Source organism: Amblyomma mixtum, chromosome 1 (genome assembly GCF_055824585.1).
Source record: "Amblyomma mixtum isolate Tamu chromosome 1, ASM5582458v1, whole genome shotgun sequence".
NCBI lineage: Eukaryota > Metazoa > Arthropoda > Arachnida > Ixodida > Ixodidae > Amblyomma > Amblyomma mixtum.
Genome location: NC_143012.1, coordinates 290769086 through 290840725, shown reverse-complemented (window position 1 = coordinate 290840725; position 71640 = coordinate 290769086). Strand labels below are relative to the sequence as shown.

At 47.3% G+C, this 71640-nt stretch overlaps 2 protein-coding genes across 3 annotated transcripts in view; both read right to left on the bottom strand.

The window, feature by feature from the left end:
• Positions 1-11677: 11677 nt before the first annotated feature.
• On the bottom strand, positions 11678-39692 carry LOC149372020 (cytochrome P450 2A9-like). The gene is made up of 9 exons (XM_089585602.1): positions 39508-39692; positions 27168-27416; positions 26488-26612; positions 25619-25725; positions 22126-22430; positions 17194-17309; positions 15474-15732; positions 14678-14868; positions 11678-12494 (listed from the first exon to the last, which is right to left on the bottom strand). Exons 2-9 carry the CDS (start codon positions 27380-27382, stop codon positions 12319-12321), a joined length of 1494 nt encoding a protein of 497 aa, XP_089441728.1. The 5' UTR covers positions 27383-27416; positions 39508-39692; the 3' UTR covers positions 11678-12318.
• A 15935-nt stretch (positions 39693-55627) lies between these two features.
• LOC149372019 (cytochrome P450 2A7-like) overlaps positions 55628-71640 on the bottom strand; it is a 22347-nt gene continuing 6334 nt past the window's right edge. Inside the window, exons 3-9 of one of the 2 annotated variants that reach the window (XM_089566376.1) lie at positions 71379-71503; positions 68147-68253; positions 66811-67115; positions 66074-66189; positions 59511-59769; positions 58036-58226; positions 55628-56125 (exon numbers count right to left, since the gene is read on the bottom strand). In XM_089566376.1, coding sequence (XP_089422502.1) covers positions 55950-56125; positions 58036-58226; positions 59511-59769; positions 66074-66189; positions 66811-67115; positions 68147-68253; positions 71379-71503 — 1279 coding nt within the window. In that variant the 3' untranslated portion in view covers positions 55628-55949. The remainder of the gene's footprint in view (positions 56126-58035; positions 58227-59510; positions 59770-66073; positions 66190-66810; positions 67116-68146; positions 68254-71378; positions 71504-71640) is intronic. The other variant, XM_089566378.1, reaches the window with a different exon arrangement.

Here is a 71640-nt window from a genome sequence, read left to right as displayed (position 1 = left end):
AGAGAAGGCAGGGATATAAGTATCTGCAGCGACCAGCATTTTACCGAGGCGGAGAGAGGTGTCGCACGGCAGAGTAGCGCAGAGCGGAGACAGTTCAATGCTGGCACGGGCGCAGTCGATGATCGCATGATGAAGGGTTAGAAAGTCGCAGCCCAGAATGACGTCATGAGAACAGGAGGACAGCACGAAAAACTCGGCGATATACACAACATCCCGGATAACAAGGCGAGCTGTACGTAATGCTAGAGGTTGAATGCGGTGCGAGCTTGCAGTGCGGAGGCAAAAGTTCGAAACAGGCGTCGTCACTTTACGGAGTCTACGGCAAAGGGCTGCGCTAATAACGGATACAGCAGCGCCCGTGTCTACAAGGGCGAGAACGGCGACGCCATCAACAAATACTTCTATAACATTCGCAGGTGAAGACGGAGGACTTGGGCAGTTCGATGGAATCGCAGTTCTTGCCTCCGGAACTGCGGCTGTTAGTTTTCCTCCGGACGAGAGGGTGATCGCCGGCGCATGGGAGAGATAGATCGACGACGGGGAGAAGGCGACCGGCGTGAAGAATATGAAGAGCGGTCATGGTGGAAGGAGTCCGCAGTGGTGCTGGAGGGAACTGGTAGCGAAGGAGGCGCAGGGTCGTAGTGGAATGGGCTTGCCTCGTCCCGGAACCTCGGCGTGTGTTGGCGACAAAGCCGGGCGACGTGGCCCGGCAAGCCACAGGCGTAGCATTTGGGGCGGTTGTCGGGGGTACGCCATGGGTTCATGACGGCACGGCGAGGCGGCAGGCGACGACGGATAGGTGCCACGGAGGTGGTAGCGGCGCGACAGATGGTTGGGACACATAGGCGTCGTGGCGCCGGGGTCTGGCGGCAACCTCAGCGTAGGTGAGGGGAGCAGCCACAGGCTGAAGCCGAGAGCTAGAGGGCAAAACGTCGGCGACCTGCTCTTGGATGGTGCGTCGCAGTGCGGGATCGAGGGCTGGCGCATGGTCGCCAGACACAGGCAGTAGGGACAGTTGGCGGGCCACCTCTTCCCGTATGAAGGCCTTGATCTGGGGAAGCAGGGAGGCCGAGTCAGAGACCAGACTGCAGACCGCCGGCGCAGGAAGGGTCTCGTCGAGCACGCCGGGTCGGCGAGTAGAATTCCTCTGCTTCCTGAGGACGTCATAGCTCTGACAAAGCTGAATGACATCCACCACCGTTTGTGGATTCCTGGCGAGCAACATTTGGAACGCGTCGTCTGAGATGCCCTTCAAGATGTTGCTAATTTTCTCGGCCTCCGGCATGGATGGATTGATGCGTTTGCACAGGTCTAGAACATCTTCTATGTAACTGGTGAAAGTTTCAGTGGCGTGCTGAGCGCGAGCGCGGAGGCGTTGTTCGGCGCGCAGTTTGCGCACAGCTGGGCGGCCGAATACCTCCGAGAAGCTGGTCTTAAAGGACGACCAGGTAGGCAAGTCGGCCTCGTGGTTGCGGAACCACAAGTTGGCAACGTCGCTGAGATAGAATAGTACGTTACCAAGCTTGGTGGCATCGTCCCACTTGTGGGCGCTGACGCGCTCGTAAGTCGCCAACCAGTCGTCAACATCGTGGTCGTCGGCACCGCTGAAGACGCTGGGATCTCGCTGCCGGAGCCCGCCAGAACAGAGGATGGTAGGCGACGGGATGGGGGCTGTCTGGCTGGTGACTTCAGGCATAACTGGCGGCGAAGGTAAGGTGCGGCTACGGAGCTCCAGGATGAGGAGGAGAGGAGGATCTTACAGCAGCCTCCACCAAATGTAGGATGGTGGTTGTGACTCAGCGGAACCTAGGTCGCTCTGCAACGTTCAGCAAAGGTTCAGCCAAAAGTTCGGGCTGCGAGCGAGCTTCACACCTAAGGATCGTCGTCGTCTTTCACCACCACCGTTCATCACAGTGAGAGAGCGCGGCTGCTACACTACAGCACAATTTATATCTTGTTCTTGGGAATTAGGGTTCTTACATCCTTTATTAGGCTTTAGAAAATTGCAAAATTTTAAGGGGGAGCCTTTTAGAACACTGGGCAGCGTTCTCGTGCAATAATTGGTTTTTGCTGTCTTGATCTTTGATTTCAAATCACCAATAGCCTTGGCAAGGCGACTGCTGTTTCCAGGTTTGCTTTTTGTCTTCAACGATTTTCTCAGCCGTTTTACTTTGCGTTTGGCATGAATCACATCACTAACAGAGCCGTTAGTTTGATTTTATGCACAACGTGGGGAAAATAAAGTGAAACTACTCCGCTGTCCCGAATTTCCGGCAACGCAGGTGGCCAGGTGCACAGGAAAGGGGGCTCTCTAGCTAATACACCCTCTGTGTTCACGCAGTCCAGGAATGCGCTTCCGTGCGGGGCTTGGAGCGGACGCCCGCGTGTGGTGGCAGCGGAGATATTATTGCTGCCACATCATCGACCCAGAGATAGCTGGAAGGTTTTGAACTTTTGCGCAAAAAGTTGGCAAGCTCTTTGTAGCACGAAGTCCAGCTATATAAACGGACTACATCTGCAAAATATTCAAGCATTGTGCGAGAAAACAAAACAAAACATGCAGGAGATCATATGATATGGCACTACAAATGTGCGTTTGCAATATTGATCGTACATTTTAATCTCTTTTATATTGATCGCCTTCCCATTTCGTCCTTGAATTTAATTTCGCCGTTAGGCTGTTGGCTGGTGGTGGCTTGTGAAAGGTGGAGATGGATGAATAGATGGAGGCCCTCTGGAGGGTGGGATTGGGTGGAGGGAGGAGGCTTTCATAGGCGGGATATGCATTTCTACCGGTGCCCCCCCCCCCCCCCCCCCCACCGAAGGCACCTTCTCTGGGCACTTTCCGGGCTCGAAAGGAGTGGGCAGGTGAGCGGGCGGGCAGGTATGTCTTCCCGGAATGTGGACTATATTGCTGACTCTATAAACTCCATATTAATCTGGAGTAGGCATTTGAAAGTACGTCAGTGAGAGTTGAAGTCCAAGGAAAACGCGTGCTGGTTTACGAACATGACCTTATTCGACTGCGTGCACACTACGCGAGTCACTGAGAAATCCAGTTCAGGATACTACGATGCGTCTCTGCCACATACTGCGTGCTCGGGGTAATATAGAACTATAACAATGTAACTATAATATTTGCGACACTGTAGGGTATGCAAATGAGTTTATTATTCAAATCCATCATGGTGCGTAACGACGCTTTGAACAAAGGGTGTTTGAAATGAATCATTTACAAACGTTGGGAGGCATTCTCGCCCGTCTAGTTCTTCACGAAATGGAAACGACGCTTGCTGTATTCCGCTTCAGTTTGACGCGTTTTTTCTAAGCACTGCATATTTCACAACTTTTCTCCTCTCTTAACGGATAGTGTACTTTGGGCTGCCGTCTAAGGCCCTTCGCGCCCTCCGGTAGCCGGACACTACAACGCTCTTTATCCTTGAGGAGATGAACTCTACCGAGAGCATGCCAGTAGTGACAAGAACGGGGCAACTTGGCGGTAGTATCAAGGGCTTATAAAATCAAAAAGAAAACAGCAGATATATAAACTAAATTATGGCGTGCATGAGGCCATTAGTGGCAGTTTTCGAGACGGCCCGAATGAAGCGACTGATTTTACCTTGCCCTCGCTTTGACAATGAAGGAGTGTCTCTGGAGGCAGAACATTGCGCCCTTTATTGTCACGAGGCCAAGATTACATGACCATGGTCTCCGCTTTCATCAGCACTTGAACGCCCTCAGGGACTTCAGTAAGAGCCATAGAAGAGGACTAGCCACTTACATAGACACTGTCGACGCCCGTTACTGGTGCACAAAAGAGCCACGGTCACAGTCGAAGTTCCACTGCGACGCCCTTCTTAGCTTCCCGTTGCCCCTTTTGTTGCGAAAGCAACACTACGCGAGTCACCGAGCCATCTCACGGAGCTCACGAAAGGATATACTGCGCATGCGCGAGGAGCAGTGACGTCACACGGCACACAGCTGGCGCGTCGCCGCCGTCGCTGCGCGGGTGACTCAGGGGTGCCGCCGCCGCGCTCGCCAGTTGCGCATGCGCAGTAGCGGCGCATAGCTTAGTGTGCCGGGGCCGCCGTCGCGCTGCCGCGAGCTTTTCATCGCCTCTCTCTCTCTCCTCGTTGCTTTCGCAATTCTCCAGGTTTCACGAGAGCTAAACCACTGCCAATTTTTTTCCCCGCTGCTCTCTTTCTCTCCATCATCATGCGCAGGGTAATTAACCGACTGGTTAACATTCCCGCGTTTCTTCGTTCTCTCTCTTTCACTACTAGTAGAGACAGCAGGTGCGAATTTGTATAGACCGGCTCTCGTTGCGCGCAGTGTATACAAGGTAGCGTCGCACAGTACAGTCTCAAGGGCTGGGCAAACAATCGCGCCCCGCTGTTTCGACATCCGCGCTGTCCTCGGCGCCGTCAATTACGGTTCTTTGCAGAAGGCTTTTTCACGTCAGAGCGAGCACAATGCGATGGTACGGAATCCCGCAAATCCGAGTCCTTATCGCGGCCTCTTTGTGTTTTTCGACATCGGTGGGTCCCCGCTTCCCTTTCGCCTCATCTATATCTCACTGGTGTAAGTGCTGGAAACTTTACTCCCCCCCCCCCCCCCCCCCCCCGAGTTAATCTGGTGAAAAAATCGCGCGGACAGTTGCTCATTTCCAGATTTTATTCGGCAGACGCAGAACTTTCGCTTAGTTTTGGTTGTGACGGCTGCGCTCCTTTTCAATGCGAGAGCATTTTTTGGCTCATGAGTGGCGTCCGCAGGATGAGTGCAGACTGCGTGAGCAAAAAGTGTCTACACCATTAACCATCCCTAATTAGACCCTAATGAGTAAATAATTAAAATAAAACTAAAACAGAATTAAAAACAAAATGATAAAAAGCAAAAGTGATAGAACAAATCAATAACAATAATAGTAATAAAATACAAAAGTGATAATAATAAAAACAAACAAAATAATAAAAACTAAACATAAATTTAATGAACGAAAATAAAAAAAAATGGAGGGAGAGAGGACAGGGAAAGGCTTTCGCATTTCCGCTCTCAAGCAGAGAAGTGCAACCCTGCAATATTTAATTCCATATTGGGACAAAAGTGTGAAAGAATCAAAAGCCGAGCCTCGGGAAGTCGGAGCGTGCACATGTCTCGCGTCTTCCGCAGCATCATTTCCTTGTTATTCTAACGGGCTGCTTGAACCATGCTCTGTACAAATCGCGGCGTTCTCTTCCTACACGCTATCCCCATGAAGTAACGCAGACCGTTTAAGAGCGTTTTCAATGAACTCTGCAGTTGATGGCAAATTCTCTTCCCCCCCCCCCCCCCCGCCCTCTTTTCTCGCGCTCCCCCTTCGGAGGTTTTGCGTCACATTCTTTACTGACCAACCCGAAAAGGAAGGAACAAGCCCTCGTCTGAAGCGCAGGAGTGCAAGTGACAGCAACATCTTTGCCACGCCGCTCTCCCCTTCTCTTCCCGCGAGACAGCCCCCCTCACGTGACCACGCAAGCCACTCTTCGACTAATCTTCGACCCTTTCTGAACAGCCTTCTCACTGACAGGCAAGCGTACGCGAGAGATTTTGCTCACGACGTGCTACGCCGACGCCATTCATCCTGCAGAAACTCCCACACACGCTGCCGTTCGTCGTCGTAGAAAGTAAACAATGAATGAAGCAACAAGGCGCATTAGATAAGCCCTTTGTTTGAGACCTCGGGAGAGACTGTATGTATTCCAAAAACAAAAACAAAAAAGCGTATTTGCATCCGAACGACTGCGTCCGCATGGCGGCTCTGCTGCGCCGCCTTTGTGTCTTGCACCGCACGAAACGGCTTCCCCTCTGTCCTTTACTTTTTTTTTCTTTTCTCTGTCACGCATGTGACGCTTGTTTCACTACATTTGTTTCCGGCCGTAGAAAACTTCTTTCAAAGACCGCGCGGTGATCGGCTTGGCCCGTGTTCGCTTGCGGGGCCCCCCGTTCCGAAGGCGTGGCTGGAACATTCTCTGAACACTCGGGGCTGCGGCACAGTCCAGATCGCGCATTTCTCGCCCCTCGCAAGCACACCACGAGACACGCGAGGCGTACTCTGCGGCGGCAGAGAGCAGTACGACAGCAGGAAGTGCGATTACCCGGAATTTGCCCTCGTAAGCTGCATGGACGCCATCTGCAGGCGCCGAGTGCGGTTGCCGCATTGTGAGACTGGAGCATTCGATGCATGCAGCGATCCGAAAAGCACGGCGTCGCTGCAGCTTGGTGAATACTATAGTGAGATGGCGTGTTTCGTTCGCTTCCCAAAAGGGATTTTAGATGTTGATGCTGTAGGATCGCACTATTGCCGCAAGACGCAATATCAAGATTTCGCGTCGTGCCAGGGAACGCGGACATATTGGAAATATGGAGTACTCCAAAAGCGTCTAAATCGTTCCAGCTTTTGCCTTCTCGCTATGACAAAGCAAAGTCCTTGCGACTTCTGTAGTTTTTTAAATATATTTATTAATCATTGTAATGATACTACGTACAGTCGGAACCAAAATTTTACGGGACACGTGTAGTCGGGAACAAAATTTATTCTAATGTTGCCTGGTGACCCGCATTGATATAGTGGAGGGAGCATGTTCATCCCTTCGCATTTGTAGATAGTTATGGCGATTCGTTTGCGTGAGAGTTTAGAATTTTTTTTTTGCGCGCAATTCCATCCCGTAAACTTCTGCTACCATTTCGGTGTGGACGGCAGATCTGAGTATACGTTGTCAGCGGTGAGTGAAGGTACAGCACAAAAGTACTCAAGAAGACTATATATATTTCTAGTTTAATTTTTCCTGAAAAATCTAGCGGAAGTAAATTCGCGCTGTGGTTTCTGTTTTGAGAAGGTTTATAATGCGAGCGGTTAGCAAGTTTACATATAAACGGTTTAATCAGTGCAGTAGAGCAGCTGCGCTCAGTTTCATGCGATGTTTGAGTAGTTTGAAATAAAAATTGGACCAAGAAATTGGTAATGAATGTGATAAAAGACCATAAATTCAGAGCCAGGCTGCCTGTGAGAGGTGTGAGCACATGTCTATATTATCGTATTTTGCTCCTAATGCGAGTTACGTCTACCTAAAGGAACTTTTGTGGATTGACAGTATTGTAAAAAAGAGTTTTACGCGTGTTTCAAAACACCTTGGCCGTGTAAAGATCAAAAAGCGACGCTTCGTTTTAAAAATCTTCTGCGCTAAGAGAGAGCTGCCATTTGAAATTAATTTTAATTTGTATAATGGAAATACAGTAACTGTTCTACTGCCTCTCCATCCCACAAGCTTGCACAATCATGGTCTACGTCAGCTGGCTAGAAGAAAGAACGGAGACCAACTTCCATACTATCAGTAAGTTGCTATACAGTAGAATATTATCAAAACTGTTCGTTCACACTAGCACCATGAGTGCAAATAAGTTTCTAACCCGTATTTAGAGAAAGCAGCACTGAGTTTAGCTAGCCCCATGTGTGTTGTGCGCCGAATTCTCTTATGGCTTCCCTCTCTGCAGGCGTTTTACTGGTCTCTGGTGTGTGATAGGGCTCTGTAGAGGTCGGCGTTTTGTTGCACGTCCTCTGTTTTTTATACTTTTACTTGTTGCAGCGATATTTTATTTGGAGTATAGTGTGCTGTGTTTTTTGACTGCAAACGGCGTTTCGTAGTGCACTTTCTTTTTTTCCTTATGTGCAAGTTTTCTTCCTTTAAGCATGCATATATGTTCATAATTTGTGATCATGGACTTCAGCGAACTTCACTCTTCTTTGTATTCGGTCATGCTGAAAGATTCTTCGACGCGGGCTTCTGTTGGAGTCTTTCTTTTTGGAAACTTATTCTTTAACGACAGGATTTTTGCATCATGATGCCGCATCACACTTCACATGTGCCATCGTCATCTCAGTTTACTAATCTGATGCGAGAAGTTAGTCTAGATCAGACGCGACTGATACTAGAGAAGGAGGAAGAAAATATGAAGGTGCGAAAACTTTCGTCATACATATCGTATTGCACCTTTCCTGTCTCGAACTCGAACTCCATACTGGGACGAAAAAGCTACAGTCGCCTGATCCATCCGATCGACTAACCGCTGTCTCGGTGCGGCCGATCGATTACCGCCCCCCAGGTAGCGAGGAAAACTTGCGAGGTGAAGCGTACTGCCGTTGACAAAAGTTATCGGGATGCCGGTTCACCGAAAAACTTTCGTCGGTGTGCAATCAGGAAAAGAAACACTATGAAATCAAGGAAGTATGACTGAACACATGTGCTTCATCCATGGAAGGAAGGCAGCTGACTCCACCGCGAGGCAAAGCAGCAATAACTTTTTTCCCCCGTGGATTCGCATCCCTCAGGCTTTTGTCCCTGACTGTATACTTCACGAACGGTGCTGTCCCTGCTAGTTTGGTTGGAGAGATAGAGAAAAGAAGAAGCAGAAAAGAAATTCGGCCACATGTCAGCAAACCAGCGAACGGAAAAATGATTGCGTGCTACGGAACAGAGGATATATATATATATATATATATATATATATATATATATATATATATATATATATATATATATATATAAGAATGGAACCCGAGGTTGCACGCTGCGAGTTTTCACAGCGTGTCTGGCTAGCTCAATTATGGTTAGATATCGATTTTGGTCCAAATCGATATTGAACCATAATTGAGCGTGCCCGACTCGATGGCGACCTACAAATGTGGTCCAAACCGGTCAAGGCCAAATTTCGGGAGTGGCCCGGGCTAAACTTTGGAAATGACCCGGGCCAAATCTGGATGTCACCATTGTGTCAGGCACGCTCAATTATGGTTGGACCTCTGACGTTTAAACTAAACCTTTTGCTAAACGGCCTTCGCAAGGCCACGCCAAGGTCGAACTTATGCGCATCCCGGAGATCGACTTTTGCATCTAGTACAGGTATCGCTCTTAAAAAGGCGGCCCCTGCACCCACCCGGGTGACTTCGCATCGCTGGGGATAAGGTGGATAATGTTTGCGACTCAATTATTCATCGGGCAGAAGGAAGTATATTATTTTAAGGGTATGAGTCGCTCATCGCTTAAATAACAAAAAGCCACATTGGAAACAAAACAGTGACACTGCTTAGAAAAGCAAACAAATGAAATGGCATAACAAGACATGAAAAGGGATCGCCCGGAAAACATTTAATTAAATACAGCGTCAACTTTTGTGAACGTAGAGAGTATGCGTGAACTGCTTCGGTGGTTCAGAAGTGTGGTTAAATTAGTTTTACTGGAACGTGGTGGCGACTTAAGAGATCGTTCATCTGGTTCACAAAGGATGCCCCGATCATCATGCCTGCTGACTTAGTCAACAGGGCCGGTTGAATTTAAGTAAATAATCAGTACGGTTAAACAACAAGGCTAGGAACCGATGGAGCCCGGCTGTAAAGGTCGACAGTGTCGAAGCGATCGACTGAATGCATGAAAGAACATTTTCCTTCGCATTTTAAAAAAGTCCCTCGTTTCAAACGCAGATCATGCTATAAGAGAAGTTAGTGCAATGGAGACGTACCACCGCCTACATATACAGTAACAGGAATGCGCCTATCGCGCACGAGCTTTGATCAGGTGAGGACGCACCCTCTGCCATTGCGCATACGCAGCAGGCATCTGGTTAGTCCGGTTTTAGTCTACGCTAGCCCCATCAAAATCATCTATAACTGGGCATCTGTTTAGCGCTTGGCATTTTTTTTTTACAAGCATACAAACAAAACAAAACAAAAGGCTGGAAATGAACAGCCTGCTCGTTTCTTTTATTTTGACAGGGAAGCAAATGCTTATATAAAGGCCGGTACATAATGCAAGACTTTTGTTTCACTACAGCGTGTCAGATTGGCGCCTCGTATTGCATGCGTACTGCATGCGTATTGCATGCGGATTGGATGCGGATGCCTCGTGTTGCATGCGGAACGAAACTTCAAGAGCGCAGTTTTAGTTTCACGTTCAGTCGTGGCGTCGAAGCGCGATCATCCTTAGGCCACCCGCGTGTACAAATAATCTATACGTGGTAAATTTGTCTGCTAATGACCTACTAAGAAAAGAGTATCAAGCACTGCTGCTTGCAATGGAGGAGGGGAAAAGAGGCTGCGCTGCCTACCTTGGGACTGCTTGAACGAATGTAAACAGCTACGCTTTGCATGTAGGTCACAAAAATATGCGCCTGCATCACTAAAGAATTTGTTTCTGGTGCTTTCAAGGAGTGCTGCTTCTCCAGCACACTTGACGGGGCAAAGGGCGATAACTTTGTGAAGGAATGTCAAAAAAAGGTTAATCATCTTCATCGTTCCTCTGATGTGAATGAACACTTTTTTGAACGCTTCTGGAATACGTTTCAGAGAACGGGCTGCATGTCAGCTCCTCAGTGTAGTCCAGGGACTTTTTTTTCGCTGATCTGAACATCTTCCTCGCATTATAAGTGGGCTCGTACCTTATATGAGCTCGTACAATGTTTATATGAAGGAATGAATTTATTCAGAAATGGAGGTACGATGCCGTTGAGTGCGGAGGAGAATGATATTAGGTCTTCACGCTTCATAAAGCAATTTTTGTGTGTGCGCGCGCCCGTGAGCCCTTGTGTGCACTCAGGGCTTGGAGCCTGCCGGCTTACTACCCTCTGTGGTCCTGTAAAATGTCAGGCTTACCTCTCCATTCAGTGCCTTGTTATTCGACCTGTTCGTGTCTACGTTGAAGGCTTTCTGGGCTATTGAACTCAGATTTGCCCTGCGGCAGTCATGCGCTCAGATCTGCGCCTAAGAAATTACAATAAAAAAAAATAAAGCTGGCGAAATAAAACCTTTAACTGAAACGCAGAAGAGATGCGGCCGCTCAAACCACATGCCACTCAACGCCGTTTCCATTCGTCTCTGAGAGCCGGTTCAAATCACTGCCACGTGCGCATACATACCGCATTCAATTTGAAAAGAAGTTTTCTTGGAAATTTCGTACTTTGCTCTATCGATCAGGCACGGCGATCAGGCACGTTCCAATTCCGAGCTAGCGCCAGAGCCGGTAGGAAGCCCATTCCCAGCGCTAAAGAGGAGATGAGAGCTCCGAGCTCTGTGCATGACAGCGCCTCTAAATACACGTGCCCTTTACATACATTTGGGAAAGCACTGAAGCGATAAAAATAAATGGGAACAACACGGCTCCTGGCGCTCCGCTGTTTGCATTTCATTGTATCGCCTCTGTACCGCTTCCATTAAGGCGGACGGGATGAGAAACATTTGAAGAATCGTACTGCGAGATTGGCTGAAGGTGAGTAGCGGAAGGTTTCTTTGCCTGTTTTCCACGTGGACACTCAAGAATAAGAAGACAGAGACAGTTGAGGAGTTTATTATTTTGTCCACCGCTCTACAACAATGATTTACAAGTGCAGAAAAGCAGTATCTTTAAACTGCGATTGCTAATTACATGTCACAAGGAATGAAATGAAATGAATGAGGGAATGACCGAAGGTAAACACCTTGCAATTCGATTTGAAGAATACTATTTAGGAGCACCTTATTGCGGGAGGTTTTTGGGGTGCCCCTTGAGCGATGAAAAATATGCCGCTTTTTAAAACCGTATTTAAGACCGCAGCATGATTGGGAAGAGTGCGCTGTGCGGAAAGATGGTTATGCATGACAACCTCGTCTGGGTTAACTGCGTAGTGTTTCCGCCAGTGGTCTCCTCCGGCGGAGTGGCTCACAAAGAGGGAGAACACCAAAAAGGAGACGTGTCACGCTGCAAGCGCACAGTGCTCGCAAAGTGCAGAATGCATTGGCCCGGTGAGCGCTGGGGGATAACTCCTTCACGGAATTCATTCGTTCAAGAAGACCGCAGCAGAAAAACAACAGGGCCGAATACATTCCCATAGCGCTACCCGTTCTTATATCGCGAATCCATCCCCGATCCAATTAAATCCACTTCTGATCTAATCCAATCTACTTACGAATCCACGAATCCAATCTTTAATGTGATTTAGGTCGTAGTGCACCGAACAAGAGGCGAAAAAGTAGAGAATAGGCGTGCACTATAGTCAATTCATGAGTAACATAATAATGTTTAGGCTAGAATGAGTGAGGAATTTAGCGCGGGTTCAATTAATGACAAGAACAAATGCATGCTGAAACGAATTAGCCGATGATTGAAATAATGAAGCAAGCTTCAACAGCGAGGCGATTATATGCAAAGGACCCTTAGGTTTCTCCTGCACACTTTGAAACAAGGACTGCCTTGAGGCTGAATGGAAGCTGTTCCGCCGTAGCAGCCGCTTCTTCATTGACTAGGAATAAACGTAGGCCTATCGAGACAAGAATCTAACTTTGTAGCGGTTGAGCTCCGCTAAGGGAATGTCGACAGAGTCGAGTCCTTGGATCTTTCCTTCGTCGGGAAGGATGACGTACTTCTGAAGGAGGGAAGTGATGTACAGGAAGATCTCCACGGAAGCCAAGATCTCGCCGGGGCACATGCGTTTTCCTGCGAATGGAAGATTGCCATGAAACTACATTTTTGCTTCAGCCGCAAAAACACCGCGTGGGGTTCTTAGGTGTGGGAGAGAGTTGAATGGACACAGATGAGACTCCAGGAGTCTATGATGGAATGTCTCCCACCAGGTTAGTATCAAGTGACAGACCATTAAACGGGGCTTCTTAGTATAGGGCACTATAAAACGGCACAGAATAGCTGTACATAGTGATAAAATTTAAGTTTTACAGATTTCTTAAAATTAACTAATGAGTGGTACGTGACATCCTCCTCTCCACACAAGTTACGCGGCCAGGGGGACACAAAGTATATAATTGCCGCCGTCACCGGATAACAATAATCACTGCCACCAGTTATTGATTGTCACCATCAGACACATAATTTGCTCACATTTATTAATGAACATTTTAGCCACTGAAGCTAGCGTGAATGTTTATGTTGGAAACAGAGGCTATGGATGGTCGCCCTATGCGGCTGGCAGAAGAAACGCCGCGTCGGGTCGGGAGGAGTTTCGCGGTAATTGTCACCGTCATGCTTGCGCAATCTTGCAGATCGAGCTGAGAATCTGGACGCGAATATCTCCGAACACATGCAGGCTGCGCGAATTGTACCAAATGGAATTGGGTAGGGATACGACTGTTTCTTTGCTTCCATTATAAACACACCCGCTTACTACAGTCCATAAAAAGTTCATGAATAGATTTTAGTTAATTGGTAGCTGCCTGATGATGACAATTATCATACCACTTTGTGGCCCGCTGGCCGCATAACATATGTGCCGAGGTGGATTTCACGTACCTACCAGCAACGTTAATGGAATTCCATTAACGTTGCCTACCAGGGCCCAATTTTAAGAATTCTGTAAAGCTTGATTTTGATCACCCTGTGTGTTGCCGTCTCTCGTGCGTTTCTTTTTTAGTTCCCTTGTTTACTCAAGAAGATTCGATCGGAGCTCCTCAACTGAAAAATTCAGGGGGCACTTTGGCTCTCTAAAGTGCTGCAAGGCGAAAGCGTTTCCTGGCCACTTCGTTTTCATTTTTTATTTTTCATATTTTTTTTATTTTTTTTGCTCCTTTTCTTAATTTTGTTGTTTTTATTTTTATTTTCACATCTCACTTTTATTTTGTTTTTATTTTTGTTTATTTTCTTATTTTCTTATTTTTATTTTCCTTTTCTTGACTTTACTCCTTTTATTTTATTTATGAAGCCCATGCATTCACTAGATGTGCATTTATTCATGCTGGAACTTTGAGCCTTTAAGCAGTGACGCCGAAAGGCGGACGAATCTGCCGACGCGTCTGTCGACACGTCTGTCGACACTCCTGCCGACGCGTCTGTCGACACTCCTGCCGACGGGTCTATCGACACTTCTGCCGACGCGTCTGTCGACACGGCTGCCGACGCGTCTGCTAACGACAGTATGAGGCATTAAAGGATTTCGCCTTAATAAATCCTCGATATTCGACCGCCGCGGCCGGAACTAACCCGAACGATGCGGGCTCGATCCCGGTCGCGGCTGTCGATTTTCGATGGAGGCGAATTTTTAGAGGTCCGTGTACTGTGCGATGTCAGCGCAAGTTAAGGAACCCCAGGTGGTCTAAATTTCCGGAGCCCTTCTCTACGTCGTCCCTCATAGCCTGAGTCGTTTTGGGGCCTTAAACCCTATAAAAACAAACCAAACCAAGCCAAACCAAACCAAACCAAACCAATCATTTCAAGAAACCGAAACTTAGACAAACAGGACTGCTTCATAGACGGTAAGGAAATTTCAACTATCTTGTTATTAAGAATTGTAACGCTTGCATACTGATAAGCTGCCGCTACGGCCTTTGTTTGGCGCACATGGCGTAGGTTCAAATACTGTGCAGCTTCTCCCAGCCTATAATTTGTGGGGTTGGCCTTATCGAGAGTTCTGAACAACCCTTAACGCAATACAAGCGTGTATTAGCTGTCCACTGCGGCACCTCTTTCTCTATTTCTTCTTTCACTCCTACCTTCTCTACATTCCTCCTTTCTTTTGCGGCGCTGTTCGGGTGTCCACCGAGACAAGTACAGCGCCATTTACTTTCCTCAAATACCAATTTTCAATTTATGTGTCTTGCAGTCTAAACGTAGGCTGTTTCAAATAACTTTGGGAGAAAACTGAGTACTTCTTGAATAGGGGCTTCTCTCACCGATGGAGAATGGAATGAGGTACTCAGGCTTCGGCTGTAGCAAGGAGCCATCTTCCCTCAAGAAGCGGCTCGGGTCGAACTTGGATGGCTCCTTCCACAGGGTCGGGTCGTTGTGCACCGCCCAGACATTAGGCGACACTGTGGTGCCCTTTGGAATGAAGTACTCGTCGAAAAACGTGTCCTCGCCAGCGCTGTTATCGGAAAGGGAGGCAGAAAATACGGGGAAAGGATCAAAGTCGTCAAGCTGTTATTAATTAGTCACATTTTAGGGCAAAGTGTGGGGGGATTATGCAGTCGACTCTTGTGGTCAACGCTCGAGAAAAAGTGCAGAACTTGAAATTCCCGCCTGTTTTTAGGGTTTCTAGCTGGTATTTATGTACTGGTACCTGAACACACCTTGAAAAATGAGCCATAGCGAGTCCTGCCATTGTTCTATGTGGATCCTACAGGACGCGTTTTCCTACAGGATGCCTACAGGATCCAACAAGACGCCGCAAGATCTTCCGTGTACTGGCATTTAAACACACTGAGGAGTGAACCATAACGAGACCTGCAATACTCGCAGTGGATCCTAAAGGACGCATTTTCCTCCGTGGAGTCTACAGGATCCTACAGGACGCCGCAAGATCCTCCATGTACTGGTATTTAAACACACTTTGAAGAATGAACCATAACGAGACCTGCAGTTACTCCCAGTAGATCCTACAGGACGCCTTTTACAGACGATAGGAGAGGTACTGTGAAGTTAGGGGTCTCAGACGACCCCCAATTGCGCCGAAAGTATCTCCCAGCCTACCTTCTGGGCACACCGAGCGGCGAGACGGTCTTCCAGCGGTACATCTCCCAGATGCAGGCCATCGTGTAGGGCATCTTGTTCCTGTCCTCCCACGCGGGCTGCCGCTCCCTGCCCACCACTTCATCGATCTCCCGCCGAATCCTCGCCTGCACCGTGTCCGGCTTGTCGGCGAGATTCAGAACGTGCCACTGGAGCGTGACGGCCACGGTGTTGGACCCGGCGATGAAGAAGCTCAGAAGGTTGCCGACAAGGTGCCGGGCTGCGGTGGTAATCAGCCCCGTTACCACGACCACATCGATGCAATGACATCGATTCTCTCAGTTGCGTCTGATTTTTTTTATGAACTACTCAAAGGCAGTCGTTACACCTTTTCTCGTTTAAACTTTCCTTACCAGGGCATTCGTAACTCCGTAGGATTTTCACGACACGACACACGATACAGGCTGTACGAACAACACACACGTTAAAGTCAGTGGGAACGCGGGGTCCGTTTGATTTCATTACAGTAATGAGGAAATTGTAAAGCCACCGGAAAGCAAATAGAAACCATATCGAAATCATAGGTAAGTGTACCGTTTTTCGTACATTCGTATACGGTGCAATCGCAACGATTGCATGGGAGTTACGATTTACTGATGAAGCTATATGGGCGAATATAGCTATATGCCACAGAAAACGATTAAGTATCTGCTCCATTCGGTCAGTTTCTTCATGAATGTTGCGAGTGGATCCCTGTACAGAAAGAGTTTATGGCAAAGAAAGCCGAAACCTAGGCCAGCAACTGTATTCGAGTTGATGTAAACAGGAGAAATTAAGAGCTCATACATCTTACAAGATAATACACTCTCCTCTGGAGATTCAATCCTCATAATATTGTTTCCGTTTTTTTCATAAGCAGCAGCAAACATACAATATATATGAAGGGTAGAAGCCGACAGTTATTGAAAAGCAGGAAAACACAGGGAAATATTTTTATTATTCGCGCTTTCGGGGTGGGCACGTCATCGGGAGCGAGGGCGCTCCATCCGACGACGACAAAAGAAAAACTCGAGGCCCGTGGCAGCAATTGAATATGAACGACAACAGAAAGCTGGGTAACAAGGCTAAGACATCCGGCGCTGTAAACTGTACTGTTTCATGTGCACCGTTTAGAACGGTTACAGCGGGAAAAAACAGCTAGTTTAATCGGTTAAGGGAACATGCAAGTCCACGGAAAGAATTTGGCAGACCACACTCCTGAGTACGAAAAAAAAAAAAAAGAGAGAAGCGCGAGTGCATCGCTGAATTTGATTTTGGTCGAATTTTAAACAAGTATCGGGAACAAAGGACAAGGAAAATTATTGAAACGCTTGTGATCAAAGAGGGACGAAGATTACATCTGTGTTCCGTCAATAGCACGCCAACGAAAGTAGCTGGCGTATCTTGAATATGAGTGGGCGATGGTTTCCCCGATAGTTAATTTCGCCTGTGTTTTGTATTTTCTAGCTCTTTTCCATTGGCCCTGTGTATATATGTGCGCTTTTGACGGTCATTAAACAAGGTCAACCAGCGTTTCGTTTGTGTCTGTACTTATTTCGTCCAGACTCAGCGTTGTTCCGTACGTCCACTTCTTTAAATAGTACGTTTTTGTGCCCTTATAAAGAAAAGCATCCAATTCTCACTGAAAAGGCAGCTTCTTATCTGGGACAGCTACAAGCGATAGGAAGGAACAACAACCTACTTTGAAAATAGGAACCAGGGTCATTCTTGTTCTCTTCGATTGTCCTGAGGTATCCGTCAATGAAGTCTCGGTTAAAATGCTCGTCTAAAGTCGCTTTGTGCTCCTCAATCTGTCGTCTGAAATAAAAAGCAGCAGAAAATACGCATGCCTGCATGAAAACAGCAGGAAGAGGTGCGTGCCGACATTCCCGGTTCGCATTGGAAAGTTTCAAGGAAAGGGATGAACGGAAGCTCTACAGAGCATTACTATTGCGCCAAAGGCGGAACTGGTTTATCCCACTACAAATACCGTCTGCAGGAGAACAATTTTGTCACCGTTCACCATGCCCTCCGTTGCACCTTCTAGTGAGTTAAACGCTAACCAGGAAATCCTCGATATTCTACAGCTACAGCTTCTGTAGAAAAAAATTCACATACGAGCAATGCGATGCATGTGGCAGACTATATGTGTAAGCATTAGTGTTTCACCAGGACAGAGCAGCCGCTAAAGCCGATTCACTCGATGTTCAGTTCGCCCGCGGCCCGCGCATCACGTGTTCATGCGCCACTAAAAACTGGCCTGCGATTTCAAGGCTTCAAGCGGACGCGACGGACCAAAAAAGCAAAAAAGCAGTTGCCAGATTATTTTAAAGTGTTTGGCAAGGCTGGTGGAACAGGTTTTTCCTCCCGACCCATGACTGTGCGACTGAATGAAAGAAAAACTTAATTGAACTGCGGGGGAAGTCCTGCAGAGTGGGTGCTGCCCTTTGTCCAATTCCTCAATAGCCTGGGCCGTCTTGCTAGCCCAGTTGCCAGAGCTAGTGCACGCATATCTTCGCGGGCCGCCGCTAATTCCCGCGAGGGGAGAGGCACCTGTGCTTCCTTGCTTGACCAGCACGCGGGCCGACAGCGCGCCTCTCAATGTGGTGACGCATGAACACGTAATGCGCGGGCCGCGGGCGAATGGACCGTCGTGTGAGTCGGCCTTAAAGGGTTCAGACAGTGCGAGCGGGTGGCGTGATCCAGTCGATAAATTACGTGCTACACACCGTACCATCGGTCCACTCTCCGGATCAAATCCAGCAATCAGCAAGTGCAACACACACCGCACCCCTCTCCACTCTCCTATCTCCTCTACTTCGAGTGGCGACCGCAGTGACCCTCTCGCCACCCGTCGACTCCTACTGCTCTCTCCCACTTTACCTTTCTCTCCTCACCTTAAAGTAGAAAGGCGATTTCCTTCTCTGCCCTTTTCCCCCAACCACTCGAGGCTTCACTGGTCAACGCCGGACACGTTTTTTCCAATATTGGATATTCTAATGCTAACGCATTAAAGGTGCACTGAAGAGGAATCTGAACTCGTCTTTTTGCTGCAGGAACTCGATCTGCACGTTCTGAGCACTCTTAGAAACTTCGACTTATTGCCCTGTGGGGCCGATATCCCTAATTAAATCGAATTAACGTCCGGCTCCCGCCTTTATTTTTTGAATTCTCCCCGTACGGTGGGAGGAGTCGACCAACGCGGGAGTGCCTTTCAGCCAGCTCCGTGGAGGCTTTGCTTTCGCTTTATTTTGTTTTTTAGGTTTCCGTGAATAAATAGTTTCATTCGCAGATAATATAGCCGCAAAATAAGCCAGCAGAAATAAAAATACGCGCGGAATATTTGCTTCTACGGATTACTACGTATTACTCCGCCGATGGCAGAGCGGCAAGCCGCCACGGGACTGGGTGAAAGGCACTCCACGCGTTGGTCGACTCCGCCCACCGTACGGGGAGAATTAAAAAACGGGAGAATTAAAAAAAAAAAGGCGGGAGCCGTACGTTAATTCGATTTAATTAGGGAAATCGGCCACGCAGGGCAATAAATCGAAGTTTCTAAGAATGCTCGGAACGTGTAGATTGAGTTCCCGCGGCAAAAAGACGAGTTCAGATACCTCTTCACTGCTCCTTTAAAACAAATTGCAAATGCGCACAAGAAACGCTAAGATAAGGCATTCCTTTATTTAAAAAGTATTAAAAAATTGACAACATACTTGAACACCTTTAGTTCTCCCTTTCGTGTTAAACTTGCTTTAGGGCGCGGTCAATAAAGGATAAAAATATCTTTATAAGTACGAGGGTTACGCAGGATCCGATGCAGATCCCTTATTTTTGGCGATAAAATTTGTTCTCAAATGAGAAAAAGGACACACTAAGATAAAATTTGAGCATCCTCCCAAAATTACCTACAGACACGCCTGAGGAGTTGACCCCAATGGAACCGCTACTTTCTATAGTCTTTCTTGCAGAAGTAAACAAGATATCATGGGACAGAGAATAAAATAAGTCCAACATATACTGAAAACAGTTGCGTGTTGTGTACATCTTTGTAGGCTTTGTGCGTCGAGATGACAGCCCCGCGACGTAGTTACCGCATCCGATGGAGAATCCACGTTTTCGGCCCAACAAGAGCTAAGCCAGATACAAAATCTCGCCTTCCCGGCATTCCCGCGATGGATGAAGTGCTTTTTATGAAACTGGCAGACGGTGGCGCAAACTTTCACTCTCGGTAATTCTGAGAAACTCTATCCTTCAGCGCATTGCCGCATTCGTCTGCAAACGGAATTATTGCACTTTACGCACAGTGGATAAAAAGGCGAAGCATCTCTTTTTGGTTACGAAACCAGAGGGCCAGCGGTGGTTTAGGGGGAAAGATGCGATCATTCGCGAAAAGGGCATTCGAACGCCAGGTGGTATCCGTGGCGCTGGGACCAAGACTCTTGAAAGCAGGCCGCCGCTACTCGTACCCCTGCGTGGATGTAAAGACGGGCCTGGCATCGCCTCCGCTGTGTTCCACATTTGGGATGTGCGATGATATAAAAACATTACCTTATGTGTATTACAGTGTACAACGCGGAAAGGTGTGTCTTGTTCGCTTCCCTCAAGAATACAGAAGGCCCTCACAGCTCCCTTCTCTTCAGGACAATGTCTACCCGCGCGGAAACCAGTGGTAAAGAAAGGAGACTTCGCGCCTTCTTTTAAAGTTTATCCAGGTCTCGGATTTGGACTCTAGATGGTGACCGCAAGAGTTGATATTGGCTGTTTAGATGATTGTGTTTAGATTCATGTAGATCAGTCGGGTTTCAACTATGTGCTTGAGAGCGGCCTTTATTTAGCATTTAAGTGTCACTACGGTGAAGCTGTTGCCGGCAGAATCCGCAAGGCTAACTCCTCCAGTAGCTTGCAACAACCTCAACTAGCGCCGCCGCTGGGACACACCTGCACTCCCCATTCTAGTTCACTGTAACCGAGTGAGCTCGGGCCAAGAGTATTATCCACATTAATTGTGCGGTGCACACGCAGAAGGGGGGGGGGGGGGGGGGAGCATTCGGTGCGCCTGCATTTATGCATCAAAAGAAATAGAAACCGCTACGCAGTTTTTATGAGGCTCCACTAACGCCACAGTAGACATCCGTCGCTAGGTATCGCAACACGTGGAATGAAACCAATATGAAAGACATGGCGTTGTCAGGTTACTTGGCCTGCTGTTTTTCCGAAGCTATAGGCATGCTTTCGAGTTTAAAACAATAAAAGAGGTTCGGCGTGTACGATCCATTGAATGTTGATAGGTACGGAAGTGCCGATAATGAAACCCACCTGGACAATTTCAACCATCATTTGCTCACCGAAATTGCCCCCTGCGAGCCGTTTCTTTTCCGCAGGGTATACGCACAGGAAGAAGCAAAGAGCCGGAGTTAATTGAATGATCGTCCTGAGAAAAACGGCTCTAGAAAAACACGATACATTTCGCAAAGTTTGAAAAGTGGATTAAACTAACAGAATGCGAAGGTAATCCGGCTATAACCGATGTCTTTGAAGAAATTTCTCGAAGGCGAGTAAACGTTTAAGAAGGGAATTGAAGTTAGAATGGTCTTGGAAAACTTTCTAACGCAGAGCGCATCTAAAATATTAAAATGTTATTCTGTTAGCCCACCAGTTTCAGTTAACGCGAGTAAACATTGACCATAACGTGAAAAAGGAGCCGAGCCGGCTTCGAAACGTTGGGTTTAAAATTAAAAAAAAAGGAGAACATTTTGATTAGGGACCCGTCACAGTTTATTCAAGTTAACCAAACCAGACAGGTAATCCTTTAGTTCTTGGCCATAACCGCGCCCACGTACTTTCATGAGTGTGCTACTTTTTTAAGAAAAAAGGACGTAAGCAGCTGGACTTAGTGGAAAGATCCCGCATATATTACCCCCCAGCGGTTAAGCAACACACAAGTCTCATAAACACGAGCTGGACAACAGGGGTCTGGAATGAAGCCGGCAAGTGACTGCGTAAAGAGAGTTCGCAGCCTTTCTTAGGAAAGGGTCCCAGAAAAATTTTGATCATTGGCTCCGCCTGACAATCGGTGTCGATAACCGAACGAAAAGCCACGCAATAGGCGTTTTATTTTATCGCTGTCGTTCTTGAACGTTCCTTCATCCTCTTTGTTCAATGTTTAGTAAATTGTACTTATGGTCTGTATTCACTCCTACTATAGTCCCGGAGTGCTGCCTACGGCTTGCCTTTAGGCCAAAGTGTTGCATCGGGGGTAAAAGCTCATTAAACACCCATCCGTCGTCATAAATATACGCGCCCACCTTCACTGAAAGGTGTCACGGAAGGAACCGGAAGGGTGCATGCCGCTTTTTCCTTGATGCTCTTAAGCTCTGCCAGGTTTTTTACTTGCCACTGTGAACTGAAGCACACCGTAGTGGAGGGTTGGGAAATAATTAAGGCGTACTAAAGTTTCTAACGTGCCCTGAAGTCGTATATGAACGTTTTTTCACTTCACTTCTATTGAAATACGGCCGCCGTGATCGCAGATCGCACACGCAACCTTGTGCTCAGTAGCAGACCGCTATACCCGGGCACTTACTGCGCTAAGCGCAATCACGCGGGGTTCTCAAACAGCAGCTGAAGTGCTTACTTCGTGTCGTCGATGAACTCCAAGAGCTTGTTGACAATGGCAGTCTGGCGAGTGGAGGGCAGCTTGGAGACAAGTTTTAGCAGAGAGGGAGGCACGAACTCCACCAGGCTGCCGGCGCGGATGGCCGCGAACAGGTCGCTGAGCAGGCTGTCCAGGAAACGGCGGCGCGGGTGCTCGAACGGGTAGCGTTGGCCGTAGACGAGCGCCGATATGTTGTTGGAGGTGCTGGTGAGCAGGTAGTCCTGGAAGGCGACGGGGGCTCCCTTCGCCTCTGCTACCTTCTCCGCTATGCTGCGGCACTCATCCTGAGTCAGGAGAAACGCAGGAATGGTGGGCTCAGTGTAAGTGTGGGCCCAACGCATACGACGTACGTGTGTAAACAAAATCAATCAATCAATCAATCAATCAATCAATCAATCAATCAATCAATCAATCAATCAATCAATCAATCAATCAATCAATCAATCAATCAATCAATCAATCAATCAATCAATCAATCAATCAATCAATCAATCGAGCATTCATTCGTTCATTCTCCATCCACCAATCCGTGCAAAATGTCTGGTGCAATATTGCCTCAATGCTTTGTAACTTTGACTCTGTTATTCTATTTTTATGGATGGCTTCCACTTTCTATTCGTCACGCGAGGGAGCTTATTGGTTGTAAGTTGGGCAGACGCTACCGGGTTATACTGGAAGAACTGCTATCATGTGCGACAGCTTCCATGATAATCGGGATTGCTATGGTGTGGTAGAAAATTTTACAAATGTTCTTAAATTTCCGCCGGGAGGAACGGATGTTTTCATTCCGTCGACCTCCATGATAGGTCGTTGCTGCCGCCGAGCGCAAGGTCTTTTGTTGTGGGCTCCGTTTCGCGAAAAAAAAAGTGCTTTGAGAAACCTCCTCCTGCCTTCCTGTCAGCCTGCCTAATTGTTATCATCAGTCTTTAATACTAACAAGAGTTGCGACACGTGCGTGTGTATCCTTCGTTGTGCCTGCTCCCTAAAGATATTCCTTTGTTTGATCAGTGAGCACATCGCAAGCAAGTCCCACGTTTCTTTCTTGTCTTTGTGTTGCCTGGCATACATAGTCTACTTAGTATACTTCATCCCCCTGCATGGTGTAATAAACATTGTTGTTTGTGCCGTTGTTAGCCGTCTTGGCCGTACGTGCCCCGTGTTTACACGCTGTTCCTTTTTGTTAGGGCTTATTTTCTGCAGGCGTCCGTATTCCTGTTTTAATATAGCACACACGCAGCAAAATCGAAAGCTTCTGCCTCCCCTGCCTGAGTCTGCGCGGGAGCACAAAGAACAACCAGGCCTCTCTCTCTTGCTCACAGCGATGTAGGGGACAACGAAATCTGCCCCGGCGATCCGAAAGATAGCAATTTTTAGAGAGCGCAGCACTGGGTGCGAGCTGCCTCTTGATTTGTGGCGGCTGAGTCAGCACGCTGCATCGCTGCCTCGCAAGAAACAATTTATTTCGCTAATGAAAAAGTTAGCGATTACGCATGAGGTGGGCGGCAAGGGAATGCGGAGGCCAAAACAGCTTAGACCCAAAAGCGCAGCCCGCTGGACAAGGGAACGCCGGTGGTGCCTGGTGTTGGCTGCCATAGTGTGCATTTCAGTTAGCGGCTGCTGCCGTGCTGATCTTCGCGTTTTCTTAGCAGGTAGGTCGACTTTTCTTGATGTAACGTGACTGTTAGATGTTTTTTTCTTGTAATAACAACCAGAGGAAACATCATAAAAAATATTAGTAGCGCGAAGCTACCGGCTTAGCGCATTAACCTGCAAAGGATGATTGGCATTAGCGGCCGAGAGGTCTGGAGTGGCAGGCCCGCTTTGACGTTTCACTGGCGACTGCCCGGATGGGTGCGTCACAGGCTCGTTCTGTCGCCTTTACGCTCACGTGCATACTCGGCCTTCTTCCGCTTACGGTCTTAGGTTCCATAGAGTTCCCTGCAACTTTAGTGACTCCAGGCTTAGGCATATACGCTAGTTGAGCTTCACAATGCAGAAGCCGGCGTCGCCGCAACGCCGCACTTTCACTATCCTGTATACAATCCATTACGAACCGAATGTTAAACACCGGCGGACCGACTGCTACAACGTGGTGGAAACGCAGGGCAATAGCTGCGTGGAAATTCCCAGGCGGATTTTCCTCGTCCCGATCACCCCATAACGTAGTAAACTGCAGCATGGAATGGTACTATGAATGTTAAGGCGAAAGCCTTTAATGCCTCATCATTGTCGACAGAAGGTTGTCAGCAGACGTGTCACGCTTTTCGGTTGGTCAAAATGGTTATGACGTCAGAGTGCGCGGATTCGAAGTAATGAGGTCACCCACGGATGCCTGACGCCCTCTTTTGGAGCACACGACAACTAATAAAATAAAATAGTTGTCGTCTGCTCGGACAGGGGGCATAAGGCGTCCATGGGTGACCACATTACATACCTCATTACTGCGAACAGAGCCATGGATACAACCGAACTCATCGAAGCAGAGAGAGAGTCGTGCTAAAGAAGGAGTCAAAGTGTGTAGTTGTAATGTGCAGTCAAAGTGTGTAGTCAAATAAAGCACTAGTACAGCGCAAACAGTCTCGCAATCAATGCCAAACAGTGCGTCAGGAAAGGCTTTCGCCTTGCAGCACTTTAGAGAGCCAAAGTGCCCCCTGAATTTTGAAAACACCAAAGCTGAAACAGCTTGCACTCTAAAAAGAGTCACCGAAACGGTTACGCAGAACCTCTAGCGACTTTTCTGAACCTCGTATAGCTGTTTCTCCAGAAGCCGACTGCGAGCCGAATGCCGGCGCTTCACCGCCGGCTCCTCCTCCTCTTCTCAAAAGAAGCGAGCGTCGTCGGTGGCGGCCTATTTTTCCGCGACAAGGATTGCCTCCACTATGCCTACTTCTTTCCTCCTTTAGCACTCACTCGCCAATCCGCGACGTCGGAGTGGCTCCGCCACCTTAGCTGTGGCGCACCTGGCGCCCTCCGGCGCCTCGATCTTCCTCCTAACCACGACGCTCCGGTAGATAGCCCGTGTAGATTGTCGATACGATCCTGGACTACGGTATACTACATCTCGAAATGCAAAGCTAAAACGGCTATCGCTGTAAAATGGTAGGCGCAAATAAGGAAAGGCTCTCCTTTCGCTTCTTTTCACATACTTTCCTGTAGGCTTGGTGGTAACATTTTACGAAGTTCGCCATAGATTCACAGCCTCGAAACAATGGCGCCAGTAGGTTATTACTTTCACAGTGCACAGCGACGACGTTGGTGGTCGTTTCCAATGCAGAATGACAACTTAATGCTGTTAGGCTGACGCGTGTACAGGAAGTATCGTACTAATTTTGTTTTGTCGAAAAGCTCTTAGAAAGTGCATCGGCCCCATTGAAGTATGGCTGCCATGTGCTAATGTAGCACGCTTCATAGCTTCGTAGTGTGCCTTTAGTTGAACGACCGGATGGCGTAAGTCTGTAAGCGAGCTACTTGCCTTGATGTGCTCTTCCATGGATGTCTTTCCGAAGCCGAGGTTGCGCAGAACGTGAAGACAGAACCTCCGGTTGTGTTCCCACACTTCTCCGTTCAGCGTCGCCACGCCTGGTCAGCAGGTGATGAGAAATTAACTCCTTTGTTGCCGTGATTGTCGTCGCTTCCTACTCTAGTTTGTCGTATGCACTCGCTTTTGGCCTGTAGACAAGCCAGGCTCAGTCTATCAGTAGAGGCTCCTGTGCTTTTCACACTTTTAATGCCGCGAGAGACCACGCAGCTTTTTGCTATACTTTGCCCCTTTCAAAAAAGCAAGAATTAGAGTTTTTCAACTATAAGCTGCGAGCTATGAGCTGCGAGCTCTCGCGCTCAAGGGGCAACTTGCATATTTTTACGGTCGGTTGTGGCTGTAGCTTGTCATCAACAACTAGTTTGTAGACATGTTACAGGCTTGTTGCTGAGTTTATAGTCTGGCCTTAATATAATAACTTTTCAGCAGAACAGTGATATGTTAGAGCACACAGTTCAAATTTGGTCGGTGCTATGCATCCCTTACTCTGGGTTTCGGTTCATGACAAGCTGGCAGGTATGGCACCATTACTGAAATTACACACTACGCAAATAAATCGCTGCGTGTTCAGCAGCACTTTATTCGAGCATTTAAGCTTATGTATTCATTCATCCACTACTATGTAGGGCGGCACACGTTGGCGATCGACAGTGACTTTAGGAGATGCTCTTGTGTTCTAGCGTGTCAGCACTTCGATCTTCGTGAATGACGGCAAGCCATTTAGAGCATGCATACACAAACAATGCAGAAAAAAAAACAACTAAGCAACTGTGACACGCAACGAACAGAGCATACCGTCTCACCTCCATACCGTTCTCCCCTGAAGAGCCAATTTCGGGGTCGGTATAGAACCTCCTTCTTTGTGAGGAATTTTTTTATGGCCTGGAAATCATTGAGTATCACCATGTCTGTTGGGCCAGTCCTGATCCTGCAGGGAAAGCGTAGACACGCCAGTTTTTATACGTGGTAGGAGGGAAACAAAACAAGAAAAAAAAAACAGGGGCATGCCCTCTTGCCCACTTGGAGTGAGCGACTGGTCACTTGGTTTGCTTCTTATGTAGCATGTTTACACGTTGATGCAGGAGCACTGCAACCATGTCCAGGCATGAAAAGAGAAGCCCGCGCTGCCAACCAAGCCGTTGCAGTGCTGAAGTAAAGTCTGCTTGTCAAGCGCAGGTTTTATAAGCGGGGACCCTCCACTAGGAACAGGTTTATTAAGACTCCTTGGGTTTAGTTAAAACAGGCGTAAGATTCCACGCTTAGTCAGAATTCGCTTATTTGGCCGTTGCTTTTATTTTCAGCCAGCTCATGCGACAGACTGAGATAAAGTTTGAAGAACCTCCTGGAGCGAGCGAGAAATAGCAGTGAGCAGTACTTCGGCTGTCGACCTGAGCGGCCTTGACTGACTAGGGTTTGGCAGACACTACTCCATGATCCTGCCTTGCGTCTGCGGAAAGCAGCGGCGAAGTTTGTGCGCACTTGCCTGTAGACGGGTCCATACTTCCGTGCCCACTTCATGGCCTGGTTGCAGTGGAAGTCCTTGTAGGCGAACTGCACGTGTCCCAAGACAGGATAGCCCAGAGGACCCGGGGGAAGACGGGCACCAGGGGGTGCTTTGCCACCCTGAAGCCATCGCTGCAGCACCAGGTAGAGCAGCGACGCCACCAACACGCTCCCCACCAGTGCCAACCAGTCCATGCTGTTATATACGTACACCAGCCGTCAGCAATCCCTGCAGTTTGCAGAAAGAGAAAGGGAAACCAGTCGGCGAAAGTTCGCAAAGAGCGAACAAACAAACCTGAGTGGACACTTAAGCTCCGCTTTGAAGGGACACTGAAGCACTTTTTGTGAAAATCGGAATTGCACCGCATTCCTTTTGTTTTAAAGCACAGCTCTTGAGCGCCCATTCGTGGGTTGAGCCGTGTCGCCGTCGGTGTAACCGAGAGAACGAGAGTACCGGCGCTCGTTTATAGATGGCGCCTGTGTTCGCGCCGTGCGCATCGTCGTCCATCATACTTGCATGAGCGGAGGCAGGGTGGCAAGGGGGAGGGGAGGTCTGTCTGCTGCTGTGAAATGCGATGCACGCGATGATTGTCCGCGTCGGCCATGCCACTCACAGCGTCGTGTGTCTAATATATGCCGTCTGCATGCTTACATAATACAGTACAAAACAGCCTCAGCCAGTTCTTTCTGACTAATGAGCGATGCAACCGGTTGAAATGCTTCGTCTGTCGCAGATTCTAAACGAGCTGCCCGATCAGAGGCTCATCGTCGCCACCGAGTGGACCCAAGAGTTCGCGGTGCCGAAGTAGATGCTAGGCGGCGCCTTCGAGACGGCCTGTCTCCATCCATTTCTTCGACCACAAAGCGACCTTTATGACAATCAAAGACTGGGAAAGGAGCGCTACTTGAATAAAGAGTGTTTGCGGAAAACAGAGTGCTTTGCAATTGTATATACATACACGAAACATCGTGTTTCCTTACAAGAACCTGGTTGGCGTTCATTTATCACTTAAATTTGCATCCCAAATGAGAGAGACCTTTGTCGAACATTTTAATTTTAATCGCGTAGCTACGATTAGTAACAAGGCATGGAGTAACGGGTTGAAAAACAATATGCCACATATAAACAATTCGATGCATGCTTTCTCGGACGCATCGAACCGAACCTTGCTCAGCACGCCCCAAGAGTTCTGGCCGCGCCTGTGCTGAGGAGAGCGCCACATGCCTGAGCCTCTGTAGATGCTCCGTGAGCATATCAGGCACGTGCCATGCGGAAAAGCATCTCGCAGAGCCATCACGACCTCCGACAAAACAGTGGGCTCTTCTCATCAGCCTGTCCGCACGCGAATAATCTGCCGCTGATGGGTGCGACGATTAGCACAGAAGCCTGTGCTATTAGATATCAGCACAGAAGCCTGTAGTGTGTTACCCTTGCGTGAAGAAAGGAGACACACATATTCAGTCACGCGCTGAAGCTGCCTGTCCGTGCCATCGAGGGATCGCGCTCCGTGGTCTGATCGCTGTCAACACTTCACGCAAGGCTCTGTACGCAACGAGACCTGAACAGTCGCAAAATAATGAAACTAGAATCGGAAGTAGAAGCCCTTAGCCCACGTTGCTTCTCTTAGGAGAGCCGCTTCTCGGCAATGGCGCTTTTTTGACAGAAGGCTCGAGAGGTGGCATTAGGAACAAGCTGTGCATGCAGCCGCTCGGACGAACGTGTTTCGAGCAAAGAACGTTTCCTTCGGTCGGCTTGAAATTCTCCGTCTTCACAGCAGCGACCCTCTGCGCTGCGATCTTTTGATCTTGCGGGAAACAGTAGAAGACGACAAAGCCGCGAGCGAAGTTGTTAAAACACCCGAACGCAGAGCAGTACTTCGTGTTGAACCTGGTGCTCAAACTCAGATGAGTCGTTTTATACGTCCACAATGCACGCAACACGAGGAACAACGCTCGCTGAAAGCTCGCTCGGGTGGCTCGGAGTATTCCCGGCTCCTCGACGTGACGTCACGTGGCCCGACATGGACGATGTTTGCCTCTCCGATGTTCAATGACCGAAAGAAAGTTTCGCATCAGATGGCTTTTGGTGGCCTGCCTATCCCCTTTTGGAGACGGCGGCGCGCGCATTCGACGTTCCAAACGAAAAGGCTGAAGCCATTGCACTTTCAGGCCGATACGTATAGCGTTGTGGGCCCCTCAATTCGACCCAGTCAGCGTGCACACTTTGTTCCTTCAAAACATGGTCGAGGGCAGAAGAATATGGTAGCGCAAACGCGCAGTCACTTTTTTTTATATTTCTCAAACTTTCTTTAAATACCAGGAAAATGTACCACGAAGGTGGAATGTCGCTATATAAAAAACAAAAAAAAAACAGCAGGTTGTTTCTGAAATCTTAGGAACTTAGCGAAACGAGCTTCGGCCTAAAATAATGTTACTAATGCTGCACAAATAATTTTATCTAATTAATTGGAATTCTTAAAAGATACCCTGACTTGCTGCACACGATGGCAAACGACATGGCGTTGGTTTTAAGCGCCGGTTGAGCACCATTTTTTTTTTTAAAGTCTTGGCTCAGGTTACGAGAAACACACTGTATACGCTTACAGTCGGAACAAAATATAGGATGGGAAAGCACGTTGCTTTAAGCCTGCCGCAAAACAATCAGGGGTCCACCAGGGCAGAGTAGATTTGCAATAAGGGAGTACTTACTCATTGACATCCACCCAAGCGCAGCCATAGGCTACAAAGGAAAGCTATACGCTTCCACATAAACATTGTAGTTGGTCCGCGGTTCGAACCTGGGACCACCGCTTCACCGGATCAGTCGCTCTGCTAATAGTGCTAGCCAGGAAGGTTAGCACATCGCAGGGCGAGAGCGAATTAATCAACAACTCGAAGCGGGAACGGTGTTGGCCCAATCTTTAGGGATATCCCCCAAGGTGAATTCCCCATTGGGGGAATCCTTGGGGGATTCCCCATTTGGGGGAGTCCACCTTCCCGGTGAGCTCAATTGATAGAGCGACTGCTCCGGTTAGGTTGTGGTCCCGGGTTCAAATCCTGAACAAGGACAAAGTTTTCTTCAACTGCGAATATTCTGTGAAGGCTGTGTAGCTTTTATCTGTAGCCGTATGGTTGCGCTTGGGTGGATGTCAGTGAGTAATTGCTCCCTCATTACGACTCAGGCTAACTTCTAACTCCTTCCAATGGTTGTCCAATAACAAGGCGTGTTTATGACAGCGTTATGCCCCAAGGTAACGTGAGTACGTTGCGCACTAGCCTACAAGAAGAGCGCCTCCGTCATGTTATGGCTGAACCGAACTTCCGCGAACCTGCGATCAACTTCAGAGCTCGAACTCACTTGTAAGGCACTCCTATGGAAATATAGGAGGTAATGTCCATTCTTTCGCTGTGTAGCAAAATCTTTCTTTAACATTGTTGCTTTCACTCGCAGTGAGCAGTTAAGGCTGCCATAGTAAACCAATGGGAAACGCAAAAACGTTAACAGAAAAAGAAATGGAAGCCTGCCGACGGGATATCTGCGGATATATAGACTGTTATAGCGAAATCTTACACTATACCAAAAAAATTGCTTTCATTCACTCGTTGCTGTTCAAAAAAAGCTTTTGTCCACAATTCTTGCGTACGCTTTTTTCTCACTGAACTGGTAAAAACGCACAGTGTGAACTTAGCGAGTAATTTTTTCCTACAAAATATCCTGTAATGTGTTCGTAAATAAGCCCGCTCTACAGCAGTCACGGAAACGCTCTTTGCAGTCATTGGGCACCGCCGACGCAGTAGTTGGTACGTTGAGATTAACACTGTGTCTTGTTGTATCATTGGAAGACTTGCTACGAATGGAACTGTGTTCTCACGTGACCACGCGAATGGGGATACAACTTACTTGAACACACTGTAGCGCCTTAATTTTGAAGACTTGTCGATACTCCCTGTCCTCGATCCAGCCACGTGTACGAACTGCTTGGGGGGCACAGGGAGGATAATCAAGGTTCTTGCCTCAACTGAAGGCCAGTGATCTTCCACGAGAAGAGAGTTAAGCGACGTAGCTTGGAACGCCCTCGCAAAGATGAAGAGCCCTTACCCACACTCCAACCGTATTCGTCCTCGCCACACGCCCTATCTCAACAGCTGGAAATCCTCGCGCCCGTGCGCTCTTTGTGAGATACGTTTTCCCTCTCCCAGTAAGCGTCTCACTGTTACGAACGTTTCTCCTGAACGTTGAGCGAAAAGTCCTTCGACGAGGCAGGAAACGAGGGCTGGAAATATTAAATCTCCTAAAAAATGTTTTATAGTTTCAACTTGAGTTTTATGAATGAAGAAATGATCACCTACGCAGTTATAACGCAGCATGCTGTTGCAGTGTTCTGCACATTTCGCACGCTCCGACGTTACGAAAAAAAAAATTGGTGCCGGTTTAGTATTGCTAAACACAATATATTGTGCGAAAGCAGGTTTTTACAGGTGGACACCAACGCCACGTACTTAAAAGCGCGATTGAAAGTGTTTCCTTTCCGTTCATGACTTGCGCATAGATGGAAGTTGATGAAGACGACGACGTGCAATGCACAGCGTGAGAGTCTGTTGCAGTTTAACACGAGGTGTGATCAGCTGCGACTATAGCATACAGTGCTCTCGCGCAGTGGCTAGCGAAGCTGCTCTGTTCGCGCCGCCTCAGGTTCGAAACGTAGCCGCGGCAATATTTATTTCATTTCTCCAGGTTGGCAAAAGTCCCCCTTATTCAAAGTATCGTCTATTTCTTACTATTTCCCTCATCGCGTGACTAACTTCAGAGGCTTCAGCCCACAACGGCTTTTTAGGCCTAGAGTGCTTTCGGGCCAGAAATCTGGAGGGGACCTTTAAGATCGGCCTTAAGGGAATGATGCGATAGCATTAATGGGCTAATGCTCCGTATATGCGGAATGCCTCCTTCTCTACTTTACACTCATAGATCGCTGGCAGTCCTCATACCCCTCCTGGCGCAGTGGCCCAGCGGTTAAGCGATGCGCCGCTGCCCAAGTAGGTGGCTGTTTCAAACACAACCATCGGTGGGGGCTTGTGCAATGCAGGTTGCTCTTCCCAGCAACCTCTGGCGGCCAATCATTATTTTAACTGTCACTTGCCACGGTGGGAAGTTTGCTCGCAATACGATGGGCAGCTAATCATGACGTCAGTAAGTCCCGGAAGTGGCCCACCTGCCACTTAGGTTGCTTCTCTGGTGACGTTGCGTTCGCGTCGCCGCCATCACCGCCTCCAATGACGGCGACGCCGGGAGTTCCAGTGAACAGGACTTTTAACGTATTGCGTTAAATAAAGAAGGAAGAAGTAAAACGATCCCGTTAATCCTCCCAAATCAATCCTTGCATTGTGAAAAGTTAACGTTAGCTTAAGTGATCGTTCGAGGTTAAGGAACATTAAGTTTAAAGTTAGGTGGCGTTCTTCATTGTATACCTAAATTTTTCGTTCCGATATGTCACACCACAAGTCGTGCTCAGTCGTTATTTATGCATGAAGTGCCACCAAATTTGGAACAGACGCCAATTTCGCAACTGAATATTATATTAAGCCAGCTTTATGGTTGCTGAGTAAATATAATGAACACCGTCATAAGTCATTTCGGGACTTTGAATAATTAAGAAGAAAGTGCGCAAATTTTTTATGCAAACTTATTCATAAAGCCCTCTTCTGTGCAACATTAACGATTAGTTGTTTTGAGATGCCTAGCACTTATGAAAATAAAAGTTACACTCCGGCATGCATAATTACATAATGATGTTTCTTATAAAAATAGTCTAAGAATTGCTGCACGTTTACATTACAAAATCGAGAGTTTTATTGCTCTTATCAACGTCTCAGAATTGATGCGCAAATGTTAGAAGCATTTTACTGCAATTCGTTACGAAATGCTGAAGGGATGAGTGATATCAACCAAAGAAAAATTGAAAGCCGAGAAGATGAACCTTATAATTTATTCCCCCATTTGCCCCGCTTATCGCTGGCTTTGCCTTTGCTTTCCACCAGCGGACCTTTGCTTTCAATAGCGATCCATGATATCTCCTATTTACTGTGATACAAAGAGGGCGGAAAACCGCAGAATCTTCGATGCACCGAGGTCACCAGACGTACTACATTACGCTCCCAGTTTTTACGACCACGCAAAAAGCAACATTTTTTAAAATTACTACTGCATATATCGCTATCATTTTTCGTCCCAAGACAAGTGATGACCTGAGACCACGAGAAAAAAATAGAGAAATAGAAAATTTAGACCAAACTGGCTATTTTAGTTGCCGCGTCTCTCCTTAAGATGCGAGCCCTTTGTTCGTAGGCGATAAGGAGGCGCTTGCATTGCCCGAACAACACAGCCACAACCGGGAAACCCTGATTACTGCTTATTCGTTTGCTGTAGTCTATGCAGCTTCTTGAGCGGTCGAGTTTTTTAGCATTCGTTTTCGGTATAGCATTTTCTACTTCTTTCTGTCAATTGGGTTTCAACCATGCTACCCTTTGACCTTATCAAATGATTATTAACACATGCCACGTTGCAGTTATGAAGTATACCAGGTATTTCATCTAAGACTTAAAAGTCGTCTTTTTGAGTTAGAAGGGTGCTTCTTCAGCATATTTTGTCAGTGGTGTAGCGCATGAAACTATATCTAAGAAGTGTTAACTAATAGGCTGGTCAACTAATATTGAATCGTGAACTTATTAACTATTACTGCTACTATCCTTATTTAGTGAGAGGCGTGTAGCTGAGCCTAAGTAACATCCATACCAGTTTTTAGAACTTCCAGACTGACAGCGCACAAGGCCTGTTGATCGGCCACTTTGTGCGCTTCGAAGATTTGACGTTCCTTCAGCGGAACTCGAATTCGTGCATTGCTAAGATTTCTCGACACACATGAAAAGCCTCGTAGCCCGGACTCAAAGCTTCCTGATACGACAATACATAATGTCTTCATTGTGCCCATTACATCCCAACTAGCATAGTTAAGAGACGTACTGCTTACTTTTTGTTCGCTGAAAGTCGATAAGTCGCGCGTGGCAGAGTCAGTCGCGTTGATCGCCGCCCGCAATGCGCAGTCACTGTTTGTGCGCCGACGGCTAAGCAGGCGCTTGTCGATCTGTTTTGTGATTTGTGCGTTTGCGTTCTCAGAGTTGTATTTCAGACGTCGCGGTGTTTAATACAGCACTGAAGCGACGGATGTCCGCTCATAAATCATTCCTGTACCTAGTCAAACTACGAGTGGAAGTATTGGTGAGTCGGCGGGGCGACATCCGGGCCTCGAATCATTTCCTTTTCGATTTCGCTCACCCCTTTCTCCTTCGCTTGCAAGCGATGTCAAGTGGCGGCCTGGGTATTGTTTAAGGACCCATAGGCTGGACGATATTTAACCCGCCCTAGTCTATAGTGTTGTGTGATCTCTCCGTAAGACACTAAGCCGCCGCGACCCGTGAAGCCCTCGGCGAGCCGACCGGCTCGGAAAGTAAGCCCTCGAACTAAAGCTCGTAGAACAATTTTCCTGTCGATGAGGCAGAATATAACGTATGGAGCTACATTAAAATAAAAGGAATTTAGGCAGGATGCAGATGCGACTTTTTTGAGTTCCTTTTTTTCTTATCTACGAATTTATCGTCTCAAAGTAGACTGACTTGCCTCGCGCACTGCTACTTCTCTGGGTCATCTTAAATAATATAGTAGATTCAACAATTGAATAAAGGGCGTCGGGGTTCGGTTACCGGGCGCTGTGTAGTCGAAAGCACGACACGTGCGGGTCGAAGAGCGGATGCGAGCAGCTTGCCTTCAGAGAGAGCGTTCGATAGGCTGGGGTGATCGGGGAAAGGGACAGAGCGTTGCACGTACGCTGCTCTGTGCGCCTGTGTCTTTGTGGGCTGGGGAAAGGGAGAGAACTTCAAAGTGCGCTCTTCCGTCGCTAGTAGGCCGGACACCGCCACAGCGAATGACAGCATTTCCTTCTGGTGGCGGCTCGTCGAAAGCTGGCGACGGTGCGTTCGCTTCCGGCTCGTCGTGTCTGCGCGCCGTTTAGAGTGCACTGGCCTGTTCGCTCTCGATGGGCGCCCAACACACGCAGAGCGAGCATACAAAACCTCCGTAGTTATGGTTTCCTTCCTTTGCGTTCATCGGTCGCTTCGCTGGCATTCGTGTCGCCTCGAAAGCGCTTGCACGACGAATACGGAACTCAACACGTGCTCAATTAACGGCGCACTCAGCTCCATTAGAAACATGTGCAGCTGACTGTTGTACCGGATGGACGTCACGATAGCGCGCCATCACAAGGGTTTTGACTGCTCACAGATTGCCCGAGTAAAAAAGCATTTCATGCTTTCAAAGCTTAGTCTTCGTGAACAAAACAATAGCGCGGACCCAGTTCCCTGGAATGCGAGGCATTCAACTTCTTAAAAGTAATAAAGAAGTTGAAACAGTGGAATCTATTTCCCGACAGGCCCTGTTCCGCTCGCAGCTGAAGCTCTAAATTACGCGCGCGTGAAGGCAGGGCCACCGAACGCATGTGCCCGGCGGAATGAGTGCAAAAGAACCTTGACTTATTCAATGTCAGCCCTAAACAAAGTCAAAGGAAAGCTCATCCGGTGAGGCCGTAACATTTCCGCTGACGAAATGCAGCTTTTAGTGTAGCAAGAGAATCATGCCTAGTCATTCTCTGCGCGCGAAAACCGCGCTGCTTTGAGAGCGCTATAACACCGTAAACACGCGAAATTATGCATAGGCGAAAACAGACTAGACGATTGCGTGGCGCTCGTACTAACTTTCGTGTGCTTGCACTCTGCTCGCGCTCTGAAAGCAGCGCGGTTTTCCAACAAGAGCCAGCTACAACTAGGTCAATCCTTGCATTGTTGGCTATTATTAAGGCGAAATCTCTACTTGGCTATGTCGACGATATATTGTCCGCAAAACGTGTTGGCAGCGATTTCTCTGTCCGTGTGAGAGTTAAGCGAAAAAGAATAATCATGTGTATTAGAGGGTGATGTGAGGATGATACATGCCAAAATTTGGCCCATGTGGAGTAATTAGTTAATTAATTAGAGCCAAAAATGTCATTTGAATGTCAACATAATATGGGACGTCGATATGATGCGAGGGCGTGAAAACAGTACTAGACCTCAAAATTGCGGGAAAAAACACAAACACGTTACAGAGGATGATAAAATGTTATTGTACAGCAAATTTGATTGATCTGGCGTGATTAGGTAATTAATTAGAGGCCAAAAGGTCATTTAGACGTCAAAATAGCCCCGGACGTGCATATAGTGCGAGGACGTGAAAACAGCGGTAGGCGTCAAAAATGGAAGAAGTAAAAAGAGAAGCAAACGATCAAAAGAGAGAACAAGAGACAAAAAGAGAGGCAAACAGTCTAAAGTGAAGCAAAGAGAGGCGACGAGTGTGAAGGAGGCATGAGTGCTTTCGCATTCTCCCAGTGCGGGTCGCCGCAGTGCTCTCCAACTTATTTAGTTTAGATCCACTCACGGTGCTAGAGCTTTTTTGGGCTATACACCCGCACACCTTTTCCATACGGCCTCCGTGGAGAACAGTGCACACCACTGTGGGTTGTGCTTGCCGTGTCGACCCGCCGCGTTACTTCGCAAGCAACTCTGGCCCTCCGCCGACGCTTTTGCTGTTAATTTCGCTTGCTCATCAGTATTTTCAGTGGTTGTTCTCGCTGCAAAGAAAACGATGCAGGCAAACATGCACAGCTTTCCTCGATATCAGAAACTAGGGCCATGTGTTGGGGATCTTTTAAACATGTAATTTTGAGAAAAAAAAAAGAAAGTTCTGAGAGATTTTGCGCAAAAACGGTGATTATCATTGACTAGTCTTTCTACTCGCTGCGAAATATGACCTAGAGCATGTTTCCTGAGTTCACACCGACTATATCCGACCGCCATAGAAAATCAATGGGATGTACCCAACATTCAAAATGCTTGCGGTGATTCTGAATGTTCAGCGACACGATCCACTCAGTGACAGCCGTACAAAACTAGAAGCGTTTGTCCTGATTTTCTAGGTTTGAGACGGAAGAAAACGGTGAGAGAGATGGCGGAAATAAAAATTCCAAGGACGATTACTATTCTCCCTAACGCGAAATTTGAGCGAAGCTGTCTGTTTCTCAGGCCCTGTGGGCTCACTCTTGTGCATTTCTGGGTCGTCGGCACATCTGCATGGCGGCGATATTAGTTCGATAGTAGTATTAGCTGAAGAAAGACGACGATGAGCCATGCACAGCGCGCGAAAATATGTATATTAGTTCGATAGGAATATTAGTAGATGACGACGATGTGCAATGCACAGCCTCAGTGTGCGTTGCAGTTTAATACAAAGAGCGACTGGCTGCGGCGATGGCTTAGTGCTCTCGTGCAGGGGCCAGCGAAGGTGGTCTGTGCATGACTCCGCCGGTTCGAATTTCAGTTGCGACAATGTTTATTCTTATTTATTTATTTTATGTATGGTTACACCAAGCCAAACCATACATAAAATAAACCCACGAACGGTCGCTTCAGAGCTGCGCTTTAAACTATTATTATTACGAAAAGAACCGCATAATGAAAGAAACAGTATAAATATCGAGAAAGTTCTACGGCGCATCATGTAAGCTTGTTGTGTAAAGTGACATTTTTCTGCCAGTGAGGATAAATGAAGGCACGCTGACCGAGACGGTTTTGAATTTGTTTGTTCAAGCTGGTTACCCCTGTATTTGAAAAAAGGACGTCTCCGAAAGTTTGGTTGGCAGCAGCACGCACTGCAGTTGACCCCGAAATGATGAACGTTAACGCTGTGCACGTTACTCATAGCCTCACGCAAACGGTCATTTATACAACGACGCATTCTGTCGATATAAATCAAACGACAGCCCACAAAATAGACAACTACTCGGCGCTCGCGCTTTCCTCGCGCTATTATAAAGCTTAGATAACATATTGGACGCAGTAAAAAAGTAACGTTGATACTCGTCCGTCACCCTACTCTTTTCAGAGGATGGGAAAAAATTGAGAATTTTTGGAGCTGCGGTCATTTTTTTTTCTTTGTGCTTTTTTCACAGCGCAGTCTGCATCTATTTCCGTCTAGCGCTTTCCCGCTTTGCCTGGTTCAGTTGTTTTTGTCAAACCTAACTTATAAGGTGACTAGGCAAGAAACAGGTCCGCTTGCCTTGTTGATCGTAGCTATCGACTGCACGAAGTAGACTTAGGATCTATAATTGTTTTAAAGAATACTAAAGTCTGTTTTCACACTGCAGGGTGTGCGTAACGGCATGAAAGTCAGCTAGATTTCGTCTGTCCTGGAGAGGTCGTGGTTTAAAGGCCCAACAAACTTCCTTGTTTAATTTTTACCTCTTCTTATTTTCTCATTATTTTTAAAATCTTTATTTCATTTCCTTATCCTTTTCTTCTACTTCCAGTCAACCCTGATGAAGGTGTCGAGTTTGCCTCGTAACGACGGTTCTCTCATGAGAATTTGGTCGGAGTGTTCCGTTCTCTCCAGTTGAATGGGTCATAACAGCTTGTTGCATGGTTCTGAAGTTATGGAGGCCCGTAGCACAGAGCATGCAGGAAGGCCACAGGGAGGAAAGAGCTGTCGGACCTAGGATGCAAAGTCTGCAAACGTTCATAAGAACACCCGAAGTTAAGAAGTGTGTTTTGTTTAAAGCGGACAAACCAACCTTTTGCGCATATTTGACGAGGTTGTAGCATATAAAACACTATTAGGATTTCGCACCGATGTTTCACTGAATTTGTAGAGATCTCGAGCTGAATGCGTTTAATGCTGAAAACAAAATGAACTTCAGTGTCCCAAATATCGCTTTGCTTAATTCTTCGGGCTCAAACAGAAAGCAACGATGGTTCGTGGTTTATGAGGGTTCATCGTCTCAAAGCGACTCAGGCTACGAGGGACGACGTAGTGGAGGGCTCCGGAAATTTCGGCCACCTGAGGTTCTTTAACGGGCAGTGACATCACACACTACACGGACCTCTAGAATTCCTCCTCCATCGAAATTCGACCGCAGCGGCCGGGATCGAAACCACGTCTTTCGGGTCACCAGCCGAGAGCCCCCAGCCACTCAGCTACCGCGGCAGCCGAAAGCAACAATCTCTTCTCCTCCAAATATCATTGCAGACCACTTGTTCAGATAGCGCTCGCTCGCAATCTTCGGTTCTCCTTACTTATTACCTCCCTCCTTTCATTCCACGTGTTTTTGATAGACCCAGGGCAGAAAACCAACTGCTGCACCTTGCAAGGATCGCTCTCTGGAGGCGAACTCGGAGGCACTCACCGCTTATCGAATCGTAGCCTGCTGAAGTCGGGGCTGCTAGAAGCCTCGACAGCTGTCCGGATAGCGGGCAGGGTGGACCGCTCCTGGGATTTCAGTGCCGAAGACGGACAGCCAGACGCGTTGGGGCAGCAGCCAGCCTTGACGCGCTCTCAGGGGCCAAGGGTCTCCTGGAGGGGGAAGGCGCGCGGCCCTTTACTCGGCGCCTTGTTTGAAGAAAAACACTTACCAGCACTTTTATCTGCTGGCAGGGGATGCGAGAAGGCGCATTCCTCCGAACAAATAAAAACTACGGGTGCAAATTGGAGACAAAAAAACCCGCCTAGTTTACCGATCGACGCGTTGCGCTCCGCCGCATGACTGTTATTGTCCACGTGCGGAGAGAGAGAAACGAGCAAAGGCGCTGCTTGAGGCTGTGTGACCTCGTAACTTGTCAGCTATGCAAACAGTGGCTCAGTGTATCGACGAGAGGAAGAAACTTATCGGAAAGACGACTCTATTCTTCTTGAGATGACTTCTCGATTATTTGTTGTCTACCTGTCACGTGTTAAACGCAGTACACGAACGCAGCCCGAGGCGCCATTCTTGGTAAGGTTAGAGGAAGTTAGAGAAAGTCGTTGAAAACCGGGCTTTGAAATTTGAGGGATATAATTCTTGTTGTTTTCCTCGTTTTGCTTTTATGTAAGGGAGGTAATTCGTTCTAAGCAGAGTACAATTTTACTCTGCAGAACGAAAGACAAACACTCAGAGGCACGACCGTCACGAGTGTGTACCGCGATTGTCTGAGCCTTAGCTACGGGGCGAAGTCTAAGTTCTTTTTTTAGTTGAGCGCTCTTGTAATCGCGCCGCAGGGCCTTAGCGTGGTGACGAGCGCGCTAAACAAAATAAATAAATAAAAACAAAACAAAAAAAGTAGCGTTGCGCTATGCCGTGTTGGCACTGGCGAGGGCACAGCTTGGCGCGTTGCCAAGATCCCCGGCGCAGCTGCGGCGCGTAGACGCAACTTCGTTCAGAAAGCCAACGCTACAATATCCTACACATGGGCGTCCGGAGGGGGGGGGGGGGGGGGGGGGCAAGGGGGGGCGGCTGCACCCCCCTGGAAAATCACTCACTCGAACCGTGAGTGATGGCCGCACGCCAGGGGCGGTGGTGCGCTCAGTCAAAAGGGTAAAAGCAGCCCCGCATGGTCACATCTGCGAAATGCCGCGTCCGGGCGTGCGTCGTTCCGCCGTTTTCAAACCACGCCATCGTTAGCTCTACTGAAGGGCGACCTGTTCCAGACATACAGCGGCACCGGCGAGCATGTGTTTCGAGCCGCCTTGAGATGGGTGTCTGTTTCTTTGATCTCTAGAGAGATTGCACGGGGCATCTTGTTTTCGCCTATCGTTACGCCGGTCACCGATGAATTCTTAAGGAGGGAAGGTAAAATCAGCCGTGTCCACCCCCGCTTTGTCGGGCTGCTCAGGGGCAAGCGGGCGATGAGTTGGCGCCGCCGCCGCTCGCTGTCTCCTCCGATCCACGGGTAGCGCAGTTCGGTAGAAGCGCCGCTTTCAGAATCTCCGGCAAAGGGGATTAGCTGCTTTTGTTCACGGCGACGCAGTCTCCCGAGGCGCCCCCACACCAGCGTTCTTTGCGTCTTCTGCGAAAACCAGCGCCTTTGGTCAACGCAGCCCGATGGCGCCTGCCTGGCTCGCCTGTCACCTCTGGCTGGGCCTCAAATCACAACAGCGCCCATGTACTGTGCGTGTCAGTGCATGGTAAAGAGACCCAGGTGGTCGACATTACCCGGAACTCTGTACTACTCCATCCCTCATAGCCTGAGTCGTTTTGGGGCTCTGAACCCCATAAAAACACAAAAACAAATTTTCCGACTGGAGTGGCGAGTGTCCCTTCCCCTCGGAAGTTGCGCGGCGTTCCTTTCACCCCCAAAGTGCGCATTCGGGGATACTGCGGCAAGTAAGCCCTTGCACGTGTGCGCGCCTCTGTGTTTGTGCTTGGGTGTTTTTAGTGGCCGGTTTTTCGCCTATCGTTACGCCGGTCACCGATGAATTCTTAAGGAGGGAAGGTAAAATCAGCCGTGTCCACCCCCGCTTTGTCGGGCTGCTCAGGGGCAAGCGGGCGATGAGTTGGCGCCGCCGCCGCTCGCTGTCTCCTCCGATCCACGGGTAGCGCAGTTCGGTAGAAGCGCCGCTTTCAGAATCTCCGGCAAAGGGGATTAGCTGCTTTTGTTCACGGCGACGCAGTCTCCCGAGGCGCCCCCACACCAGCGTTCTTTGCGTCTTCTGCGAAAACCAGCGCCTTTGGTCAACGCAGCCCGATGGCGCCTGCCTGGCTCGCCTGTCACCTCTGGCTGGGCCTCAAATCACAACAGCGCCCATGTACTGTGCGTGTCAGTGCATGGTAAAGAGACCCAGGTGGTCGACATTACCCGGAACTCTGTACTACTCCATCCCTCATAGCCTGAGTCGTTTTGGGGCTCTGAACCCCATAAAAACACAAAAACAAATTTTCCGACTGGAGTGGCGAGTGTCCCTTCCCCTCGGAAGTTGCGCGGCGTTCCTTTCACCCCCAAAGTGCGCATTCGGGGATACTGCGGCAAGTAAGCCCTTGCACGTGTGCGCGCCTCTGTGTTTGTGCTTGGGTGTTTTTAGTGGCCGGTTGTCAGCGAAGCTGAGAACAACCAAGACAGCGGACGAGAAAACGACGAGCGGAGAGCAGTGTGTGTGCGGTTGCTCGACTGTGCGGATGCGCAAGCAAGATGGAGCGAGGTGTATGAAGCTGCGAGCGTGCATTTATCTTGTAAATAAGTTTTCGTTGTATATATAGTCATCTTTTGTTTTCAACGTACGCGTTCAACAGTTTTTCCAATCAATGTGTATGATGAGTGTGCACCGAGAGCGTGTAATGAAGCACAGAAGTGAATTTATCACACGTGTAATTACGCAATTCGCCCAGAAAAATCCGAGGCGCCTACAGTTGCTGTTCAAGGAAGACTGACTGAGTGACTGTAGTTGCGTGTTTGTGAACATATTGTGCTGTGTGCTGGTCATCAATCCGGGTGAGTCGAGAACCCGTATGCAGCAAGACTGAGCACTCTTCTCCACGAAGTGACATAGCATCTTTTTGCATTTTTATTAATTTTAGTTGTTTCTTCGTTGATAAACTCCAATGTACCTCTCCTAGCCGCGCTTTAATTTGCTGTTTGTAATTTTTCTTTCATGTGTGCATTTTGTTTAATTTTTATTTATATATAAATAAATAAATTTACTCCGCAAATAGCGCCTTTCTGCTACGAACATACCCCCCCCCCCCCCCCCCCCCCGGGGCACCAACGGGCCCCCCCCCCTGCAAAAAATTCTGCGGACGCCCTTGATGCTACAGGTTGGAACCAAGCCCAAGGTCTTTGCATGTCGCGTTTAATCAGCAGCGATATCAAGAGTAGAATAGCTCTAGCATTTACATTAAAAGTTGTACAGCCCGCAAAATACATATATATGCTACTCCAGAAAAGTAAAAGAAGTGAACGAAACAAATGTTCTTTTCTTCGGCCAAGTCCTAATAGAAAGCAACCTTTGTTTTTTTGGGCAAACACTAGCGCCACCATTGCAAAGCTATCGGCCATGTTTCGCTGTCATTGGGGTTGACGGGTTCACGGGACGTCCAAAACTTTTTCTCTGAAGCACGGTGGAAGAATGCTCTGAAGTCACGTGTCGGGCTGGGTTTTGACTTTAAACGCATGAACGTTGCGTTCCCGACGGTTTTCGCGTTATTTGGTGATGTTCGCGTTTCGGTATTGCACAAACAGCGGACAGTGCTTGACGTTCTTGGAATGACTGCCTCATAGCACTGAAAAAGTGACTGCTTGAAAAAGCGCTGAAACTTTCGTCCTTGAAAATATTGTCGTCTGCAATGGTGGGAGCGGATATGAACCGAAAAAAAAAAAACGAGCAGAAAAGCAGCTACTACGCGGCGTCGATTGTGCATTCCACAGGTAAGAATTTCCGAATGTGGTTCTCCTTGGCATTGACACTGCGGTACCTCTTCGCTCTGGATATCACACTTCACACCTCTGTCCTGCGTCGTCCCCAGACTGAATGAGTGTGGCGACCTGTGCGCAGGTATGTTTATTCCTCAGGTTGTGCAGCCTCGCCAACTCTATTATGCTTTGAGTTTGGCTGGCAAAAGTATCGCGCAGCGAAGCTTTACATGTTACTTTTGAGTTAGTTGAAGCGGTTAACTAATTTGTAGCCAAACTCTAGGTCTCCATTTGCGCTGAAATCTCCAGATGAATCTTTCACATTGATTGTGCTCACGCGAAACCCCTTAACACCGTACTATGCTTGCAGCGACTTTCAGTAAATGGTTTTTACTGGTTGGTAGCTTAAAGGTGTTACGTTGCAAGACACTGCTGGTGTGTGGGCCCGCGAGCTCCGGAAACTGTTTGTGCCGCGAGCGTTCCGGCCTACCCTCCGCGCCGCAGGGTGCCGGCCTCGTCGCGGACGCGGGGCTGATGTTCAGCCGAAGACGCACCCCCTCTCGAACTTGACATGTTTATGAGGGTCGCAGCTGTCCCCTCTCCTCTCGCCTCGGAACTCGGGATGGTCTGGATACGGCCCCCAAGGGCGCTTCTTCCAAGAACCGCGGCTTGGTCACGTGACCACGGCGTTCGAAAACCCGACCGTCAACGGACAAAGGGAGTCTTCCTCCAGTAGCGGAAGAGAGCAGCTGCTCGGGGAGCCAGTCTGTAACTTCCAAGGGCCTGGGGCCCTCTTTTCTTTTGGGTCACATTCGTTTAATAAAGACCCTATCCCTAGCCTTCACCGAGTCCACAGCCTGTACCTCGCAACAACGGAAAACAATCATTTTATCACGCTCTTACAGAGCTAATTCAAGAAAAGAAGCACATCCATGACCTTGTTACGGCTGGGTAATAGATAAAACGTTTCCGTTAAACACACACACACACACACACACACACACACACACACACACACACACACACACACACACACACACACACACACACACACACACACACACACACACACACACACACACACACACACACACACACACACGCTTGCACGCACGCTTGCACGCACGCACACGCACACACACACACGCGCGCGCGCACGCGCACACGCACGCACGCACGCACGCTTGCACGCACGCTTGCACGCACGCACACACACACACACGCACGCACGCACACGCGCACGCACGCACGCACGCACGCACATTTTAAGACGAAACGGCTGAAGTCGGCACATACCAGTGCGAGGAATCATTCCGGCATCCGACATCATTTATCGTTTACGTGTGCTTCACCAGCTCTTTTTTCTTGGTGAGGTATTCCGAGATATTCAGAGATATTCGAACGGGAGAATGACTTTTTATAGTTACATATTGAATCGTCGTGCTGCGCTCCCGGCGGTGCAGCTTGGGAGTCAACGTCAGCGTCTTCGTGGTCCCGCGTTGGGGAAGATATCGCGATGCGCGAGGGACCCCAAGTTTTGCCTTGAAACCGTGTAGACGCAAACGCTGTCGTTGTGTAACTTGATAAGCTAGGCGAGAGCTCCGCGTGAGTTGCCTTCATTACGTAGTGCATGCGAACCCTAGAACACAGCTTTTGTGGCCCCACCTGTCAGCACGGCCAGTAACCAGCTCTAATTTGTTGTTCTTCGACGTAGATTGGTGAATAAATTGTTAATGGAGACCTGATTAGTTGCTATACACACTGATACATAGCATCTAGACGCTATTTCGAATGGACCGAAGAACTTCCTCAAAAGGGGAGTCAATATCCCCCTGTCCTGCTTCCGTTATATGTCCTGGGTGACCCCGGCCACCAAGCTCACCTGTTTTTTGGGCTTGCTGGTGTCTTCCCGTCCTTGGTGTTACTTCTTCCTCGGGATGCAGACCGCGACGTTCCGCCGCGGATTTGGCTTGATCCACATAGCGGTAGTTGCAGTTCTTTCTCCCTGTTGCACTTAGGTGTGCAGTGCGGCACTTCCACAGCTGTGGCACAGGTGTTGTGGCGGCTTGTTGCAGACATCAGCGTGGTACCCCATCATGCGGAAATTCAGGCATGTTTAAACTTGTTCTCGGAACTCGTAGCAGTTTAACAATATATAGCAACAATTCATAGCAGTAAAGTTCAAATGGCAAATGCTTTCCGGCAAACGTGACCAATACGGAACTAGCTTTTTGATTCTTCGTGCAGAAATTATTAGAAAGATTGGGTTGCGATTTATTCTCAGGCTGTTCACAACCCGCCCCCAGCACAGGTTGTTTAACAACCCCCACCCTACCCAACATGGTTCCACACTCCCGGGCTATTGAGGTGTGGCGGTGGAACTGCAGGGGGTATCGAAACAAAAAGCCAACATGCAGTTCCACATCGCAAACGTTCAAAAGCTTCCTGACATTATAGCGCTTTAAGAAACCAACTACGTCATAAAATCACCAGGCTATAAGGTTTTCCAATCTCTGATTGATGAACGCACTGGGCGGCTCCCGGCCGCCGCGATTCTCATTCAGAGAAATACGGTAGCGATACAACGCAACATAAACGGGACAACTGTACCTCATACACTCATTGAAATCATTCCACATGGTTAACAAAACGTTAGCTGCTCTATCCTCGGTGTATACACCTCTGCTGAGGATAAAGACACTGAAGTCCCAGGCCTCACGCTGCCCAAAAAAACTCTGGGGATATTCAGTGGTCACACACGGTTGTCCCACTTGGCAGCGATCATTACATTATCTAAGCCACTTTCCAAATCCAAGCCAAACAGCTATCAAAACTACCTCCAAAATCAGATTGGGACAAATTTCGCGAAATCCGGAAGCAAACCGCTCCAACCGATATCTCTAACCTGCAAAAATATATCTTCGATCTTGCCTCGGATGTTTAATATGCCATACCAATGGCACCGGCGTCTGAAGAGCAGCACATCACGGGCAATAAATTACCCTACTTAAACGCTGGAAAACACAGCGGTTCAATAGGACACTCCATGTCGAGTTTGCTCACTTAGAGAGGGAGATGGAACAGCATACCCTTTTAAATGGGAAAGCAACAGTGGGGCCGAATATGCGATAGCATGAATGGACAATTGGGCACCAAAAAGACGTGACTCCTACTCAGGCAGCTCTTAGGCCCCTGTATATCTAAATCGCCATAAAAAGATCACTTGGTTCCACTTATACGCAAGTATCCAGGTACACAGGAGAGACTTCTTAATGATAACGAACTCCAACAGCGATATGTAATCACCACAGACAATGGAGCCCTGCCAGGCTTTACTGGATTGGACAATGAGTAACTGGACAGGGGCATCAAGGACGTAGAAGCGTGGCACGTGCTTGGCCAACTCCGCACATACACAGCACCTGAAGCGGACGGAGTAACCAATAGAACAAGCTTCCCTAACTAAATAGTTATTTCCCAGTGTTCCCAAATCAATTTTTTTCCCGAATACACACCGTGCGTTGAGAGAGCTACCTTTAACCAAATACTCTGGGGATGCAAGGAGGACCCCCCCCTCTGTAATTAGGGGAAATCTTTCTTCCAGACGACTGAGAGACCGTTCTGTGCAGCTCGGACCCGGACATGCATGACCGGATCCTCAAGCGCGCCTGTGAGGTCGCCGATAGGCTTGACCTGCTGACCATCTAGCTGGGCAATGTAACCCGGCCTTACATGACTATCTAGCTAAATAATGGCTTCTTCTCTCTCTCTCTCTTCTACGTGGTTGGCGACGGAGGCGGTGACGGCGGCGAATTTACCGGTGGTTTGTGTCGCACATGCTGGCTCCATCCCCTCTTCTTCGGCACGTGGCGAGCGCTGGTCGCGCGGGTCACCGTGCATGAAAAGTGGCAGAGAAAGCCGGGCTCGCTGTCGCTCGTGAAGAAAAGCTAAAGGAAAGAGAAGTGGCTGATGATGGACGCCCCCCGAAGACTCATGTGCGGCTATCAGTATCTATGAGCCATCCTAGGATAAGGTACGCCTTCCCGGCAGTGAATTTCACGCTTACATCTGCGCTCGACGATGAGAAAGTGTGTGAATATTTTTAAGAATTGAAGTCCCACTGTTTTGTCCGGTTAATGCCACAGGCTTTGCAGAAAAACTTTTCATTGAACTTGTGGTTCCGCTTTTAATCCAGAGACAGGGGCAAACCATTTGCAGCACTTGAATTTCTGCACTGCCATAACTAAGAGGATAAAAAGAATCCGAAAAGACAAAGTACACCTGTTGTTCTTGGATTTTAACGAGTTGTATTGCAATATTGAGGTTGATACCTTTTCCGGATAATGCATGCGTTCATTGCACTGAAATATACTGCATTTACTCGAATGTAACCTGAGGGTTAACTTTAGGAGCGCGTCTAAAGTCAAGGTGAAGTGAAGCCTCGTGCACCTCGCCTATGCGATAAAAAATTGACAAGAGTTTGACGCAGTTAAACGGAGTAGACGTGCGAAAGCAGGTGTTCATTCTTCAATTGGAGGGAGCACTTGAACTCCGCCTTAAGGGTATGACGCGATATCTTTAGTGGGTAATGCCCATATAGGCAGAATTGGCTTTTCTCTACTTAATATTCATTGATCGCGGCGAGTCCTCATACCACTCCTGGCATAGTGGTGCAGCGGTTAAGAGATGCGCCACTGCACTGGCAGGTGGCTGTTTCTATCACAGCCACCGGTAAGCATTGTGGGATTCATGTTGCTCTTCCCGAGCAACCTCTCGCGCAGCTGGAGCGACGCTCCTCCGAACTTATCCGAACTTCCCCGAGTAACTCGGGTAAGTTCGTGTAGTAACTCGGGCTGCTAGGCAACGGCAAAAGATTGTACGTACGGTGACAAGATTTTGGCTGGGTGTTGATGACCAACCATATAAGTACATTCGCACTAATAGAGATACCGAGGGGTGGTGGCGGTAAGGGGGAAACCGCAGCGCCCGTAAGTGACTGACGACTGGCGGCGCTGGTGTCAGCGATAACGTCAGCTGAGGTCTTTTCACATGTCTCATGAAGGCGGGACTCGAAAGCCGTCAAGAACCAAGTGCCAGCAACATCAGCTAGGGCAATGGTACTGAATCGCGAAAATGATTTGAGTGTACAGGCACAAATAAGAGAAGAGTAGTTGGCTTTATATTCGTCGTTTATAACCATTTAAAAAGCCACTCTGGTTAACTTTGAAATTAAAATGGTGGTGATACAAAAAGTATTTATTTCCACGTTCTCTGACTGCAGCAGTCAGCGGCTCTTATGCCATCAGTCTTGACCGAGGGCAATTGGTTCCTTGGCCGGCCGATATAAGTCTCATGTCGGGTCTTTTTTTTGCATACGGCTGCTCGCCTTTTATCAGCATCAAGTTCATGAGCTGGGCTACTTTTTTTCGTGCTGCGTTCTCGTCGGCTACGTGCGTTCGCTAGTTTTTTGCCTCCGCAGCCACAGTTCTATTCGTAGACTTTTAAGCTACTGCCCTTGAAAAGATGGCGGAGGAATACCTCATAGCTCCGTTGGAAAGTGTCGAAATGCGAACTGCTACGCTGGCATCACCCTGTGACGGTAGAGCACTACAAATCCTTTGGTGCGCCGTTGTAACTGGTGTCCTATATCGCTCAGAAAGTTGTGATATAACGTGCCTGTGCGGGAGGTGCCAGATGCGTGTCTCGGATGATGCCTGAGTACTTTTAACGAAATAGCCTGTCTCATTGTGAATTCTGTGCATTTCCTTGCACCTGCAAAAGGACTGGATGATTATGCGTTGTGTTGACTGTACACGGTTAAATAATGTATGAGGATTATTTGTGTTCATGTTGAAGAAACGCGGCAATCAACGTGCAATAAATGTGCTTTAATGTCTGAAATATGAGGCAGAGGTTTTGAGTGCAGTGAAATTTCAAATATTTGAAGTGTACATGTGCTTCGTATACCTCTAAAACTTGAGGAACGCTTGGGAGCAATCTATAGCACAATCCCTTGAAAAGTGAATGCTACCATGATGGTTTACGCTACTTACACGTCACTGAGCACAGGAAACTTGGACTGAAAATATTTTTGTACACGGTGAGTTTTGCAGATATTCTGTTATCGTGATATCGTCCTTTTATACTGCCTTGTTTTCTTAAATTACAAAGCAGAGAGTAGTACTATGCCACCTGTCATGGCCTGCTCTCTTGGCAGAATTTTGATGCTCAGATACTATTTCTGCTTGTGGGTTAATTACAAATGACGTCAGTTATTTCATTAAAATCTTCCTGGGTAACCTCTTGGATCAAGTTGACAACACGCTTCCTATTCTTATTTGCTTATTCACGCGCACCTTCTTTTGCTTTCTCATTGTGTGAGAGTTGTCTTTATGTTTCATTTGATCTGTGCAGCTTTTGGTCGCATTAGTGGAAATCTTTGTCCTCTATAGTTTCTAAAAGACATCCCTGATTTGACCGGAAACGTGCAGCGTTATTAACGGAACTTTTACGCCATTTATGCAGAGCAGGTAGCTTATCATACTCTCAGCGAGTGCTAGTTCAGCGGCCTCTTGTTGCGTCACTGTTCTGAGGTCACGTTGTGTGTCGCGGTTTTTCGATACTAAAAAGAATTGAAAAAAAAAATTGAGCAATTGCTTTTTTTATACAGGGACGTTTCACGTAACTTGAACCAAGGATTAAAAAAAAGCAGTAAACCGCAGCCCGCTGAAACCAACGATACATTGTTCGCCATCATGTGGCACTCCTCAGAATATTTTTTTAATTGCGCTTAATTAGTTAATTAACTAAGATGAGTTATGCAAATTTTCAAATATTCATAGTAGTGCCAAGACCGTTACTCTAGGTTGTAGAGCCGGTTTATGAACAACCGATCCAGTTTATTGCAGCATCGTATCTCCTACGGGGTCCTTTTTTCCGGCACCTACAGAAAGCCCGCGAAATATGAAAAAATGCCACGTGACTACGCTCGTGCGCTACCAAACTGGAGCGCTCTCAACGGCGCTTCGAGCAAACGGGAGCGTGCCCGCTGACCGTGGCGAAGTGAACGGCCGCCGCGCCGCTGCGTAAAGTGCTGACGCACAAGCCGCTGCTAAGAGCGGCGGCCGTTCGCCACGGTCAGCGGGCACGCTCCCGTTTGCTCGAAGCGCCGTTGAGACCTCTCCCGGCCTACGTCATCAGCGCACGTGTTTCTGGTCCGATGGGCAAAACATACGCCGTACCGAAAATGCTCACACCAGGAGAAAGGCTGCGAGCGTTTCGAATCGGGGAACAAAGGTGGTGGGGGACCGCTCGGCACCCGAAAAACCGGTACAGAACCGAAAGTCGACGATTTTGCCCATCGGGGCACACCTTTTTGACGTCACACTGTTTACATCAGGGAGAGGTCTTACAGACGATGCTGCAATAAACTGGATCGGTTGTTTATAAACCTGCTCTACAACCTAACGTAACGGTCTTGGCAATAAAATGAATATTTGAAAACTTGCATAATTCATCTTAGTTAATTAACTAATTAAGCGCAGTTAAAAAATTATCTGAGGAGCGCCACATGGTGGTGAACAATGTATCGTTGGTTTCAGCGGGCTGCGGTTTACCGCTTTTTTTAAATCCTTGGTTCAAGTTACGTGAAACACCCTGTATAAGCAAAACTCAATCAACAGGATTCGGTCGCAAAACCCATTGCTCCCGAATTCGGGTGCTGGAAGGCACCCTATAGATGTACACTGAGACAAATAGCTGGACTTAGTGGTACATTAACACCTTCAAATTCGGTGCACCGCACGAGGTGAGGAGAAGGAAGGAGACACAACTATACCACTGATTATCTAAACATTATTTTGGTAGTAAGCACTCGTGTCTTCTTTATTCGCCCTTGTCGCGAGCGTCGCACTGAGGAGGAGAGGTCAACTTTATTAAAGAAGAGGTCTTAGGCGCGGGTTGGGGCGACTTTCCCCTCCCCGCGGTGGGCTCCTCTTCTATAGCCGGACGCCAAGTGGCCGACCGACGATGTCGTTCGGCGACCTCTTAGGCCCGCTCCGTGAGTCGAAGTTGAACCTCCGCGTCCGAGCTGAGCAGTGCGGCCTCCCACTGAGATTGGGTAGAAAGCGGCAGACTCTGCGATGGCTTGTCTTGATTACATGAGTATAGGATGTGTGGTGTGTCTGTCTTTTGGTGTCCTCAGAGAGAACAGACGGGGCTGAACTGCTCTGGGAACCATATGTTGTACATGTACAGATTAAAGAAAGTGTCTGTTTGGAGCTGCCGCCAACTGACCTGTGTTTTACTTAAAGATCTTTATGGTTCCTGGAAGATTTGTCGTTCTTTCTTGAAGTGGGCAGTAATTTCTTTGTAGGTCGTCGCTCGCTCCTTGGCTGACCTGAGCTCGGGGTATCGCACCTCCCGGTTAACTACAAATCCTCGGGCAAATTGGTGCGCCGCCTCGTTTCCAGGATGGTCCGAATGGGCGGGGACCCAGATCAATGTGATCTGGATGGCATTGGAGATTGTTTGTAAGATTTTGATGGCTGCGGAGTGGGCCCTTCCTTCGGCAAAATTTCGAATTGAGGTTTTAGAGTCGCTGATGATGTATTTGGCAGTAGTGGAGGTAATGGCTAAAGCTATGGCAGCTTCTTCGGCCTCCTCCGGAAATTTTGTTTTATCTATTGTCGCCGATGCAAGGGGAGAACCTCGATGATCGACAACTGCCAGAGAAAAGGCGTTTCTGTCCGCATGTTCTGCCTCGTCTACGTGCGCCGTGCCTTTCTGAACTGAAAATCTTTAGTGAAGTTTTTGTGCCTTAGCCTTTCTTCTGCCCTTATCGTAGTGTGGATATGTTTTTGGGCAGAAGAGGGACTATTGTGTTCGTGTACGTGTCTTGGAATTTCTTTTTTCCCGCCAAACGACACGTATACTGTGACGTCACCATTTTTAAAGTCGTGATAAAGTTACGTTTTTGTTTGGTTGTTCACTCACTTCGAAGGCGGCGCTGGCTCCGCACCAAAAGCCCGCCATATTTTCAACATATGGGCTTCTATGGCAGCTACGCTACCACTCTACACCTACGCTGCTGGAGTCTGTGTTCTTTGAGAATGAACCGGCTGTGTGCTGAGCTAAGCGTCCTGTGAGCCGTTGTGTACTAGCCCAGCCCTTCAGTTTTGTGTTTTTGCATATTTTCCTGTTTTTGTACACTGTGCTTTTGTCCAATTGGTCTTGCTTTTGATGCGCCCTTTAATACAAACCACTCTCATTCCCATCCGTCGTTTGTTCTCCCGCTCAATGCGCTCCACGAACCAACCGAAGCTGTTTTCCTAGTTTCTGTTTGCTCTCGCCGCACTGTTTACCGTCGCTGCCACTGCTGAGGTGTGGTCTGTTTTCTCACTCCAACCTGTCTGCCGTCTAGAAAGTGTTTCCTTTTCATTTCTTCTGTGTGCTGGCAGTGACATCTGCAGCTTGTCTGCATCTTAATTCAAACACGTGCTGAGAAGAAAAAAGTAGCATACAGCCGCTTGAAAATGAGTGGAAGTAGACATTTGGAGATCGAAAAAAGAAAAGAACATTAAAATGGTACAAGCCGAATCTACACAAATAATTTGTTGGAGTTACTTAGATACCTCTTAAGTGCGGGAAGGCGAAAGCCGTTTGAGAATTATTGCACTGATCTGAATTTGCCGCGCTTGAATTCATTTCACCACAGAAGAAAAGATCGTGGCGAGAGAAAGAGGTGACGTAACGGTGCGCATGCGCAGCGCGTCGGCAGTTGTTGCTTGGCGGCGGATTACACTGCTTCGACGTCCTTTCGTCTGATGCGACGTCATCATCCAATTTTTCTCGTTTTTCAGCAATTTTTACCCAAATTATTGACCTTTCGGGGATCTTAAGTACTAATTACGCTTAATTACACATTTTCAATTTAATTTGACACAAATACGGCGTTTTTCCACCCATTCTGTGATAATTTTCACTATGCTGTGACGACATCCGGTGGATGTGACGTCACAAGTTCCCGTGGCTATATAGAAGTCCGCGCTATTTCGACGCAATTTTGACATTTCTGACTATAATTAATTAACTAACTCTACAGTCATCAAACTTGAATTCCTGGTTCACTCCCCCCCCCCCCCCCCCCCTCTATCTGAAGCAACCATTATTTTTCTAATATCTCTTTTAGTTCCCGAGTTAAGACTTCCGGTTGGCGATGTAACGAATGGACGGTCCCCACGAGTGTGAGCCATTAAAGGCTTTCGCCTTGGTAACACCGCGCCTCCCAAAGAGCGCCTGCGCCCTGCGACTGCATCGCACAGCATCGCATAGGCGCAGCAGCGCAGGAGACAACGTGGAACAGGCCTCGACAATGGGCGCTGATGGACGGATAGATCTTATGAGCGTCGGATTTAAAATGGAGTGCTTGATATATCTTTTCGTTTATATTTCTTTAATCAGTTTGTTAACTGTATTCGACGTTTTTTGAAAAACAAATTCTGTGGAATTTTACACCTGACCAATTTTAAATACTGAACATTTATCCTTACGTCACTGCCCTGCATGCTTTTGAGCCACCAATCTTCTAATCGCTTGTTACTAACGTCTACAGATCTTTGCTATCTCTAAATCCTAGAGCCTCAGGGAAAGTGACTGTGTCTGTATCGACATCTGGATGACTACTGGTGCATTCCAGTAAAATATGTTCACTTGTTTCTAAGGATTGACTACACGCTGCACATGTGTCATCTTCTTGGTTAAATTTCTTTTCGTAGCGTCGCGTTCTAAGATAACCTAATCTCACTTCAAAGAGAATGACACTGCCTCTTCAATTATCACAGAACGATTCCTTCCTGATTTGCACTTACAATTTTTGATATAGGTCAAGACTGATTTTTTTCTTTTATTTAATCCAGTTCTTACATTCCGCGTTTTAGACCTGGCTTAAAAGTTCTTAATTTCTCTGTTTTAGTTGCCTGCATACTTACTGATTATTTCTCTAGTATGCAAGGTAGTGTGCCTACAGCGTTCTTGGTATGGATGGCGCAGTAGCTCCACCTCAGGGACGAGGAGGAAAGTAGGAACCAATGTTTACGACGTTTACCGCGTTTGGAGCCTTCGTTACTCCACCTAAAATAATTCAGGAGGCACTTTGGCTCTCTAAAGTGCTGCAAGGCGAAAGCGTTTCCTGGCCACTGTTTGTTTTTATTTACTTTTTATTTTTATTTTTTTTGTTTTTTATGTATTTTAGCTCATTTTCTTAATTTTATTGTTTTTTATTTTTATTTTCAAATCTTATTCTTATTTCGTTTTTATTTTTGTTTATATTCTTATTTTTATGTTTTATTTTCCTTTTCTTGACTTTACTCCTTTTATTTTATTTATGAAGCCCATGCATTCATTAGATGCGCCTTTATTCATGCTGGAACCTTGAGCCTTTTAAGCAGTGACGCCGAAAGGCGGACGAATCTGCCGACGCGTTTGTCGACACGGCTGCCGACGCGCCTGTCGACACGGCTGCCGACGCGTCTCTCGACACTCCTGCCGACGCGTCTGTCGACACGGCTGCCGACGCGTCTGCTAACGAGAGTATGAGGCATTAAAGGCTTTCGCCTTAATAATTCTATAGCCGTGGCTCCACTTATGGCTTCCTAAACTTTCACCGTTAGCCTCACGCTTTGCCATCCTTTCTCTGCCTATTTTGTCTGCAGCCTCCCACTGTCTAACTTCACTTTGTAGCTAGGATGTTTATGGGCTGCAATTCCCACATGAAGGGGTTACTCGAATTGAGAGTCTGCTGGCGCTGTCAAAGGGGATCATTGGCTGCCTCGACTGCCGCTTCCGCTAGTGCTGTTGTGCCGAGCGTATTGAGAATGCACTAAGAATGAACTCTCCGTAATTTACACGCGGATGTAAGCCCTCGAAAAGGAGGAAAGTTTTTTACACATCTGCGTGAAAATCGATGCGACATTGCTCTGATTCACAATATCCCAGAGACTCATAGCGCTACAAAACCCCCTTTATTTCGCACGTCCAGAGAAAAATAAACAAAGTAGAGGTGGCGATGAATCCTCTTTTGTCACGGCAATGTCGTGGACCTGTCATAAACTGTACTGCTTTGGGAGAGACGTTACGGCGAAATAAACGTAGAGCTTTGAGATTTGTTTTATTTTTGTGCACTTATATACAGGATAAAATGGCAGTAAAAACATAAATGAAATTCGAAAACGACGTGGCCAGGACGGGGTAAATAATTAAGACTCACAAAAAATCACACACGGAGGACTAACCTACAGGCCCCCGTGAAGTGTTTCTATGGATTACCCCCTCCCCCCCCCTCCCCTCCAAAAAAAAAAAAAATCACGTTTAATTATTGCAAGACCTTACCAGTAATAAACAAAAAAAAGCGCGAGAACAGACTAAATAAAACCAACAAACATGCACTGGGAGCTAATTGGTTTTCACACATCTACCGTGGTGTGAACGTTAGTTTGTAATGGTTTAGTTCGACCAGAGGAATATCGATGTAGTCGAGATCATGGATCTTTCCTTCTTCGGGCAGTATGCGGTATTTCTGAAGAAGGCACGTGATGTAGAGGAAAATCTCCACCGAGGCCAAGATCTCGCCCGGGCACATCCGTTTTCCTGGCAAAAAAAAAACAAAAAAAAACAAAAAAAACAGGAGACAGGACGGAACAGAGAATAAGTATCGGTGTTCAGATCTATTGTGTGCACAGACCATGCAATAGATGGGGCAGCTGCGCGTGAATATTTCTTACCGCAATCACACGTGCAAGTATTTTCATTACTTAAATAGACATTAAGAACTGAATGAAGTCCTGCATCGATGGATTGCGACGTCCTAATTACTAAGACGACATTTTCACTAAAAACGGAGATTAAATACAGGTGTCAACACTTCCGGCCGCTTTTGCGAGCGAACTGCGGTTCCCCGAGACAGTTTCCCTGTCGACGATCTCTGAGGCTATGCTATTCCGGTATTCACTTCCAAACGGTGATCACAGAGTCCTCTTCGTGCCTGACATCACAAATTTGGGTTAGGTGCCGTAAAAAACGTTTAATCTAATTTTGACAGCAACACATGCATATTTTGATCAAACATCAGTATAACCAAAAAGAGTCATGGAATTGATTTTCATGAAGAAAAAAAAGTGGATGTCGTTGCCCTGAGTGACCTAAATTTTTAGAAAAGATGCTAATTTCTTATTTTTCCACTTTCTACATTCTTTGTAATATACTCCCTGTATATGTGCTTCCTATACACTCATACATTTCCCCAATTATTACAAATTATATTTTCGCAGTAAGAGGTCGCCCAAGTTCCTGCGGCAGTTTTCACATCAGTATCATTTACAATTTCTCTACGCTGTTTCCTCGAATACTTGGCCACTTTTTGCTACTCGACGTGGATCAATATCTACCTAATCTGTGTGTTGGTAAGAACGGCAGCTTCGACATCATTGTGTTGCTTGCCACCATGTACAGTAACTTAAATCTTATTCTAGGGAATGCTCATGTATTTTTTATATGCTCCTGTTTACTGTAAGCAATTTTTCTGGGGAATACCTTAAGCCTTGAAGGTACAACAAAAATGGCAGACATACAGGAAGACAACCAAAGTCGCCTTGCGTCTTATGCATGCAGTGCAGTACATTACTTTCAGATCTCCTATAAATAGCACGCGGTTTTACAAAAAAGCAGTTTATAACATCCAATTTGCAATTATAATTATCGCGGTGTCCTTGCTAAGGCTTGATTTTTTTTTTTTTGGTTCTGTGGTACCAGGTCTACTTGGCACAAAACAAAGTTTCATTTATTGCAATTCGGCAAAAAGGATATTCGCGTCAGGCCACACGCTTTCAGAGAGAAGGATATAATCTTGAATTTCTAGGAAACTAGATTTAGTTTAAATAGGTACACTGTGGAAGCTACTTTTTGTACCAGAGCTTGTTAGAGGACTTTAGCTGCCTCAAATGTTCTTTTCTATGTACACCAAATAAATTCCGATGCCAGATAAAAATTTCCCCGACAAAGAAAGATTGTTGAATCAGATTTTGTACTTTTCTATAGGAGCAGTAAGATTTTACGCCTTCTCTTGATTCGTGCCCTAAAAATGCGCTGATTAGCACGTGATGACATTCCTGCCGTTCAACTGAGACCCCAAAGCTTAGCGGTGTAAACTGCATGATACGCTAGGATGCACTATCTTTTAGAGGATAGTGCCGCCCTTATCCCTATCTTTTACTGCTTCCTGCTATTCAGGTAGCTAGCTCATCTACTTATGCTGGCCGATTAGATTTAGAATGGCTCATGAATTAAAAACACCGGCACACGTAGAGCGACACTGGTGACACCGCTGTCACAAAAGTGGGCTTCTAGGTTGTCCGACGCCAATCTTGCGCTGCCTTGATTGGTCCAGGGTCTCGTCTCTTATTGCGAATGGCAAGCTCTTGCGCGTGGGCCAATCACGCAATGGTCTTACAATGTTTCTGAACACGGTCGCTGAAAAACGCACGCAGAGGGGTTGCCCTTACCGATGGAGAAGGGAATGAGGTACTCCGGCTTCGGCTGCATCAAGGAGCCGTCGTCTTTAAAGAAGCGGCTCGGGTCGAACTTGGACGGCTCCTTCCACAGGGTCGGGTCGTTGTGCACCGCCCAAACGTTGGGGATTATTGTGGTTCCTTTTGGGATGAAGTAGTCGTCGAAGACGGTGTCCTCACCGGCGCTGAGGACGAGGATTCAAGGAAGAAGCATACGAAGCACGTTAGTTATAACCTCGCTGTTGGTCCTACAACGGCTCACAAAGTCCTAGCCCACCTATCGTGTTTTACTTACCAAAGACTTCACAGCCGGTAACAAAAATCTATAGAGCATTTCGGCATCTCCAATGGATGATTTCTGTTAACACTTTTCGCATTTCGGTTTAGTCTTTTTTTGTCATTCTTGAAGCATCTTTTTTTTGAGAGTCCTTCCATAGATGACTTCTTTTTTTCTTTTTAGGGACTATATGGCCTCCAGACAAAAAGGATGGCATAAAGATCGCAGCACAGTATTACAGTCGGGCAAATCGTCACACATTTTGCGTAAGTTCCAGTTCCGCGTGTTTATGTTCCGATTTTCTGTACCCAGCGACTGCTTAACGCCTTGGTCAGCATCAGCAGTGATATGCGTGTGACCAGTTAACGTGTGTTATTCCGGTGGCGCGGTGCCGCAAGACTGTTTTGGGACAAAACTACTCTGTTTAGGGAATTGTGTGTGTGTGTGTGTGTGTGTGTGTGTGTGTGTGTTCGCGCGCGCGTATGTGTGCATGTGTGCGTGCGTGCGTATGTGTGTTTGTGCACGCATAAACGTAAATAAAAACGATGTAAATAAAGAAGACGACTTTCAACTGCTGGCACAGTTTTGGCAGCAAATCACTCACTTGTCGTCTAACTTTAGTTTATCGAAATAGCGCTCATGACATTCTACGTCGCTGCTCGCTTACTTTCCAATGATGCAAGACATGCCTTGCTTATGAGCCGCGTCGTCCGTGTGGGCCATGATAGAAGCAAAAGCCTTGCATATCACTTAGCAGCGCGAGGGTTCGGGGTGTGGTAATTCATGTGAGAATTCATAGCGCGGAAAAGAAACGACAAAATAAATAAAACGCAGGAAATAAGCGCAAACTTTCACTGCAAATATCAGTATTGAGAACTTTGCCACTGTTTCCCTCTATATGTTTTTTAAGAGAAGAAGGGGCGTACATAAATCCAAGTAAGCTTTGGCTTTTGGTTTTTCTCTGTAATCAAGGTTTTGCGATGTTTCTGTTGTGAAGAGGGATCTTTGGAAAGTGCGTTTACTTGTAACACACTTCCCCTTCCATATTTTTTCTTTCATAGCTTGTGTGCGCCAAATAAATCGGCAGTGGAAGCTGTAATTTGGGTGCTGTTTTCTTTCTTTTCTTGTATTCGAATTTTTTTTCTCGCTATGAGCGTTCTCAAACTTGACACTTATACGCCTGCCTACTCACCCCCTGGGAACGCCGAGCGGCGAGACGGTCTTCCAGCGGTACATCTCCCAGATGCAGGCCATCGTGTAGGGCATCTTGTTCCTGTCCTCCCACGTGGGTTGCCGCTCCCTGCCCACCACTTCGTCGATCTCTCGCTGAACCCTGGCCTGCACCGTGTCCGGGTTGTTGGCAAAGTTCAGCATGTGCCAGTGGATGGTCACGGCCACGGTGTTGGATCCGGCGATGAAGAAGCTCAGCACGTTGCCCATGAGGAAACGTGCTGCGCAGAACAATTTCCTTTCAAGAACGCTATATACGAGGTCTGTTAGAAAAGTATCCGACTTTATTTTTTTTTGCGAACACCTGATGGATATGAAATAAGCGCGCTTGTATCACGTGACCTTGAACCTTCGTGCGCATGCACGAATTTTTTCCCGCCTGCCGATAGCGTCAGTCGCTGGGAAGCAGCATTTGAGTGAGGCGGTGCGCAGTGCTCTCGTCGGTTTTTTATTGCAAGGAAAATGGCGGAGTGACAGGAGCAGCGCTACTCCATCAAATTTTGCCATGAACTGAGCGACAGCCAAGTGGAAACCATTCGGAATATTCAGACGGCTTTCGGTGAAGATGCTATGAGTAGCACACAGATTAAGCAGTGGTACAATTGATTTAAAGATGGCCGCACATCGGTGGAGAGCGAGCCACACTCCGGTCGGCCATCAACATGCCGAAATGACCAGGTCATTGCCGAACTGAACGGATAGTCACCGTCGCGTGACTATCCGAGAAATTGAGGAAGAGGTGGACATGAGCAATTTTTCCGCACATTCCATTATCACCGAAGATTTGGCCATGGAGAGAGTTGCGGCGAAATTCGTGCCGAAGCTGCTCACGGTGGAGCAAAAGCAGCTTCGTGTTGAAGTCTCACAGGACATGCTGGATTCCGCAAACAGTGACCCCGACTTAATCAACATCATAATAACTGGTGATTAGTCTTGGGTGTACAGGTACGACCCGGAAACCAGATCCCAGTCGTCACAGTGGAAGCATTCCACGTCACCAAGACTTCAGAAGGCCCGCCAAGTGCGCAGCAATGTGAAAGTGATGCTGACTGCTTTCTTTGGCAACCTCTGTGTGGCAGACCACGAGTACGCACTCCACAGGGCCAAACAATGACCAAAGAGTGCTACAGGGATGTCCTTTATTGCCTACGTGATGCTGTGCGGCCCAAGAACCCGGAGTTGAGGTCAACAGGAAAGTGGCACATTCATCACGACAATGCTCCCGCACATTCCTCGCACTTGATTCAGACTTTTTTGGCGAAAAACCAGGCTCCTGTAGTTCAACACACTCCTTACTCTCCTGATATGGCCCCTGCGATTTCTGGCTGGTTCCCAAAATCAAAAGGCCATTGAAAGGAGCGCGATTTCAGACAAGGAAGAACATTATGGCTGCAACGACATCTGAGCTAAACTCCATTCCGAAAGGGGCCTTTTCGGAATACTTCCCAAAATGGCAGCACCGCTGGGAGAAGTGTGTGGAGTCCCAAGTAGACTACTTTGAAGGTGACTAGGTTTGGAACGCTCCAGTTATGCAAGTTTTTTTTCTACGGCCAAAGGTCGGATACTTTTCTAACAGACCTCGTATATAGCCAGCTATGACGTCATTATCACGTAGTGGCGCCACTATTGCGCTGTGTGGCGGCTCCCCGCAATACTCTCTTTACGGACAGGGGCCAACGCGTGACCAACAGTGGCCTCAGTAAAACTCCTTCAAAGCGTTGTCGGGGTCTTTAACAGCATACCACTTCTTTTTTATTAACTCTGGAAGCTTGCCCTCTCCTTTGGAATGTCCCCTCGAACACACTTCAAGGGGCGCGAGTGTCCGGCTCTGGCGATACTTTTACGAATGACAAGACATGGCAGTACGCTTTATTTTGCCTGTTCCTTGTGAACAGCATGCAACGTTGGAGAAGCTAGAGCTATGGGGTTATTTTCTAAGGGAGGGTTAAATGCGCAGGGCTGCTCACATGTGACATTGATTCACAACCCGTAGACTTCTTTATACAGTATAAGTTTGCATTATAAATGGTCAGCTTTGTATCACGTTCGGAAGAACGTGCTCTGTGGTTCTGAGCGAAGTTTTTAATGCACACTTTAGAGGTGTGCATACGAAAGTTGCACATACGAAAGAATAATCTTGTATGAATATAATGAGGTTTCATGTGCCAGATGAATGAGGCCACCCACACATTGTGGCAATGTACACTCGCCGTCAAAAGTAAATGAAAGGAGACTTTGTCAAAGCAATTTAATTTCTTTAAATCTAAAGCATAATGGCCCATGTTTGTTGGTGCAGAGTGCAATTCGCACAATCACAATTAGGCGGCACATATGTATTCAAGGATGCATGAATGTGGGGGGCAATGACTAAATCTTTTCGTTAATGTTGCCTTCCATTTACTTCTGACTTCACCTGTACATGACTCAGGCGCTTACACCATCGCTTTAGTGGCCAATGCCCTCGATATTGATAGTAACTGTGCTAGAGTTTCATTACAGCTTACTTTTTTTTCAGAGAGCCTAAAGAATGCAGGAAAAAAAAAGCGAATACCGCAGGAGCAGTAAGCGATTTTGGAATCGTAACTGCCGTGAAGGATGAGGAAAAGGTGGACATTTTGGAGGGACAGAGAGAAAAAGACGAACGGAAAAGCAGGGGCCGGGTTACCTCGGTAAATCCCACTCTTTTTTTTTTCGCGTGTCCGTAGGCTATTACTAATAGGGTACACAGGGCACATACTGAATGCTGATAACCTTGAACTCTTCCCTGAACCTTTAGGAACTTTAAAAGCGCTTTCACAGCTATCCTCTGAGATTAAGGCTTAGTCCAAGGAACCCGAATCTTGGCTCCTGTAAGGGGACGAGGATTCAAGCGGCGGAGCATTGCCGCCAGGAGGACACGCTCACGCCCAAACCCAGGGCGGTCGCAAAGTAGGCGCTCCACTGTCTCATCACACCCGAAGTTCTCACACGCAGGAGAGTCTGCCATTGCGATTGAGTGGGAGTACGCGTTTGTAAACGCCACTCCCAGCCGCAGGCGACACATCAGCGTGTCATCGCAGCGGGAGAGGCCGGATGGTAGACTGAGTTGAAATAAGGGGTCGAGGCAGCGCAAACGGCATGCCGAGTTTCCAGGGGTGGACCATGACGCTAAATGTCTAGTTGGCACTGCCCAGAGCCGATCCAGCGGAATCAACAGCTAGGTCGTTTATGTCAATGCCACTGGGCCCAATAGCCACTGGAAATTGATATCGTGACCCTGTTCCAGTGCCCAATAATGTAGATGTGCTATCTCCACTACTAGTTGCTCGTGGTAGCCATGTCATAAGGCAGAATTGAGACATTGTAGGACAGCTTTAGAATCGCAGAGCATAGCACATTTATGAAGCGTTTTTGGACAGATGTACTGCATAGCTGCGCGGAAAGCAGCCGATTCGGTTCCGGTGGAGGTTGTCCGATGCGAAATTGGTTAACACTGCCCTGTCTCGGAGGAATCACTACGGCGTAAGCTGAACTAGTAGGCGAAAACGAGCTATCCGTATATACATGAATGCACTCTAGTTGGCGTGGAGTACGGACAGTGGTAAGTGTACAAGGGCTGGCATCGAAAAGCCCGATTTCATCACTATCCCCGGCACCGTAAGGCGCACACAGGGCTCCCATAGACACCACAGCGCACGGGAAGGTCGCGTCGTCGGAGTGAACTGTGATGGAATGGACTATTGGGGGGGCCGCTACAACCTTTGAAAATACAGCCTTCGCTCTCTGTACTGGCACTGACAGAAGCTGATGCTGAGGAATCCTTGTTAGAAGACGTATTTGAATGCGCAGTATGTCAAGGGCTATATACGTCGAAAGCGGGTAGTCCTTAGCGATAGCAATGGTTAGAACCGTCGATGCGCTGCGGTGGAGACCCAGGCAGGTGCGAAAAACCTGACCTTGTAGAGTCTGGAGGGCGGGCATGCAAATTCATCTTACATGTGTTTGAATGTGCGGGTTTACTGTACTACAAAAATATCTAGAAGAATGCTCTGTACAGCTTCTGAAGGAACCAGCGCACAAAACACAACGGACAAGAAAAAGGCGGAACACGACGGACAGGAGCGCTGAACTTACAACTTTATTTCGGAAGTACAGATGCAACGTATATATATAGGCATTTCAGGGGGGCCTGCCACACTATATATACGTTGCTATATATATACGTTGCATCTGTACTTCCGAAATAAAGTTGTAAGTTCAGCGCTCCTGTCTGTCGTGTTCCGCCTTTTTCTTGTCCGTTGTGTTTTGTGCGCTGGTTCCTTCAGAAGTATGTATTACCAACTAGCCCAACAACAAGTGTTGCTCTGTAAAGCTGCAGCAGTGACTGAACTGACGAGCCCCATGGCTTTCCGCCCAGAAATCTTAGTAGATGAGCTATAGAGGTTAACTTTTTCTTTAAACATTTGCGATGCGGCCTCCGTGGTAGATCCCAGTTTAGGATAACCCTTAGAAAGGGATGAAGAGTACAATAGAAAATTATATGGCCGTCTATAGTTGCCGGATATGGAGTCACACATTTGAGTGTAAATTCCACTAACGCTTTCTTCTCGGCTGAAACGCTCAGACCTTGCTCACGGAGATGGGAGGAATTTATAGTTTCTGTCCGCTGAAGTCTTGCTCTCACCTTGAGACGCATCACAAGGTAGGTAAATGCAGATGTCGCCGGCACGAGTAGAGATGTGGACGGTATTAGATAGGTTCTCAGGGAGGGCTATAAGTGTCAGGTTAAGCAAAGTAGGGCTGAGAACTCTGCACTAGGTACGCCTCGGCAAGTGCAATGCACAGGTGGCGGGCCATCTTTACACAGGATAAAAATTGACCTTTCGGTCAGATAGCTTTGTGTCCACCTAAACATTCGACCACCGATTCCAATGGCCTCTAGTGCATCGAGGATGGCTTCATGTGTTACGGGCTGATAAGAATCTTTGACATCATGAAAAAATGCCACGAACATGCGCTTACGGCGTTTCTGTTGATGAACTTAGGATGGGAGACAACATGTTGCCATTAGAGCAGCGACTGCACCGAAAACCAACCATAGAATTAGGGATAACTTTATATGCTCAAGGTACCCCTCAAGGCGCGTCAGAATCACTCTTTTCATAACTTTTCCCACGCAGCTGGCTAAAGCTATTGGCCCGTATGATGTGAGCTCGAGCGGGGATTTCTCTGGTTTTAGTAATGGTATCAGGTGACTGGATTTCCACGGTGGAGTAACAACACCGTCTAGCCATGAATGATTAGCTCTTCTTACTGGTGCTTCGTCCCTGCAGCCGCGATGGTAAATTTAAAAGTGATGGATCTGCACGGTAGGTCATGAAGAATCGTGAAATCTCTTTTTGATACGTTCGGAACTGTAGTCTTTAGAGTAAACATTTGATTTCTCGTTATCACCGCGGGTTTTGATGATTTTTAACAATGCAGAGTTATAGAATGTTTTCATGCGGTTCTTGCTTTTTGTTTTTCCTTTCTCCCATTGATTAATGGTCACTGGTCGGAAAGATTGATCACCGTAATCCAATTACCAACGCCAGTCAGCACCACACTGGCGGATAATAAGAAGCCGGGAGAGAGACACGTGCAGGGTCGCCGACAGCCGCGATTAGCGGATGATCGATTATTGGCTGATGGCGCTGTGGCGGATCAGCATGGACTTTTGGATAGCGGTGCGATGCGGGGACGAATCTTGGAGCAGAAGCCCTGCAGTTCTGTATCTCAACGAGGTTTGGAGGCGGCTTGCTGGGTATCCACTACACTCGTTAGATGTTGCAATAAAGGTGCTTAAGTCCTAAGAGGACTAGCTGTGGCGTAATCGATTGGTTCTGAGCATGACTTTTTTAGAGGAGCATTTCTTCACCTTGCGGAAGCCTACACATGCTCAGCGCGTTGCAACAGCTAAAGAATATACAAATAGAAATCATCACTTGCAGGTGCCTCTCTAAATTAATGTCAGTTTATAAAGAGGATGATTCAGTGCTAGACGAGCGATAACTAAAAAGGGTGTTCTTCAAGTAAAAAGGGTTCCCTTCGCAACCAGGTTTCACTTCAAGAGACGAATATTATTTTTCTTCTACGTTTTCTAGCAAAAAGCAAGGTATGAAGGTACGTTAGCATCTGCTTATACAACTCTACATAACGCAATAATTGCTTATATCAACTAATACAAAACACCGGCCGTTAAAACATTGGTTTCTGGTTTGCCTTGGTTTATTAGCTGTAATATCCAAAGGTGACGCAGGCTATGGGGGACACCGTAGTGGAGGGCTCCGGTAAATTTCGAGCCCCCGAGGTTCTCTAACGCGCACTGACATCGCGCGGTACACGGGCCTTTGAAATTTCGCCTCCGTCGAAATGCGACCACCGTGACCGGGATCGAACCCGCGTCTTTTAAGTCAGCAGCCGAGCACCACGACCACTGAGCCATCGCGGCGGCTAAACTTTGGTTTTTGTTGGCTTAAACACTGGCTTGCGTAATTAGTGACTTACGCTGAAAGTTCGAGTTTGGTTCGTTTTCGTGCTCCTTGATCTTTTTAAGGTACCCATCAATGAAGTCGCGGTTGAAATGCTCGTCGATGGTAGCTTTGTGCTGTTCGACTTGTCCTCTGAAACAATACGCGTAAATAGGCCATTACCACAGCATCCAGAATCATAGACAAATACTGCAGCAGAGAAAGGGCTGAATATCATATTCAGAAAATTACGTATTAGTAAAATCTCTGGCGTACCGGCGCTCTAAATGAAGGTGTTTAGTCAATGTGCACTATGACAAAATGGCAGCATGTACTTTTAAATGAATGACACCGTGACTACTTAGCCGTAATATATTTCTTTCCCACGTCAAAGCACCAACCTCAAATTCTGTACTGATGCCTGCATGTTGCTATAGATTATTTCCTCTCATCTGCTTTCTACAAAAACATTGTCACCTATTTTAGAAGTACTTACTTTGCAATGGCTGAAATGCTTGCTTCTATAACATATGTTAGTAACGAATCAAACCTACTCGTAGCCGTAATGCAAGCTGTAGCCAATGATGCCGCGTCAGTTTTGACCGCCGTGAAACTCTTCAACGAGCACCAAAGTCTAAGCATGAAAGCGTTCTTAAATCTAGCTTATATTGATATGCGGATGCCGTGGCCGGTAACCGAACCCACCACATCTCGCGCAGTTACGGAAGTCCGCTGTCAGAGTGTCAGCTAGGGCGACCGATGCACAATGCTTACTTCGTGTACTCGATGAATTCTAGGAGTTTGGACAGGATGACGGTGCGGCGCGTGGAAGGAAGCTTGGTGACCAACTTGCGCAAGAACGGGGGCAAGAACTCTACCAGGGTACCGGCGCGGATGGCCTTGAACAGCTCACTCAGCAGCTCGTCCAGGTAGCGGCGACGCGGGTGCTCGAACGGGTACCGACTGCCGTACACCAGCGCCGCGATGTTGTTCGACGTGCTGGGGAAGATGTACTCCTGGATGGCGACGGGAGCACCGTTCTTCTCCGCTATCTTCTCCACCAGGCACTGGCATTCCTCCTGCAACGTCGGGGGAGACAGGTCGATTCAACGTTAACCTTTGATCCTTTGCACTAGACGCATCACTATATCTACAGATACTGTCGCCATCATGCAGGTCGTGCATCAGTTGTATGAAAGCTTCTTTGCTTGGGCTACATTGACGTCGCATGAAAGCACCCTTGCTTAACTTTTAAGCTTCTTTTCGTATTTTTAGGTTTTGCTCCGCTAATGGTAGCTGGCTAAAAGTGATAAGATCGACATAGCCTGCACACGAAATCGTCAGCCATGCACGCGTTCATGCGCAATCGGGGACGCTTTATCATTTTCTCTGGGAGGAGAAAAGCCACGTGTGGGATGTTTTATTCGCACTGATAGGCATGTTAGGGAGAGATAGTAAGCGCAGAAATGGGCTGAGAAGAGTGCCTCGTACGGTTCGTAAATAATCCGCAAAAGAACGTACAGCACTGGGAGGAGTAACTTGAAAAAGTACACAGCCGTGACTTCTTCTACTTTCTTGAGGTCATCGTCTTTATGCTATAAATTGTCTCTTAAAGCTACTGTGCAACGACTTTACCAGGCGCGAGTTTTGCTTAACGAATTCAGGCACTCCGAACGACTGAAGTATTTGTAAAAGTTCGTTGTTTTGAACACTTTGGTCGATTTCTTTTGGTATACTTAGCCCTGGTTAAATTCTTGAATGTAAACAAGGCACATAAGTATTCACTTATTACTTGAAAGCATATGGTTAAGTATAAACGACGATTCATTCGTATACTACTCCTGCTCCGAAATATTATTGTAAGCCGAGTTGTAAAGTGAAAAAGAAAAGCAAGCAGGGAACTCTAGATGATATTACTGACTATCTGGAGCTACGGATTTGTTGCCTTGACTGTTCCTTCCTAACGAATTCTAGAAAATTAAAAAATAAGAAAATATTCTCGCAAGTAAATGAGACATCGTTTCGTGGCAGTTGTTTATCGCTTTTCTACAATCATTAACTGAACTTGAGTCATGTCTAGAGTTAAGGACGAAACAAAAGCGCAACTTGCCTTAACGTGTTCCTCCATGGAAGTCTTGCCGAAGCCCAGGTCCCGCAAGACGTGCAGGCAGAACCTACGGTTGTCCACCCACGTATCTCCATTGAGTGTCGCCACGCCTAGACATCAGGAAGAATACTTGAGGTTCAATTCCACAGTTTATAATTGCACTAGGGTTAGGGCAAAACTCAAGGGACGGAGCGCAAAAAGCAGAGACGTTTATGTGGAGGAAGCTAATTAGGGATCACCAATCATCCAGCATCTTTTACCACTGAATTTCATCTCGCACTTTGCGCCCCTTCAACTGTTTGACATCAGTGCTTAGCGTCTGTGTTCTTTCTGTGTCGACTGGTGAGTTTTGTGCTGTAGAACGCCGGCTGTCGCATTTGTCATCAATGCGTGAGAATTAGAATGGCCGTGCGAGCGAAAACTTCGCATCCGTCTGTCCTTGTACAGTGGAGTGGAGAGGAGGAAAAGAGGAGTGAGGAGAATGTTTCGTGACGTCAAAAAAAAAAAGCAAGCGCAAGAGCACAGGTGAGGGGAAGAGTCAGAGGACCGTCGAAGAATTGGAAAAATTTTCAATTCGGATTGAAATTTAAGCTGTAAAAATCCTAATGAAAAAATTGGAATTGAAAATGGAATTGAAATAGCAGTTGGAATTAGAATTGGAACCAGAACTGGAAGAATTGGAATACGTGCAAAGAATAATTTCTCAAAACGAAACTTAAATTGTCATTGTTGGGAATGAATTCAGTTCGTCATCACAAATCCTCACGAACAGATCGCCCACATGCTAACGCATTCCCCTCCGCAGCAATCGCATTGCTCGCCTGTGAATTTTCTTTTATTTATTTTCTCAGCGCACCTATAATTCAACAGAACGTGATACTTAATGAACGTAAGGGTTTTGCATAATTTAAAGCAACAGCGTTTAAATCTCCTGGGCAAGTGGCCTAAATATTATACGGCTTTAAAACGTATGGGTAAGTTCTTGCATTCCGACTCGGCTCTAAACCCCGCAGTGGCCGAGTGGCTGGGGCGTTGAGCCGAGCTCATGTTTGCGAATCGAATCCTGGCCGCGACTGCCTCATTTCAGTGGAGGCGACATGCAGAGCACATGTTTTCTATGCAGAGATATTGCACGCAGCAACCTCAGGTGGCCTAAATCAATCCTGCGTCTTCCACTACTGCGTATGTCCAGACCAAGTGCATGTTCGGGAGCTAGAACACCACATGCCGTAACATATCTGTAATCCTATGCTTGCGAAGAACGTTTGGATGTCTGACAGCTGAGTGCGAGAAACGGGGCTGAAGATAACAACGGCTGATGCGGTTTTCATTGCCTGCAAGCATTTCTGAGGGAATGCATGTAAGCTGAATTTAAATTTAGAAATGCTTTAAGAAAAACGGAGTGAGGCGACAGAGCAGTTGAGGACGGCCATCCGACACGCAGAAATGACACCCATGCCCAACAATTCTGGGCAAAAGCATTTTTGAACAGGAAAGAGTTCATGAACGCAATTTTCTTATATACTGTAAGACATCACTATAACAATCAATATATCCGCCGATCTTCCGTGAGCAGTCTTGCATTTTTTTTTGCTATTAAAGTTTTTTCAAACGTCATATACGTTACTCATTGGTTTTCTATGGAATTATAACTGCTCAGCGTGAGCGACGGAAAAACTTTGAGGAAAGATTTTGATACGCATCGGAAAATTGGACCATTACTTTCAATATTTTCGTAGCAGTACCGTACAATATTGCTACATTCAAATTTTGTCAAACGTCAATTTTGTCAAACGTCAATTTTGTCAAACGTCAAATTGTCAAACGAAGGACAATCTGCAAAACATAGCTAAGATAATAAAAAAATTGTGAGACCATGCTCGGCATGCATGAACTTGCACTCGGCATGCATGACGCAAACACTATGATAATTACCGTTGGAAGAGGATGTAGAAATGAAGTGTGGCTTGTAGTCCGAGGCATGATGACAATATCACGTGGATGGGCCTCAATTACAAACAAGGGACTAAGTCGCGTGCTCATTTAAGGAGTTGACTAGAAAAGAACGCAAATGTTGTAAAAATCACCTAGGGGAAACATGTCATTAGCCTAAATAAAAAAAAAAACGAAATTGCAGTGTTTCAGCGTAGTTAAACCGAGTAGACGTGCAAAAGCATGTGTTTAGCTTGGTTGGCTCATGGTTTTGCTTTGATACCTTTTCTACACTGCTCTCGTTCCGTCTTTGTATCCCAAATTCCCTTCCCTATGCAGAGTAGCATGCCAGTGATTTTTAAACGCCGGCTAAATTCTCTGCTTTCAATTAAAGTTTCTCTCTGTCTGGGTCATCGGTACGTCTGGCGACGGTATTCGACTCAGGTTAAGTTCTGATCGAGGTTAATCCACTCTAACCTACTCGCGTCGCAGATGGAAGTTGATAAGACGACTACGTAGAATATCATTAAGCGTAGAAAGCTGGGCTAGTTGGTTGCTAGTACAACTGTGAGACATTCCAGCGGCGAAAAAAAGACACGGACGAAGATAGAGGCGTTCGTCCGGTCTCCTCTACCTTCGTACATGTTTTTTTCGCCGCTGGAATGTCTCTCAATTGGACGCGCAATGCACAGCGTGAGTGTGTGTTCAGTTTAACACGAAGCGTGTTCGGCTGCAGCGATAGCCTAGTGCTCCCGCTCAGAGGCCTGCGAAGATGATCTCTTCGCGCCGGCACGGGTTCGACTCCCAGTCGTGTATGTTTATTTGAGGCCCTTTTAACTTAACATGGCGGCGCTGTTGCTAGGCAACGGAACAACAAAGATCGAGACAAGATTCATGGTCGGTGCCGGTGAACTCACCAGTGCTTTCGCACTAAAAAACAAGAACCGAGCTGATGAAGAAATATGTTGTTTCACATGCATTCTGTCTTTCCCGCTGTCAATAATCACAAAAGTTCTGGCTGCTGTATGTACTCCTGGTGATTTTTCTTTTAAATTCAGACCGTTTAAGCCAGACCTACACCATCTGGTACACATACGCTATTGTCGCTGTACAGCGTGTGTTGGTAATTGAAAGGTATAGGCGGACAAGCGAAGAGAATTTCCGTTCATTTTAAGTGCCTTCGCTATGCCTTCTTGTGGCCTCACGAGCGCTTGTTAGCCCGTTTGGACTTTGTACGAGCTTGAATATCCTTATGTCTTAATCTAAGCCGTGTTGGAATATTTGAACAACTTTATATCCTTACCTCCGTACACTTCACCCCTGAAGAGCCAGTTTTTGGGGCGGTATAAAACTTCCTTCTTCGTCAAAAACTTCTTTATTGACTGAAAATCATTCAGTATGACCATGTCGGCTGAGCCAGTTTTTATCCTGGGAGGTAATCGGGAAAGGACGCATACAATGCAGTTAGGAGTGTTCTAGAAATATATTTTATAGGCGGGTAATAATTAATTCACAATATGTGACTATTGCAGCTCTCGTGAGGTTTATGAAGGAATTAAAGAGGA

Excerpts from the sequence above, each read along its gene's own strand:
- LOC149372020 (XM_089585602.1), bottom strand. The coding sequence starts at position 27,382 with ATGGACTGGTTGGCACTGGTGGGGAGCGTGTTGGTGGCGTCGCTGCTC. Across the intron at positions 26,613-27,167 it reads AAGTATGGACCCGTCTACAG|GATCAGGACTGGCCCAACAG; the intron begins GCAAGTGCGCAC and ends CTTTCCCTGCAG. Across the intron at positions 17,310-22,125 it reads GAGTTCATCGACGACACGAA|ACGACAGATTGAGGAGCACA; the intron begins GTAAGCACTTCA and ends TTTTTATTTCAG.